General features: G+C 45.6%; 1 pseudogene; it reads left to right on the top strand.

Annotated features, from left to right (window-relative positions):
- The first annotated feature begins 6,361 nt into the window (after positions 1-6,361).
- Positions 6,362-39,125, top strand: LOC119295223 (annotated as a pseudogene).
- Positions 39,126-61,994: the final 22,869 nt, after the last annotated feature.

Genomic DNA, 61,994 nt, shown 5'->3' with positions numbered 1-61,994 from the left:
ATGATCCGGCGAAGTCGGGGAGGCGGTCCGGCGAGGGGGGCTTCGTGCAGCGGCGGTTGTCGGGCGATGGGAGAGCGCCGGGGCGCAACGGGGGTCAGCGGGCTCGGGCGCTCTACCCAGATCCAGACGGGAGGAGGAGAAGTGGATCGTGGGAAGAGAGGAGTGGGGGCGAGTGGGGATGGAACCGGCTAGGGTTCGGCTCGGGGTGGGGGTTATGCGGGGAGAGGTGGGCCGGCCGGGGTGGGCTGCCGACTAGGCCGGCCAGTTGGCTAGCTGGGCCGGATGGCCCGGGGGGGTCATTTCCCTTTTTTTGGTTATCCATTTTAGCTACTGATCCTATTAAATTATAAAACTAAATGGGTTTTGTTTGATATGAGACTTGTCACATAAATCAATCACATTCTTATTTAGGAGACACAAAAAGTTTGAGGCCAAAAGGAATTGTCTAACTTTTTAGAAATCAAAAAGGCAAATTTAAATGCTCCTGGACCACCAAATAATTTCCAGGGGCATTTTGGGAATCTAAAAGAGGTTGTTTCCAACATGACAAATATCTAAGGATTATTTGCCACACATTGAACATTTTTATTTGCATGTTTGACAAATTTGAAATTGGACTCTCATTTGAACTTGAATTTGAATTAAAATCTGGATCAAGCGAGGATTAGCAATAGTAATGTCATGACAATGCTCCATTAGCAGAGGATTACTGTAGCTTAATTATCCGAACATCACAGATATATGGCACTTTGACTGTCACTAAATATGGTAGGGCAAAATGAATCTCCACAAAGCTCAGTGTACAAACCTTTCGACCAGATAACTTATTTGCATGCCTCAGAAATAGCCATATACTCGGCATCAGTAGTGGAACAAGCCACAATAGACTGCAAAGTTGCTCTCCAACTCACAGCACAACCACCAATGGTGAAAACATAACCTGTGAGTGATTTTCTCTTATCCAAATCACGAGCAAAATCAGAATCAACAAAACCAACAAGTCCATCTCCAGTTTTCCCAAACTATAAATAAGTATTAGAAGTACCTCGCATGTATCTAAAAATCCATTGAACTGCTTTCCAATGCTTTTTTCCAGGATTAGCCATGTATCTACTAACAACACTTAATGCATAAGATAAATCCGGACAAGAACAAACCATGGCATACATAAGTGAACCAACTGCACTCGAATAGGGAACTCTAGACATGTACTCAATATCAGCATCTGACTTAGGACATAAAGCTGATGATAATTTGAAGTGTGCAGCTAACGGTGTACTCACCGGCTTGGCATTATGCATATTAAAACGACGAAGAACTTTATCAATATATCCCTTCTGACTTAGATATACTTTTCCAGACGATCTATCTCTGGATATTTCCATGTCAAGAATTTCTTTGCTGCACCCAAATCCTTCACCTCAAATTCATTACTCAATTGCTTTTTTAGTTCATTAATCACTGACATACTCTTTGCAGCAATAAGCATATCATCAACATAAAGGAGCAAATAAATAGTTGAACCGTTAACAGTTTTCAAATAAACACAACTATCATAATTAGACCTTTTGAAACCTTGAGAGAGCATAAAGGTGTCAAATCTCTTGTACCACTGTCTAGGGGATTGCTTCAATCCATAAAGAGATTTCTTTAACTTACATACAAGCTTTTCTTTTCTAGGAATAACAAAACCTTCAGGTTGTTCCATATAAATATCCTCTTCTAATTCTCCATGTAAAAATGCAGTTTTAACATCCAGTTGTTCAAGCTCAAAATCATGCATGGAACAATACTGAGTAAAGTGCGAATAGAGCTATGCTTCATAACAAGAGAAAAGACTTCATTATAGTCAATACCTGGAATCTGACTGTAACCTTTAGCAACTAACCTTGTTTTATATCTTGTCTCATCATTAGGAGAAACACCGTCTTCCCTCTTGAAAACCCACTTGCAACGAATAGGTTTCTTCTCTCTAGGCAATTTTACTAAATCCCAAGTGCCATTCTTTTCAAGTGATTCCATCTCATCATGCATAGCGGTCATCCACTTATTACTGTCACCAGAAATAATAGCCTCGGAATATGAAGAAGGCTCAGCATTACCTTCAATTTCTTCTGCAACAGATAAAGCAAAAGAAACAATATTGCACTCTTCAATTAACCTATCAGGTTTATTAGTACCCCGCCTAACTCTGCCACGTGCAAGATTCCAATTGGGCGGAACAGTAGGCTGATTTGGAGTAGGAGTGACATGCTCATCATCAACGACGGGTTCATCACGTGCATCAACAATTTCATTACCAGATGTATCACCTGTTTCAATAACATGCTCCACCTGAACAATAGGCTGCTGAATAGTAGGCTATTGTTCACTCTCAACAGGAACATTAGTAGATGAAACATCATGTAACATAGCAGTTTCGTTAAAGACAACATTTCTGCTAATAACAAAACCTTCTGGGTTCCAAGATTCCACAATTTAAAACCTTTAACACCAGATTTATAACCAAGAAAGATGCACTTAATAGCCCTAGGCTTAAACTTTCCATTATCAACATGAGCATAAGCAGTGCAACCAAAAACTCTCAATTGTGAATAATTAGCAGGTGAACCAGACCATACCTCAATTGGAGTTTTCTTACTAAGAGCAATAGATGGTGAATGGTTAATGAGATAACAAGCAGTGGAAATGGCCTCAGCCCAAAAACGCCTATGCAAACCTGCATTGGACAACATGCAACGGGCTCTGGAAATAATGGTCTCGTTCATACGCTCAGCAACACCGTTTTGTTGAGGAGTATAAGGAACAGTGTAATGTTTGACAATGCCTTCAGACTTGCAATAATTCTTAAATTGCTTAGAACAGAATTCCATACCATTATCAGCGCGAAGTATTTTTACCTTCCTTTCAGTTTGCCTCTCAATCATAATCTTCCACTCCTTAAATATTGATAATGCTTCATATTTATGCTTCAAGAAATAAGGCCAAACTTTTCTCGAATAATCATCAATAATAGTCAGCATGTAACTAGCACCATCTAGTGACTTCTTGCGAGATGGTCCCCATAAATCAGAATGCACATAATCAAGAATACCTTCAGTTGTATGAGTCGAAGTATTGAACTTCACCCTCTTGTGCTTGCCGAAGATACAATGCTCACAAAATTTCAATTTAACAGGTTCATATCCATCAAGAAGACATCTCTTATTTAACTCTGCCAAACCAAGTTCACTCATATGTCAAAGACGCATATGCCAAAGGTTAGCAGCATCACAATTAGAATTCTTTGAAATAACTAGAGTAACGTTAGCTGAAATGGTAGAACCTTGAAGGTAATAAAGACCATTGGTCTAACTTAAGTCACCTTTCATCACAACAAGGGAGCCTTTGGTGACCTTCAAAACACTATCTCCACCTGAATACTTGTACCCCTTTGCATCAAGGGCACTAACAGAAATAAGATTTCTCTTCATCTTCAGAATATACCGAACATCTGTCAAAGTTCTGATTGTACCATCAAACATCTTGATTCGAACGGAACCTATGCCTTCAATCTTGCATGGTGAATTATCAAAACCCAAAATGGAACCAGCAGAAGTAGTGGAATCAAAAGTAGTAAACCAATCTCTATGTGGGCACATATGGAAAGTACATACAGTGTCAAGTACCCACTCATCATTGGTCTCAGCACATCCAGCAATAACGACAAGAGCATCATCAGAACTATCATCACGAGCAATGTTAGCAGAATTTTCACCTTGTTTGTTACCTTTCCTCTTTTCTTTATTCTGCAACTTGAAACACTCTGAGATGTCATGCCCGTCTCTCTTGCAATATCTGCAATATTTCTTGTCTCTGGATTGCGACCGGCCCCTATGGCCATTCTTACTTTTGCCTCTGTTTCCATTATTGGAGTTCTTCTCCTTTGTCCGGCCACGAACAGATAATCCCTCGGCTTGGTATGAACTGGAACTATCATGAGGCACCATTAATTTCATCTTCTCCTTAGAGTTCAAAGCTTCATAAACTTTATTAAGTATGAGAGTATTACGACTGTATAATATGGTGTCTCTAAAGTTTATATAAGAACTTGGCAGTGAACAAAGTAACATTAAAGTAGTATCTTCCTCTTCATACTTAACCTCCATTGGAGATAGATCAGATATGATCTCTTTAAATTCTGAAATATGATTCAAAACATTACCTCCCTCGGGTAACCTGTGCAGGAATAATTTTTGCTTCAGATGCATCTTGCTGGTGAGATCTTTAGTCATGCAAATCCCTTTCAACTTTAACCATAGAGCGGCGGTAGTTTTCTCGCTCAAAACTTCCTGCAAAATATTATTATGCAAATAGAGTTGAATTTTTGACAAAGACTTACAATCAATTCTTTTCTTCTCAGCAGTCCAGTCCTGAATTCGGTTCTTCCCAAAACTATCCAGTGCTTCATCATAGTCAGACTGTGCCAACAACGCTCGCATCTTGACTTGCCATAGGATAAACCTTATGTCACGGTCTAGAAACGGAAGATCATACTTCATGGATGCCATGAGTCGATAAAACTGGTAGAAAAATCCTTAATAGAATTAATATACGGACCAAGAACCAGAAGAAATAGCACCTAGTAGTTCGCTGGTGGCCGTAGCAATTGACGACAATAGTACTAGATGAGACAACTAGCTTCCACATGAGACTAGCCACAATGGGTAGTAACATAGAGTAGTAACATGAGCATTTTACTACTCTATGTTACTACATGTATAGTGGGGAGTAACATATGTGTGATAACATGCAACACTTCATTTATTAGGCTATAGACTCATCTTGCCTTGATATGTGTGATGTTACTCATACTAGTAGTAACTAGCTATGTTACCACATGACTCTCTTTCTTCATTTATTGCTTGCCACATCATCTATTTTATCTAGATATGTGTGATGTTACTACCTATGTTACTCCCATTGTGGGTAGTCTGAGCAGTACTCGATGGAACTAGTACTCCTAGACGAACTTTGCTTCGGTCTCCACGTGAGAAAGCAACGGCTAGTCAGGTACTCAGGTTGCTTGCCCCAGAACCCTAGGGACTTGGAGCCTGTACGTGGAGGCGTTAAGCGACAGCAGATGTAGACGCCGCGTACGGAGCAGCAGCGGTAATGCGCGGAACAGCAACGACGACAGCTTTGAGGGATCTCCACGTGTTGGAAATCGAGTCGGTCTCGGTGGATTAAAAAAACCGATCGGATGAATCGAAGAACGGCGGCGGCGTGCACAATCGAACCCTAATCTCCCGTCTCAAATCTCGTATCTGCAACCTCAGCTCTGTATACCATTTGTTAGATAATAACGAGAAATAAACAAAACAGAGAGACACGATTTTTTACGTGGAAACCCTTGTGCGAGAAAACCACGGACCCACGAAAGGCACAAGAACTATGAGGAGGAGTATTACAAGCACGAGACGACAGACTGTCTGAGGCGCGACTACATGGTATATATGAGGCAATACATCAGAGTCTTTGGAGGACAAGTAAACGAGTTGTACTCGTACACGTCGGTACCAACGTAAAGGTCCACACCGTATGTACTACGTCTAGTCCAATACGGTATAATTTGGATCATAATTTAACAGTATTCCTCTTGGGGACGACATGCTTGAAGGTATGCATATGCTCGAGAATCCAGTGGACGGCATCTGCGATGAAACTGCGTTTGATGTGACTCATCAACAACGTGGAGTCTCCCGGCTTGCGGTCGTGAAACAACGAGCACGAGCACGACGAGCACGAGCACTGGTCTCCTGATGTTCCGGCTTGCGGCTTCTTTTACATCCGCTCTTTCTGGCTCTTCTTTAGCGTTCCTCTCGTAGCCACCGCATTCCTGTCACCCAACTCTTTTTTTAGCATCAGTACAGACACAAGCGCTCATATACACGCGCATACACTCATTCCTATGAACGCACACACGCACACCCTACCCCTATGAGCACCTTCGAGAGACTGAGCCGGCATATTATCTTGAGATTTACGAAGCCACCATAGGCGCATTGTCGTCGACGAGAACGTCTCCTCCCACTGAAAACGCATCGCCGGAAATCCAGAAATAAATCCAGAAATAATGCGAGCACCAGGATTTGAACCCTGGTGGGTTGGGGATACCACTGTCCACCTAACCATCTCAACCACAGGTTGGTTCGCACTGTCACCCGAACTCTGTAATGAAATGAACTGTTACCTGTCAAGCTGTGACCCACGGTAGTATTTCAATCGCTATGGCTTACGGTGTTTGGTTGGTGGGGATAGAGACTAATTGACTGGATGCCATATTATGCCCATGTGTTTGAAGGAATCAAACCCAACTAGTATGAGTGGGATAAACAAAAGAATAAACAAAGGGGCAAGTGGCTGAAGTTCAGATTACAAGAAGCAAGTGGTTATATGTCGGATCAATAGCATCTCCCAGAGCCTGACTCCTGCCCTTGGCATCCAGGTCCTCACTAACCAGGGTTAGCTTCACTGCCGTCAACCACTCGACCAGGTTTGGAAATTCTGCCATAATTTCTCGCAGATCTATAATAAACATCTTATGGCTCTTCTCGGATGAACTAGTTCGCAACCGATTTCAGTTTTGTCAAGTACTCTGATTCTATCGGTTGGGAGTTTAGCTATTCGTTCTTACCGGAAGTTTTCTGGATCTGCTGGCAAGATCGTGGTTAGACGACCATTCTACTCACTCTGCTCATCATTAGATTCATGCCCGGGTGTTTTTATCCTTTTACACCGAAGAAATATTGGACCTTTTCGGTTCAGCGAGCATCCGCCTGCTTAGTTCTTCGGTCTGCGCACGAGTTGACTTCATCCGATGAAGATTCGGACGTCTAAGGCGAACTCCAACCGTCGACCCCAAACGAACGCGGACATTTATCCGTTTGGGTCGCGATTTGGACCATGTCCGGGGGGCGGACAGTCGCTGGAAGCATCTACGCCTAACGCACGGACGCGCAGCAGGAGCCCGGCCCCGCCTCGCCCCGAGATGCTCTACATGCCCAACGGCAGCGTAGACAAGTACCTGCACAGCGACTAGGAACGGCGCCGGCGGCGGAGGAGCGCGGCGCGGTGGGCCTGCAGGGCGAGGAAGCAGGTGCGCCGCGAGGGCGGCCTCCAGCGACGGGTGCGACAGGACGAGCTCGGAGTAGAACATGCCCAGCAGCGGCTCGGACTCCGCGTCGGCCTGCGCCTCGGCGCACATCTCGTCCCAGACGTCGCCGCCGCTGTTGCAGCAGCCGACTTTCCCGCTCACGGTCGCGCCCGCCGGTGCGCTGACCACGCGGTGGTCCGTGGTGTGGTCTGGCATGAACCGGTAGATGGATCGGGAGATGCGGTGGCAGGAGTATGCTGGGTTCAACTTGTCGACGGCGGGCCTAGTTTTGTCCGTCTCGATATCAAGTTGGGCCTAGTTTTGTCCCAAACGGACGTCCGTGGATGATTTCGGGTTCTGCGATGGAGTTGACCTTATTCGAGATTAAAAAGGAACATCCTTATCCTTAGGCTGACATCATTCATTCACTACTTTGCAGATCACTTTTGACGCCTTAAACTTTGATCCCACTGTCTTCATTGCAACAATTTGAGGGAGATCTGTGCCTTTTTTAAGTTCCTATATAGGTTCATTTTGTGGGGTTGAACACAAGAGGAAAACAGGTGCTTGTCTGTATGTTGTTTTTATTCAAACTTTTTTACCTTTCAACTATTTTCTGGCCACTAAGGATGCTTTTATGTTGATTATACATTTCATATGCGAACTAGCAATGGTTTAATAAGATTGCCCATATGTGCACTTCCAGGGTAAAGGCATATAATTGCAAATGCATCGCCATAGACTTACTCAAAGCGACCTGGAGTGCATGCTACGTGATGAAAAGGTAGAACCGAAGGCCTTACCATTAATACTCCTGGAAGATATCACTAATGGATTTTCTGATGAGCGGGAAATTGGCAGAGGTGGATTTGCGGTGGTCTATAAGGTACGACAACTCTCAACAATCACAGTTTTAACAACAGTTGATTTTGAGATTTTAGTTGATACAAGGCCTGCTGAGAATGTAGGGAATGCTTGAGAATGGGGCAGCCGTTGCTGTCAAGAGGCTATCCAATACACATATGTGTGATAAAGAATTCGAACAAGAGGTTGAATGTCTGATAAAGGTGAATCACACAAATGTGGTACGATTTATTGGATATTGTGCTGATTCACAAGGGAGAGCGGTAAGCAACAATGGAAAAATTGTTATTGCGGATGTACGACAAAGGTTGCTCTGCTTTGAATACCTGGATAACGGAAGTCTTGATACGTATATCGATGGTAATTAAGATCATGTGGCACATAAACTTTAGTTGGATATTTATTTTTTAATTTAACAGTATAAGACGTACCATGTGGTATACTACCTGCCATTCAAAGATTTAAGGTTACTAATAAAGTGCCTTCTCTTCCCTCTTTCATAGAAGCATCTAGTGGACTTGACTGGAGAAAGCGCTACCAAATAATCAATGGGATTTGCAAGGGACTACACTACCTCCACCAAAATCGAATTCTTCACTTGGATCTTAAACCTCCAAACATTTTGTTGGATGATAATATGTTACCCAAAATTGCAGACTTTGGTTTATCAAGGTGTTTTGATGAAAAGCAAAGTCGCGCTTTTACAACAAATATAGCTGGAACAATGTAAGATAGCTAAGCCTCTTGAAATCTCATTCTTTTTATGCTATGATTGTATTATATCCACACTTTTCTCATTAACTGACTGGATCAATATTAATGTCATAAAGGGGATATTTGCCACCAGAATTCGATAGCGGTACAATCACATACTGGTTTGACTTGTACAGTCTTGGTGTTATAATTATGGAGATACTGACCAGAAAGAGGGGGTATAAAGCTGTTGAGGATGTAAGAATATTTCTGACGCATTTCTAAGATAAAGGTTTGATTTCAATTTAGTTTTAAGTGGTTATGATTAGTTTCAATACTAATTTTTTTTTCATAGACTTTGCATTGATGGCATCACTCTCTTTATAGTAAACTACACAACAAAACATTCTTAAAAGGTGAATAATATGTAAATTATTGCCACATTACATCATATTTAGCAATAGAAATTGCAATTTAAACATCAGTATAACGTGGTCAACTTTAGCAACAAGAGGTCCATAGTGGAATTCAATTTTTTTTTGGGTAGGATGTTGTTTGATATCTTACCTAGCATATCAAATAACAAAAGGTCCATATGGACACATATAGAAACAATGTTGCAGTGAAAGCTACAAATACAAATAAAGTGAGTGTAGTATCTAGAAAAAACCTTGCGAGTACTACTTAAAAATCAAGTGAAAATAGAAGTAAAAATGCCTCGGTATACTTATCCATCGTGTAAGTAATTATTTCTAAAAGAAAACCAACTATGGGTTTGATGGTGAGGATGGTGGTTTTATCCCTGATCTACCAAGGATCAAACCTAATGTTTGACTACTTGTGTCTCGGTAATATGTCTTATTCTTTTCGTCTGAAGCGATGTTCCCATCGATGGCAGATGACTGTGGTGACTTTGTTGATCTTAAAGCTCCATAACTAGTCTTTAGTAGATCTCCAGTAGATGTTGTGTGTGTCTTCATACATATGATGTTTTAATAAAACCATTACAAAATAAAATCATGCATGCTTTATTGATGAACATGAAAGACCTTATATGTAATGACAAAGTTGTGTGGGCAGTGGAGTACGTACCATCACGTCTCATTTAAAATTATCTCCAATTGGGTGTCAAAGTACTTTTCCTTAGTTGAGCTAACCGGCACACTTCAAAATGGTGTTTTGGCATAGCATATATGCAATATATAATAATATTTTTTGAGTCGCAAATTCCATTCATAGATACTTGAAAGTTGGAGCATCAGATTGGAGCAATCACAAAAGGACATACAATTGAACAAATACGAGTATGCGCTGAGATAGGAATAGAGTGCATGGAGTTCAATCCATTGAAAAGACCGGTTACACAACATATAATCGCTCGGCTCCCTGAAACTAAGGATGGTCCTATTGAACCTGCCGGTATCTTCAACGCCGCAGGTAATGTTATATCGAGGAACAAGACATCCTCCATCAACCTTATATTTAAGTGATTGTGTACCCTGGTTTTTCAGCTGACCTAAAAAATATTTGTTTTCAGGTTGATATTTAGCATTCCACTTGAAAATAGAAAGACTGTCTTCATTTCACTTTTATTTCCCAGTATGTGGATAAGGTGAAATATGGTTGCTTGTTCTGCAGGCAGATGGTCCACATAAAGGTGCACTTAAGGCAAGCTCTGAGGTGAGTTCTTCTAAAAACTTTCCTTTTAATCTTAACTACTGATTTCTAGACAACCATTATTTATCATATCCATTAAACAAAAATAAGAGAAAAGGATCTTCATCGGTTGGATTTTGTGATCCTGATAACAATATATATCACTCCCTCCATTCCTTCTGCATGGCATCCTCGTATTTCGTGATCTACTTTGACTATTGGTTTGACAAATAAAACATTAGTCATGTGTCATAAAAAGTATACCATCGTGAACTTTTTGTTCATAAGTATTCTATGGTATAATTTTCAGGCACCTAATGTATGTTTCGGTGGTGAAATTGATAGTCAATTTGACCTTAGTCTACGAATGTCACATAAAGATGGAGTAATTAGGTAGAGCAGCTACTGCAATGTTCCACCAAAACATAAATACCATAATGCAACTAAAATTGCTTATATTCGATATTAATAGGCAATATAACCAACATAATTAAGTAAGAGAGGCCACTATTTTATTGGTGCACTTTGCATTGTGGTGGATTCTAATAATCACGTTTGTCCCACCCGTTTTTTTCCTGTTTTATAGTTTTTGTTTGACCCGATTTTGCCTACTTTGTTTCCAATTTTGCACAGTTAGTTATAAAATAAGCACAACACATCATAATTCAACAACCACAAACTGAGATTATAAATATATTGATAAAATGGCTTATATTACAAGCACTAAACAAAAGGACAATGGAATCCAGCGACCGGTAAGATGTATACTAGTACTATAAGACATCATCGTTAATGCAGTAACCAAGCATTTGCATAGCCTGGTGCCAGGAGATTATGCATTTTGTGTCGCTCGTGTTTTGTACGTAGCATTTGTTTCCTTCTGGCTAGACCCGCTGGGGCTCTTATACATTTAAACTCCCTAATTGGTTAACAAAAAAGCAAAGCTTTTGCTTCTTTTCAGAACAATAAATCAACGTTTATTCACTCACAATTGCATATGATTTTTTGGTACCAGAAGTTCCATTTGGGAAGTTGGTATATACTCCCTCCGTCCAGAAATACTCGTTGAAGAAATGAATAAAAATAAAATAAAAATACATCTAGATACATCAATTTCTCCGACAAGTATTTCTGGACAGAGGGATTATACATCCCAGACGCACACAACATGGGAAATATAAAAGTATGTAAGGGCATCTCCAACTCCAAGGCAGACCTGTAAACCTCCCGCAACCGTTCGGACCGCGGAAGCCATCCAACACCAACCTGTATCGGTCTGCGGAGCGGTCCGGATGCGATTTCTCCCACAATCCAGAGACAAAAGTGGCGGAGGTTTGCGGGAGTCTGGACCACTCTCAAGCCCGCTTCTGACCGTCCTGACCCACCAACACCCCGTCACCCACCCCTCCCGTGCTTTTTTCCAATGCACGCGCCGCTTACCACGACGTATTCATGCCGGCCCAGAGCACGCGGAGGCCACCATTGATGTCACGATTTGAGCGGAGGGAGGGAGGGCGGCGCTGACCGCCGCGACCTCTCAGCAGCCGCCACTTCAATGCGGACGCGGGTTCCTGAGGAACCAACTCCGGCTGTTGTGTCGCATTGAAGCGGCTGACCAGCCCTTCACATGGCCTGGCCGCGGCTATTTAAGCCGCGCTCCAGCGTCGTCCACATCGCTTCCTCCTCCTCGCCACCCCCCTCCCCCTCCACATCTCCGAGATGGGCAAGTGTTGGGCGTCCGCGTCGGCAGGCAGTTTTGGGGCGGGATCTGGTGGCTCGTGGAGATGCCGACCTCGGACTCCGGGGCCGCCGTCCTCGTCGGCTGGTGACGACTCAACGCGGGAGGAGATTGCCATCTCCTTCGGTGCCATCTCCTTCGGTGACGAGGAGGACTAGCAGTCACCGCCGCCGCCATCACAGTCCGCCCCTGTGGTGCCAGACCAAGTCTACACCGGCACCGATGCAAAGTTCGAGGAGCAGATGGGGTTGATGCTCCATCGCTCTATCATGCACACCAACGGCCCGGCTCCGCCACCGGGGGCGCTCCTCCCTGTGAAGCTACATCTGTCATCCCCTCCACGCTCTTCGCCGCCGCGTAGCCGCGGCATCCAAATCGGACACCGCGTCAAGGACGAACGGCTCTTCCCGCCGCCCCGGCACGTCGTGAAGGAAGAGCGGCTCTCGCCGCCGCCTCGCCGCGTCGTTAAGGAGGAGGAGCCCCGCATGCCACCGCCCCTTGCCCAAGGCGCACGGGCGCATTTTGCACAGCCTCCGTGGCGACTCCTCCTCGTCCCAGAGTGCCATGACAGTGCAGGACTACGCCGACCGGGACCAGTGCCGGCGGGACAGGCACAACGCCGCGTGCCGATCTCAGTTCGCGGACTCCGACGTCCCGCTGCCATACATCGCGGCAGACCCAGACCTGGTGTACGCCTGGGCCCTGGACCGCTCCGTGACAACGTCGGATACGGCCAAGTGCCGTCTCCGACGCCTCAATGGGAAGATGGCCAGGTACAACGAGGAATGGTCCCTCATCGAGATCGCCGCCGAAGACGATGCCTCCAACAAACGCCGCCTCTACCCCAGCCCACATCCTTGGTGGCCATGGCCGCACTGCGCATGACGCAGCAGGAGGCGGAGAGGATCATCCGCAAGCATCAGGCGGTCGCCGGAAAGCCCTGCTTTGGTGCCACCATCTTCCGCAGCCCCAAGCCCGACTCCGATGACTCCGACGGCGGGTCGGGCGACGATGATGGAGGAGGAGCCGGCCAGCCTGTCATTGCCTACGAGGTCACGTGAAGTATAGGATAGTTTATGGTTTTAGTTTTAGATTTTTAGTTCATCGGACAAAATATCGTCCGGTTTTATGTACAAATTATCCTATTTTCAATAAAATATGTTGTGTTTATATCAAAATTTGTCATGTTTGCATGAATTTCCTCTGCTTGGTTTGAGTTGTTGTAAAAATGTATGCAGCTAGCATTGTATATTGACCTCTTGCATCGATGCGGGAGGCTTTTTTACGGGTTGCCACTGGAAATGCCCTAATAGTGTGCCTTCTTTTTATTTTTGTTGCAGATAAGCTCTGTCTCTGACCTGGCAGATGAGGTGCCATTGATGACTATTTCTAAAACATCATCCGACCAATTGTGGCGAATCAATCCACCCAAAGGACTAAGAGAGACGAGAACCAAGGTGAGCTACAATCAAAAGGTTTATTTCGTTTTTACCAAGAGAGACGAGATACTTCTTGTGCACTGTTAGACTATATTTGTAGCCTATACCGTATGTGCTCCTGATGTATTTGTACGAGCACCTACGGCCAGTTGTTGTGCCCGATCGTGCAGCCGGTTCTCTCCTATAGTGGTGCACGATCGCTGGACGTGGGACTCCCACATGATCTCTCTCGGCAGCCCCTCGAACTGTACATAATCAAAGTGTGGTTGAGTTTTCCCCCTAATCCCTCTGTTCAACATGGTATTTGATACCCTCGATTTGCACAAACCTTTTGTGCAGGTCCACGATCCCGCTTCCGCCTCCATGGAGCTGGAGCAGGTCGCCGACGGCACCCCTCTCCACGCCGTTCCCGCCGTTCCCCTAGCCAATGCCCCACCCACCACTGCTGCGGGCGCCCCAGCGCCCTCGGTCCCTGCACCGGCCATGGCACGAACTCCACCTCTCCCTGCTCTCCCTGCGCCTGCTGCAGTTGTTGCACCACCACCGCATCCAGCGGTCCCCTCCTCCATCCTCCAGACCCTGGACCTCCTCTCTAGCAACTACACCCAGTGCGGCGCCGCTTTGACACCGTCATCAGCATGTTTGGGCTCGGTGACCACGTCCATCCCGAAGCCGTGTCGGGCCTTGGATAACCCCGAGTGGCTCATGGCCGATCACGTCGTCGTGCATTGGCTGTACACCACCATCTGCCTTGAGCTTCTTGACGCCATCATGCAGCCCGAGGACATTGCGATCTCTGTGTGGACCGCCATCGACGGCATCTTCCGCGACAACCAACTTGCGCGTGCGGTCTACATCGACGTCGCGTACCATGCCGCCGTCCAGGGCGGTCTGTCGGTGATGCAGTACTGCACCAAGCTCAAAAACTTCACCAACCAGCTCTGCGACTTGGGCCAGTTGGTGACAGAGACGCGCTAGGTCTTCCACCTTCTATGCGGCCTCAACCTCCAGTACCACGCCGTCATCCCCACATCACGTCGCAGTTGCCCATGCCTTCCTTCCTGTAGGTGCGTTCCATCCTGCTCTTGGAGGAGCACCGTGTTGAGCAGGCTACCCGCATCCAGTCCACCCACGTGCTCATCGTCGGGCTGGCTCAGCTCCTTCGCCATCGCCCCCTATGCCGGCCAAGCTGAGCACAGACGGAAGTGTGTGCCGTGGCGAGCAAGCAGAGCACGAACAACAGAGTTGTCAAACTCACGTACGTTGTCAGTCCAAAGAGTGAGAATGGGGAGCTGGAATTGTGTCTGTACGTACGCAAAGAACTCGGTCAGTATTGCGATAGTTTCAGATTTGTGTTTGAGTGGGAAAGTCCATGCATAGTGAGTATAGTCATCAAGCACTGTCAAGTAGAACTGATAACTAGAAATGCTTACAACTGGAGATGTCCATATATCAAGAGTCAGAATCTAAAAAAGAAACATGCTCAATCAAACTACGGGGCGACTGAAAGGGTAAACACGTTCTTGCTCTGCTTTCATCGGGCGTCCCTACACTAGCCCACGAAATAGCAAAGCTGAGCGCACTCTTCGTACACTCAACGCTGGGGTGCGCGCCCTCCTACTGCATGCGGCCATGCCGCCGCACTTCTAGGCAGAAGCTCTCAGCACCTCCAGTTGTCTCTGCTTTTCTAACCTCACCGCCAACTCACGCCACAAGCTCGATCAGCGGTCCGCCGCGTGCATGTTCCTTGGCTACCCACCAGACCACCTTGGCTACCGGTGCTTCGATCCCATTTCACGGCGCGTGTTTACATCATGGCATGTGGTCTTCCACGAACTGTTTCCCTTTGCCTCATCCCCGGTCACTAAGGGCTCGTTTGGTTCTTGGGCAAGTGCTCGCTTAGCCTGGCCCGGCAAGGAAGAGGTCGATTTGGTTCCTAAGCGAGCTTACCTCGTTGCCCACAGTTTCCAGGTTTTTCTACGCTGGAGTGAGCAAGCCGATTTGGCTAGCCTTCATCGGTAAGGTTAGCCTTGCCTAGCAAGGTAAACTGGCAAGGGATCTAAACGCTACTTAATACAGCTCCCACCGCGCCGAGCGCATCGCCCGCTGTTTTGTACTCCCTCTATCCCATAATGTAAGACGCTTTTTATATTAGATGTCAAAAAACGTTTTACATTATTGGACGGAGGGAGTAGATGCCAGTGGCTGCTCCACCTCTATCCATGCGCGTGCTGCCAGCCCCTTCAGTGTCGGCTGCCCGATCTTCATCTGACGGCCCCGCCCGCGCTCTTCAGCGCGTGCCTGCCCCGTCTACAAACTCGCCTGTCGGATCGCCATGTGACGGACCCTGCGCATCGTCTGCATGCACGCCTTCGCTAGATTCAGATGGGGGCTCGCGCGGTGGCTCTGGTGCGTCCTCCTCGTGCCCTGCCGCTAGCATGATGAGCAGCTCTTCGTTAACCCCGGTTGTTGTCCCGTCACCGGTCCTCGCGTCGGCGCCACCGCGCATGGTCACTCGTGCCTAGCACGGTATATTTTCGGCCGAACACGAAGTACTATGACGCCGCGGCCACAACCACGACGACGGCCATCTCGCATGTCCCTAGCTCGGTTTGCGTTGCCATGCGTGCCCCCGATTGGCTGGCGGCCATGCAAGAGGAGCACGACGCGCTCGTCCACAACCGGACTTGGGAGCTGGTCCCCCGTCCTCCCGGCGCCAATCTCATCACTGTCAAGTGGGTGTTCAAACATAAAATGAACTCCGACGGCTCTCTAGACCGCTACAAGGCACGCTGGGTCGTGCGCGGCTTTCGCCAACGAGCCAGCATTGACTATGGCAATACCTTCTCCCCGGTCATCATACCGACAAGGATCCGCACGGTGCCCACGCTCGCCGCCTTGTGGGGTTGGCCTGTGCACACTAGTAGAAAACAGGGCATACGTTCGGGCCAGATAACTCCATTAGTCCCGATTCAGTCACGAACCGGCACGAATGGGGGCATTATTCCCGGTTCGTGTCTAAGACCGGGACTAAAGGCATAGCCATGATTCAAATGAGCCCTTTAGTCTCGGTTTGAGACACGAACCGGGACTAAAGGGTGGACACGAACCGGGACTAAAGAGTGGTGTGCCCTTTAGTCTCGGTTCGTGTCTCAAACCGAGACTAAAGGACCCTTTTTCAAACTCTATACCCCCCCCTCGCGGATCGCCTTTTCAGTTTTGTAAAAAGCAAAAGAAAATGATAAAAACTTCAAAAAATTAAAATCCTTCGAGATGTAGTTATGTTACTACATCTACTAGTTAGGAAAATTAAAAAACTTAAATTTGGACATGTTTTGCAAAAAAGTGTTAGGAAAATGTAAAACGGCCTGCATACGATGTCGAAAAAAAATGCATAATATATCAAAAAAATCAGCATCAAAATCCGCATCCGATTTTGACGGCCTATAGGCTGTTTGCAATTTTTTAGAATCCTCAAATTCTAAAAGGAAAAAAAAGTTATGCCCAAATTTCTTTTTTTTGAATTTTCATTAAATCTGGTCAAACTACTTATTCAAGAAGTATTAGTGTTACTAAATAATTATTTCAGTTTTTTTGAATTTTGGTCAAATCTGGTCAAACTGTGGTCAAAATGTGCTCAAACTATAGTCAAACTATGGTCAAACTTATTATTCAAGAAATATTAGTGTTACTAAATAATTATTCAAGAATATTAGTGTTACTAAATAATTATTTCAGTTTTTTTGAATTTTGGTCAAATCTGGTCAAACTGTGGTCTGGTCAAACTATAGTCAAACTATGGTCAAACTTATTATTCAAGAAATATTAGTGTTACTAAATAATTATAGTTTTTAGAATAATAGTTTCAAACTCAAACAGTGAAATGTGTGACTTCATACTCAAGCTAAACTCCTGAGTGTTGGGGATCGTTGCAGAAATAAAAAAATTCTACGCATCACCAAGATCAATCTATAGAGTAACTAGCAACGAGAGAGAGCGGAGTGCATCTTCATGCCCTTGAAGATCGCGAGACGGAAGCGTTACAAGAACGCGGATGAACGAGTCGTACTCGTAGCGATTCAGATCGCGGTGGATTCCGATCTTAGCGCCGAACAACGGCACCTCCGTGTTCAACACATGTGCAGCCCGGTGACGTCTCCCGCGCCTTGATCCAGCAAGGAGGAGGGAGAGTTGAGGAAGAAGACTCCAACAGCAGCACGACGGCGTGGTGGTGATGGAGTGACAGTTCTCCGACAGGGCTTCGGCAAGCTCTTGCGGAGGAGGAGAGGTGTTGGGGAGGGGAGGGGCTGCGCCTTGGATGTGGTGCTGCAGCCCTCCCCTCGCCCCTCTATTTATAGGGAGAAGGGGAAAGGGGGCCGGCCCCCTCTAGATGAGATCTAGAGGGGGGCCAAGGGAAGGGGGCTTGCCCCCCAAGCAAGGGGGGCGCCCCCTTTAGGGTTTCCCCCAAACCCTAGGGGTGTGGCGCCCAGCCCTCTAAGAGGCTGGTTCCCTTCCCTCTACAGCCCATGAGGCCCTCCGGGACAGGTGGCCCCGGTACAATACCGGTATGCCCCCGAATATTTCGGTGATCGTATGAAAACTTCCCATATATAAATCTTCATCTCCGGACCATTCCGGAACTCCTCGCAACGTCCGGGATCTCATCCGGGACTCCGAACAACATTCGGTAATCACATACAAAACTTCCTTATAACCCTAGCGTCATCAAACCTTAAGTGTGTAGACCCTACGGGTTCGGGAATCACGCAGACATGACTGAGACAGCTCTCCGACCAATAACCAACAGCGGGATCTGGATACCCATGTTGGCTCCCACATGTTCCACGATGATCTCATCGGATGAACCACGATGTCGAGGATTCAAGTAATCCCGTATACAATTCCCTTTGTCAATCAGTACGTTATTGCCCGAGATTCGATCGTCGGTATCCCAATACCTCAATAAATCTCGTTCCGGCAAGTCACTTTACTCGTTCCGTAATGCATGATCCCGTGACCAACCACTTGGTCACACTAAGCTCATTATGATGATGCATTACCGAGTGGGCCCAGAGATACCTCTCCGTCATACGGAGTGACAAATCCCAGTCTCAATTCGTGCCAACCCAACAGACACTTTTGGAGATACCTGTAGAGCACCTTTATAATCACCCAGTTACGTTGTGAAGTTTGGTACCCAAAGCATTCCTACGGTATCCGGGAGTTACATAATCCCATGGTCTAAGAAAATGTTACTTGACATTAGAAAAGCTCTAGCAAACGAACTACACGATCTTGTGCTATGCTTAGGATTTGGTCTTGTCCATCACATCATTCTCCCACTGATGTGATCCCGTTATCAATGACATCCAATGTCCATAGTCAGGAAACCATGACCATTTGTTGATCAACGAGCTAGTCAACTAGAGGCTCACTAGGGACTTGTTGTGGTCTATGTATTCACACATGTATTACTGTTTCCGATCAATACAATTATAACATGAACAATAGACAATTATCATGAACAAAGAAATATAATAATAACCATTTTATTGTTGCCTCTAGGGCATATTTCCAACAGTCTCCCACTTGCACTAGAGTCAATAATCTAGTTACATTGTGATGAATCGAACACCCATAGAGTTCTGGTGTTGATCATGTTTTGCCCGTGGAAGAGGTTTAGTCAACGGATCTGCGACATTCAGATTAGTATGCACTTTACAAATATCTATGTCTTCATCTTGAACATTTTCACGAATGGAGTTGAAGCGATGCTTGATGTGTCTGGTCTTCTTGTGAAACCTGGGCTCCTTGGCAAGGGCAATAGCTCCAGTGTTGTCACAGAAGAGAGTCATCGGGCCCGACGCATTGGGAATAACTCCTACGTCAGTAATGAGCTCCTTCATCCAGATTGCTTCATGTGCTGCCTCCGAGGCTGCCATATACTCCGCTTCACATGTAGATCCCGCCACGACGCTTTGCTTGCAACTGCACCAGTTTACTGCCCCACCATTCAAAATATACACGTATCCGGTTTGTGACTTGGAGTCATCCAGATCTGTGTCGAAGCTAGCATCGACGTAACCCTTTACGACGAGCTCTTCGTCACCTCCATAAACAAGAAACATATCCTTAGTCCTTTTCAGGTACTTCAGCATATTCTTGACCGCTGTCCAGTGTTCCATGTCGGGATTACTTTGGTACCTTCCTATCAAACTTACGGCAAGGTTTACATCAGGTCTGGTACACAACATGGCATACATAATAGACCCTATGGCTGAGGCATAGGGGATGACACTCATCTTTTCTCTATCTTCTTCCGTGGTCGGGCTTTGAGCCGAGCTCAATTTCACACCTTGCAATACAGGCGAGAACCCCCTTTTGGACTGATCCATATTGAATTTCTTCAATATCTTATCAAGGTACGTACTTTGCGAAAGACCTATGAGGCGTCTCGATCTATCTGTATAGATCTTGATGCCTAATATATAAGCAGCTTCTTCAAGGTCCTTCATTGAAAAACACTTATTCAAGTAGGCCTTTATGCTTTCCAAGAGTTCTATATCATTTCCCATCAACAGTATGTCATCCACATACAATATGAGAAATGCTACAGAGCTCCCACTCACTTTCTTGTAAACGCAGACTTCTCCATAAATCTGCATAAACCCAAACACTTTGATCATTTCATCAAAGCAAATGTTCCAACTCCGAGATGCTTGCACCAGCCCATAGATGGAGCGCTGGAGCTTGCATACCTTGTTAGCATTCTTAGGATCGACAAAACCTTCCGGTTGCATCATATACAATTCTTCCTTAAGGAAGCCGTATGCCGTTTTGACGCCCATTTGCCATATCTCATAATCATAGAATGCGGCAATTGCTAACATGATTCGGACGGACTTCAGCTTTGCTACGGGTGAGAAGGTCTCATCGTAGTCAACCCCTTGAACTTGTCGATAACCCTTAGCGACAAGTTGAGCCTTATAGATGGTAACATTACGCGCCCGTCTTCTTCTTAAAGATCCATTTATTTTCTATCGCTTGCCGATCATCGGGCAAGTCTATCAAAGTCCATACTTTATTTTCATACATGGATCCTATCTCGGATTGCATGGCTTCAAGCCATTTGTTGGAATCTGGGCCCGCCATCGCTTCTTCATAGTTCAAAGGTTCAGCGTTGTCTAACAACATGATTTCTAGGACAGGGTTGCCATACCATTCTGGTGTGGAACGTGTCCTTGTGGACCTATGAAGTTCAGTAGCAAAGTGATCTGAAGTACCTTGATCATTATCATTAACTTCCTCTCTAGTCGGTGCAGGCACCACAGGAACATCTTCCTGAGCTGCGCTACTTTCCGGTTCAAGAGGCAGTACTTCATCGAGTTCTACTTTCCTCCCACTTCTTTCAAGAGAAATTCTTTCTCCAGAAAGGACCCGTTCTTGACAACGAAGATTTTGCCTTTGGATCTAAGGTAGAAGGTATACCCAATATTTTCCTTAGGGTATCCTATGAAGACGCATTTTTCCGACTTGGGTTCGAGCTTTTCAGGTTGAAGTTTCTTGACATAAGCATTGCATCCCCAAACTTTTAGAAACGACAGCTTAGGTTTCTTCCCAAACCATAATTCATACGATGTCTTCTCAAGGATTTTGACGGTGCCCTATTTAAAGTTAATGTAGCTGTCTCTAGAGCGTATCCCTAAAATGATAGCGATAAATCGGTAAGTGACATCATAGATCGCACCATATCCAATAGAGTGCGATTACGAAGTTCGGACACACCATTACGCTGAGGTGTTCTAGGCGGCGTGAGTTGTGAAACGATTCCACATTTCCTTAAGTGTGCGCCAAATTCGTGACTCAAATATTCTCCTCCACGATCTGATCGTAAGAACTTTATTTTTCTGTCACGTTGATTCTCTACCTCATTCTGAAATTCCTTGAACTTTTCAAAGGTCTCAGACTTGTGTTTCATCAAATAGACATACCCATATCTACTTAAGTCATCAGTGAGGGTGAGAACATAACGATAACCACTGCGAGTCTCAACGCTCATTGGACCGCACACATCAGTATGTATGATTTCCAATAAGTTGGTTGCTCGCTCTATTGTTCCGGAGAACGAAGTCTTGGTCATTTTGCCCATTAGGCATGGTTCGCACGTGTCAAATGATTCATAATCAAGAGACTCCAAAAGTCCATCTGCATGGAGCTTCTTCATGCGTTTTGACACCAATGTGACCAAGGCGGCAGTGTCACAAGTATGTGGAACTATCATTATCAACCTTACATCTTTTGGTATTCACACTATGAATATGTGTAACATCACGTTCGAGATTCATTAAGAATAAACCATTGACCAGTGGGGCATGACCATAAAACATATCTCTCATATAAATAGAACAACCATTATTCTTGGATTTAAATGAGTAGCCATCTCGTATTAAACGAGATCCTGATACAATGTTCATGCTCAAAGCTGGCACTAAATAACAATTATTGAGATCTAAAACTAATCCCGTAGGTAAATGTAGAGGTAGCGTGCCGACGGCGATCACATCGACTTTGGAACCATTCCCGACGCGCATCATCACCTCGTCCTTCGCCAGTCTTTGCTTATTCCGCAGCTCCTGTTTTGAGTTACAAATATGAGCAATCGCACCGGTATCAAATACCCAGGAGCTACTACGAGTACTAGTAAGGTACACATCAATAACATGTATATCACATATACCTTTGGTGTTGTCGGCCTTCTTGTCCGCGAAGTACTTGGGACAGTTCCGCTTCCAGTATCTGTTTCCCTTGCAATAAAACCACTCAGTCTCAGGTTTGGGTCCATGCTTTGGCTTCTTCCCGGCAACTAGCTTACCGGGCGCGGCAACTCCCTTGCCGTCCTTCTTGAAATTCTTCTTACCCTTGCCTTCCTTAAAACTAGTGGTTTTATTGACCATCAACACTTGATGTTCCTTTTTGATCTCCACCTCTGCTGATTTCAGCATTGAAAATACCTCAGGAATGGTTTTCACCATCCGCTGTATATTGTAGTTCATCACAAAGCTCTTGTAGCTAGGTGGGAGCGACTGGAGGATTCTGTCAATGACCGCGTCATCCGGAAGATTAACTCCCAGCTGAGATAAGCAGTTGTGCAACCCAGACATTTTGAGTATGTGCTCGCTCACAGAACCATTCTCCTCCATCTTACAACTTTAGAACTTGTCGGAGACTTCATATCTCTCGACCCGGGCATGAGCTTCGAAAACCATTTTCAGCTCTTGGAACATCTCATATGCTCTGTGCTGCTCAAAACGCTTTTGGAGCCCCGGTTCTAAGCTGTAAAGCATGCCGCACTGAACCAGGGAGTAATCATCACTACGTGACTGCCAGGCGTTCATAACGTCTTGAGTTGCTGGGAAAATGGGTGCTTCACCTAGCGGTGCATCTAGAACATATGCTTTCTTGGCAGCTATGAGGATGATCCTCAAGTTCCGGACCCAGTCCGTATAGTTGCTGCCATCGTCTTTCAGCTTGGTTTTCTCTAGGAACGTGTTGAAGTTGAGGGCAACATTAGCATGGGCCATTTGATCTACAAGACATATTGCAAAGATTTTAGACTAAGTTCATGATAATTAAGTTCATCTAATCAAATTATTTAATGAACTCCCACTCAGATAGACATCCCTCTAGTCATCTAAGTGATACATGATCCGAGTCAACTAGGTCGTGTCCAATCATCACGTGAGACTGACTAGTCATCATCGGCGAACATCTTCATGTTGATCGTATCTTCTATACGACTCATGTTCGACCTTTCGGTCTCTTGTGTTCCGAGGCCATGTCTGTACATGCTAGACTTGTCAAGTCAACCTAAGTGTTTTGCATGTGTAAATCTGGCTTACACCCGTTGTATTCAAACGTTAGAATCTATCACACCCGATCATCACGTGGTTCTTCGAAACAACGATCCTTCACAACGGTGCACAATTAGGGGGAGCACTTTCTTGAAATTTTATGAGGGGTCATCTTAATTATGCTACCGTCGTTCTAAGAAAATAAGATGTAAAACATGATAAACATCCCATGCAATCAAATAGTGACATGATATGGCCAGTATCATTTTGCTCCTTTCGATCTCCATCTTCGGGGCGCCATGATCATCATCGTCACTTGCATGACATCATGATCTCCATCATCGTGTCTTCATGAAGTTGTCTCGCCAACGATTACTTCTACTACTATGGCTAACGGTTTAGCAATAAAGTAAAGTAATTACATGGAATTATTCATTGACACGCAGGTCATACAATAAATTAAGACAACTCCTATGGCTCCTGCTGGTTGTCATACTCATCGACATGCAAGTCGTGATTCCTATTACAAGAACATGATCAATCTTATACATCACATATATATCATTCATCACATCCTTTTGGCCATATCACATCACGCGGCATATGCTGCAAAAACAAGTTAGACGTCCTCTAATTGTTGTTGCATATTTTTACGTGGCCACTATATGTTTCTAGCAAGAACGTTTCTTACCTACGCCAAAACCACAATGTGATATGCCAATTGCTATTTACCCTTCATAAGGACCCTTTTCATCGAATCCGATCTGACTAAAGTGGGAGAGACAGACACCCGCTAGCCACCTTATGCAACTAGTGCATATCAGTCGGTGGAACCTGTCTCACGTAAGCGTATGTGTAAGGTCGGTCCGGGCCGCTTCATCCCACGATGCCGCTGAAACAAGATAAAACTAGTAGTGGCAAGTAAATTGACAAAATCGACGCCCACAACAAACTTGTGTTCTACTCGTGCATAGAAACTACTCATAGACCTAGTTCATGATGCCACTGTTGGGGATCGTTGCAGAAATAAAAAAATTCTACGCATCACCAAGATCAATCTATGGAGTAACCAGCAACGAGAGAGAGGGGAGTGCATCTTCATACCCTTGAAGATTGCGAGACGGAAGCGTTACAAGAACGTGGATGAAGGAGTCGTACTCGTAGCGATTCAGATCGCGGTGGATTCCGATCTTAGCGCCGAACAACGGCACCTCCGCGTTCAACACACGTGCAGCCCGGTGACGTCTCCCGCGCCTTGATCCAGGAAGAAGGAGGGAGAGGTTGAGGAAGAAGACTCCAGCAGCAGCACGACGGCGTGGTGGTGATGGAATGACAGTTCTCCGGCAGGCTTCGCCAAGCTCTTACGCAGGAGGAGAGGTGTTGGGGAGGGGAGGGGCTGCGCATTGGATGTGGTGCTGCAGCCCTCCCCTTGCCCCTCTATTTATAGGGAGAAGGGGGAAGGGGGCCGGCCCCGTCTAGATGAAATCTAGAGGAGGGGCAAGGGGAGGGGGCTTGCCCCCCAAGCAAGGGGGGCACCCCCTTTAGGGTTTCCCCCAAACCCTAGACGCATGGGCCCTAGGGGGGTGGCGCCCAGCCCTCTAAGGGGTTGGTTCCCTTCCCTCTACAGCCCACGAGGCCTTCCGGGACTGGTGGCCCCTCCCGGTGGACCCCCGGAACCCCTCCGGTGGCCCCGGTACAATACCGGTATGCCCTCGAATATTTCCGTTGACCGTATGACAACTTCTCATATATAAATCGTCACCTCCGGACCATTCCGGAACTCCTCATGACGTCCGGGATCTCATCCGGGACTCCGAGCAACATTCGGTAATCACATACAAAACTTCCTTATAACCCTAGCGTCATCAAACCTTAAGTGTGTAGACCCTACGGGTTCGGGAATCACGCAGACATGACTGAGACAGCTCTCCGGCCAATAACCAACAGCGGGATCTGGATACCCATGTTAGCTCCCACATGTTCCACGATGATCTCATCGGATGAACCACGATGTCGAGGATTCAAGTAATCCCATATACAATTCCCTTTGTCAATCGGTACGTTACTTGCCCGAGATTCGATCGTCGGTATCCCAATACCTCAATAAATCTCGTTCCGGCAAGTCACTTTACTCGTTCCGTAATGCATGATTCCATGACCGACCACTTGGTCACACTGAGCTCATTATGATGATGCATTACCGAGTGGGCCCAGAGATACCTCTCCGTCATACGGAGTGACAAATCCCAGTCTCGATTCGTGCCAACCCAACAGACACTTTCAGAGATACCTGTAGAGCACCTTTATAGTCACCTAGTTACGTTGTGACGTTTGGTACACCCAAAGCACTCCTACGGTATCCGGGAGTTACACAATGTCATGGTCTAAGGAAATGATACTTGACATTAGAAAAGCTCTAGCAAACGAACTACACGATCTTGTGCTATGCTTAGGATTGGGTCAAGCTTAGGATTGGGTCTTGACTGCCTCCTCCGCAGCTGTTCTCCGACACGTCATCGCCCGGCTCACCGGCGAGTTCGCCATGAAGGACCTTGGCGCTCTCCATTTCTTCCTTGGCATCCACGTGACACGCACTGCTGCCGGCTTCTTCCTCTGCCAATAGTAGTACGCCGAGGAACTTCTCGAGCGCACCAGCATGGACAGTTGTCGCCCCTCTCCGACACCCATCGACACCAAGGCCAAGCTGCTCGCCTCCGACGGGCCCTGCGTCGACGACCCCTCTGCCTACCGCAGCATTGCGGGAGGGTTGCAGTACCTCACCATCATGCGCCGAAGCTCGCCTACGACGTTCAGCAGGTCTGCATGCACATCCATGACCTGCGCGAGTGCCATCTCGCTCGGGTCAAGCGCGTGTTCCGGTACGTGTGTGGCACGGCGTCGCTCCACCTTCGTGCCTCGCCCACGCTGGACCTCCGTGCCTACACCGATGCCGGCTGGGCGGGTTGCTCGGACACGCGCAGCTCCATGTCGGGCTTTTGCGTCTACCCCGGCGACACTCTCGTCTCTTGGTCCTCCAAGCCTCATGTGTCGTATCCCGTTCCAGCGCGGTGGCTGAGTACCACGGTGTCGTATCCCGTTCTAGGGCGGTGGCCGCGTACCGCGGTGTCGCGAACACCGTCATGGAGTGCGTCTGGCTGCGGAAACTACTCGGCGAGCTCCTCCTGCCCGTGCACAAGGCCACACTGGTGTACTGCGACAACGTGTCGGCGGTGTACCTCTCGGCCAATCCAGTTCATCATCGCCGAGCCAAACACGTCGAGCTCGACGTCCATTTCGTGCGTGAGCATGTGGCGCTTGGTGAGTTCCGCGTTCTTCATATCCCCACATGGCAGCAGCTCGCTGACATCATGACGAAAGGCTTGCCCGGGAACATTTTTTCCTGAGTTCAGGTCCGGTCTTTGCGTCACCGGCGACAACGTTACGGCTGCGCCGGGGGGGAGGGGGGGGGGGGCATAATCAAAATCAAAGTGCGGTTGAGTTGTCCCCCTAATCCCTCTGTTCATCACTGCCACTATTTGGTACTGTCGCTGTTGCTCTTAGTGGTGGTGGTACTGCCAATAAGTTTGTATATATCGTATTGCATAACATAGAAGTCGAATTTGGCAGGGTGTTCATTTGCGATTTCAACTCAAACCCTGGGTTTAATTTGTATTCCTAAAAAAGGAAAGACAAACTCAAACCGTGGACCGGTACTTGTTTCGTTACTGGTTTTACCAGCATGGTTGGACCTAACGGAAAAAGGTGGACTCCTCCAGCATTCACTGTTTGCCACAGTTTGCGTTCAAACTGACTTTGAACACTGCTAACAGCAAGCGAAAACAAATCCTCTGTGTTTCTGGTTTTGAACTTCACATTAAGTTTTTTATTCAAGCGAAAACAAAACGTCATCCCTGCAAAACAAAGAACTGGTAGAAAATATAGGTTAACAGAAAATGAGGAAGGAAATAGCCGATAGATAGATATATTGGTTTTCGAGATACATGATCATTTAAAATAGCTTTGTTTTTGTTTTTGCGATGAGTTACAAAAGCTGTTTGAACCTTGTACATTGTCCTGATACATGTTAAACTCTCTACCATCAATTTTAGCTCAGTTGTAGCTTTGCTAAAGAAAGAATGCATATAAGCTGGTTAATGTGGAATCTATATAATTATAATACTTTATTCATGCTCGACATGCAAAAATTAACATGCCCAAAATTATAGGATGATTTAGTATTGGTTTTACATTATTTATGGAAGAAAACTACTATTGGTATTTATCATAATTACCAAAACAAAGATTTTTTTCCTTATGTCCCCAAAGTGACCTACAGAAAATGACATCTCAGTGATTTTACCATGCATGCACTGTTGCTTCTTATAAACTTGAGAAAAAAAGTTATACACGATTAATATGTTGCCCATATGTGCACAAGTCACTTAGCTAGTTACTAATAAAACTTTAAGCAAATTTCTCCATATTTTTTCTCCTTGTCACTCCTATAAAATTACATGGTAACATAACCTATTTTTCTTCCCAACATTGAACACCTATTACACTATGCACATTAATTTGATCATATAAAAAATTGAGCTTAAACTTTTCTTGGTGCTATCAGGATTTCTCATTCCCGGGGTTATCAAGTTTCTTGTTGGATCGAACTATGTCAGGTAATCCCTTTACATTTCCATTCCAATATGGCATTACTTCTCCAAGAAAACTATAAAGATAAAGAGTTTAACGGTTTAGAAAATATAGGTCATTAAACACAATGTGCATAATATAAACCACATGCGTAGTACATGTACAGATGTGTATCATGACCACTGACCTAATGCCAACGACATGATATACATACTATGTATTGTGTCAATGCCTTATCTATAAGGCTGGGTGCGAGCCTTTGTCGGTATTGTGTCAATGCCTGGCGGTGCACCACCTAGGACTCGTCAAGTCCAGAATTATGATCAATGTGAACAGCACTATGATCAATTAAGTGAGGCAACAATGATAGTTTGTTTTACTTTAAGGGAACGATAGGGCCTCTTTGATATGAAGGATTTTCATAAAAATCATAGCCGACATATCATCATAGTTACACTTAGACAGATCTCAGACCAAAAACATTTTAAAGTGTTCATACTAATTATTAGTTTAACTAAACAATTAATGTTATGTTTGATGTTATCACCAGAATATCAATGCTAGTACAATGCAATGGATACACATGAGTAGAACCCTATAAAAGATCATTGTCCATGAAAATATCTTCGTACCATCTTATGTAGACAATTAGTACTACCGGAAACATTAAAAAATCATAACCAACATATCATCTATTGTACCCGTGGTGCTCATGCAGAGGGGAGCTGGTGCTCGAGAAACCATGGTCACGGCAGGGCATGACCTCCGGGGATGGTCGGGGCACGGCCTCCAGGGATGTGCGCTGCAAGGGAGGAGGCGGGGAAGCGTGGGGTCCCTACTGGTAGTGGGCGCTGCTCCTGGTGGAAGTGACGATGCATGACACACCAGGTGACAACGGGTGGTGTGGTGTGGTGTGGTAGGAGTTGGCCAGCCGAGGTAGCTTGCGCCGCCGCCGCCACATGGGAGGAAGTGTCGGCCGTGGGATGGAAGAAGACTGGGTGGATGCACGTCGGGAGATGAAGGTGGGTGGAGTGGGGTTCTTTTTAGGCTGTTGCGGTTCAGTTCAGGCGGGGTAGGGGTTCGGTTAGGTGTTTTTAGCATTGCCTTTGATGTATAGAATAAAAGTTTTTGATGCATGGAATACGATCATAAGAGATCCCTATAGAATTATGTGGAAAGTCGTATGTACGGCTTGGAGGGAGATCTTTCCTATCTTTCGAGATCCACCCTCCAATATGGGGTCAAAAAGCGAAAAAAATAAGTGATTTTAGCCCTTATAAAAAGAAATGGATTCTTGAACCTCATAAGAGCATCTCCAATAGGTGATGTAAAATAAGGCACCGAGTTGTGGTTCGAGTAAAATTTACATCACCTAAAAGTGCTTTTTTACATCACCAAAAATCTCCAACTCCAACTCAAATATATGATGTAAAATAAGGCACTAGTGCTCCAATAGGTGATGTAAAACAGGGGAGCCGCGCCTGCCTTCGTCATCTTCGCCCGGGATGAAGCTGCGGCGTGCTCGCACTGTGGCCGCTTCGAGCCACCATCATGTGGCTGTTGGGGAACGTAGTAATTTCAAAAAAATTCCTACGCACACGCAAGATCATGGTGATGCATAGCAACGAGAGGGGAGAGTGTTGTCCACGTACCCTCGTAGACCGTAAGCGGAAGCGTTATGACAACGCGGTTGATGTAGTCGTACGTCTTCACGATCCGACCGATCCAAGCACCGAACGTACGGCACCTCCGAGTTCAGCACACGTTCAACTCGATGACGATCCCCGGACTTCGATCCAGCAGGGTGTCGGGGATGAGTTTCGTCAGCACGACGGCGTGGTGACGATGATGATGTTCTACCGACGCAGGGCTTCACCTAAGCACCGCAACGATATGACCGAGGTGGAATATGGTGGAGGGGGGCACCGCACACGGCTAAGGAACGATCACGAAGATCAACTTGTGTGTCTAGAGGTGCCCCCCTGCCCCCGTATATAAAGGAGGGAGGGGGGAGGTGCGGCCGGCCCCCTAGGGGTGCGCCTGGAGGAGTCCTACTCCCACCGGGAGTAGGACTCCCCCCTCTTGCCTTGGTGGAGAAGGAAAGGGGGGAGGGGAAAGAGGAAAGGGGGGCGCCCCCCCCCCTTCCTTGTCCTATTCGGACTAGGGGGAGGGGGCGCGCGGCCTGCCCTGGCCGGCCCTCCTCTTCTCCCTCATGGCCCATGTAGGCCCAATAACCCCGGGGGGGGGGTTCCGGTAACCCCCCGGAACTCCGGAAAAATCCCGGTTTCTCCCGGAACGATTCCGATATCCAAATATAGGCTTCCAATATATCAATCTTTATGTCTCGACCATTTCGAGACTCCTCGTCATGTCCGGGATCACATTCGGGACTCCAAACAACCTTCGGTACATCAAAACATATAAACTCATAATAAAACTGTCATCGTAACGTTAAGCGTGCGGACCCTACGGGTTCGAGAACTATGTAGACATGACCTAGAACTATTCTCGGTCAATAACCAATAGCGGAACCTGGATGCTCATATTGGCTCCTACATATTCTACGAAGATCTTTATCGGTCAAACCGCATAACAACATACGTTGTTCCCTTTGTCATCGGCATGTTACTTGCCCGAGATTCGATCGTCGGTATCTAATACCTAGTTCAATCTCGTTACCGGCAAGTCTCTTTACTCGTTACGTAATGCATCATTCCGTAACTAACTCATTAGCTACATTGCTTGCAAGGCTTATAGTGATGTGCATTACCGAGAGGGCCCAGAGATACCTCTCCGACAATCGGAGTGACAAAACCTAATCTCGAAATACGCCAACCCAACATGTACCTTTGGAGACACCTGTAGAGCTCCTTTATAATCACCCAGTTACGTTGTGACGTTTGGTAGCACACAAAGTGTTCCTCCGGTAAACGGGAGTTGCATAATCTCATAGTTACAGGAACATGTATATGTCATGAAGAAAGCAATAACAACATACTAAACGATCAAGTGCTAGGCTAATGAAATGGGTCATGTCAATCACATCATTCTCCTAATGATGTGATCTCTTTAATCAAATGACAACACATGTCTATGGTTAGGAAACATAACCATCTTTGATTAATGAGCTAGTCAAGTAGAGGCATACTAGTGACGTTATGTTTGTCTATGTATTCACACATGTATCATGTTTCCGGTTAATACAATTCTAGCATGAATAATAAACATTTATCATGATATGAGGAAATAAATAATAACTTTATTATTGCCTCTAGGGCATATTTCCTTCAGTGGCTTGCCTGTCGGAGCCTTCTTTCTCGCCAGCAATTCCATTCCGGCGGTGTCCGCTGGACGTGGGGCTGCAAATCCGCCGCGGTGATTTGGGGGAGGCATCGTGGTTGTTAGAATAAATTTGAGGCATACCGTCGATCATCCGAGGACCAAGCAATCACACGAGGCACGACACCGAGATTTGTTAACGAGGTTCACTGATATGGCTACATCCCCGAGGCATGACTATGGGCGCTCCTCCCCATGACACCGCTACAATACCGCACACCGGTCGCCCTGGACACCGGCACATGCCGCCGGCTTCCCCTGCGTTCCGGTGCTATTATGTTGGCATATGTTACATTGTGTGTCTACCCCGCTATATATGAGAGGCCTAGGATACAAGTGTCCCACTAGGACACGACTCCATATCATATCTAAACACAATACAACTACAAGTCCAACTGTAACCTACCTTGTACACAATATTCGACACAACTCTAACAAACTCCACCTTGGCAAATATTCTCCACCACCTTGAATTCGTGCATGTGTCAAACTTCCATGTACATTGGACTTGAGCTTATCCATGAGCACCGCTGCTACTCCAAAGACTCCACATGACTCCACCTGCAATTTGTAGTCCCTTCTTTTCTTGACCACAGTCAACACTCGAGCGAAATTAAGTTCCACGTTACTCTAGTTTGCGCTCCCAACTTCCAGAGTATCAGTCCAACGCCATCACACACTGATCACTGATTTGCGTGAAAGTGAACAACTCACATATTGGGTGTCACACATAAGAGTTACCTGAACTCAACATCACCGCTCCTTTCTTAACCGCCTGTCTGAAATTTGAAGGAATTTCACCATTGCTTGTAGTCATCCCAAGTCAAATTCGCAGTTGTCTCACCACATGTATGACCATCAGAGCCCTGGCCCGTCTCCATGTCCCGTGCATACCGCGCGCCTCGCCGCTATTACCGTGTCGAGCCTCCGCTGTCCTAGTCGAGTCTCAAGGGTCGCGAACCCGCACCACTCAACCCCCACTGTAGAGTACCACCGATCATCACCGACTGATGACGAGTTTCACGCTTCCATCACACCACTGGACTCCAGTCCGAATTGCGTGTCACTCGCTTTTTTCCCCTTTGCTGAATAGGCTTCGATTCCTTGGATCCTTACACCGTAGCCCCTCAATCCAGCTCCACCTTCAACATGACTCCATGGTAGATGATCAGTCCACCCACACGCCCCATTGACTTCAAGCTCTCATGTGCACCCCCGCGCCATAGTCTTGTCGAAGCCACACAAGCTCTCGGGGCCTGCGCCACGTGTTTCCACGCCCCAGAAGTCGGTCACCATCAGCATCACGCTCCTATGTCGTTGTCACCGATCCCACCACCGTATTCTGTTCCAACCAACTTGCATCGATCCCATCAGACTGCCCAGTCCGACCCAGCCAAACTCGTTCGACTGTATGACACGCTCAAGGCTCCCAAATCGTCTTCCACGAAATTTTCATCCATCACATGATAATTCTATCTTAACTGACATGACTTCCCGCAACGCCTTCAAGCATCCGTGTTGCGCCAACAAAAAAATTTCCACCCTTGTCTACCATGACCCAAGGTTTTCAGTTCCGTTGAACTTCTCCACCTCAAACCTGATGCCCGATGACGTCATGATTCTTTGTATGGCTGACGCTGTGAAAAATTATCCGAGTTTTCCTCTCACGTGATGCCCAAGTACACACCAAATCTGTGCTACTAGCAAATTGCAACCAAAAACAACTTCTGGTCTTCACGTGTGTAGCTCCCTGGCTCAACAGCTGATGCAACAGACGCGAATCGCTAGATGGACTTTTTTCGCCTGCCGATTGATCTGCCTGCCAATATCCGTGTCACGTGGAGACTCGGTCTTCCTTTTTTTTGGTCCAAACAAATCTCTTGTGTCGACGCTGCCACACGCACCAGCTAGCCCTGCTGCGCCGGCCCACACCGTGCGTCGCTTGCCTTGGCTTTAGCCGCGCTGCCTGTACGTTCGCCCGATGGATCGCAATCAATCGCTGTACGTCTGCCGCCATGCTTTCGCCTCATATAGAGTAATTGACAAAAAACTACCACATTTCACGTAACCGTCCCACAAAACTAGCACATTTTGAAAAGTGACCAAAAAACTCCATATTAGTACTAATTTTGTGACAAAAAACTACCAAGTTGAGTTGATGACCATTTTTATGATTTTAAACCTGTTTATGACATGCGGGGCCCGCGTGTCAGAGCTGATGTGGCGGAAAAGTCAACTCCGTTTATTTCGACAGTTAGATTGACCGTTATTACAGGTGGGTCCCACATGTCAGCATCTACCTTCTTCTTCCTCATCCTCTTTCTCTCTTAGGCATTTCAACGAACACCTCGTGTTCGTACCCGCGTGGTGGAACAGAGCTCGGCTTCGTCGGGTTCTTGGCCGCCTCCAACGCCTGGTAGTGCGTGGCCGCCTCGATGGAGGAGGAAGGCCTGGCGTCGGCCACGGGCTCGCCCCTCCTCCTGCTCCGGGCGGCGGCGGCGACAGGTCCGGCAGGCTCTTGGCCGACCGCTTGCTCCCGAACCACCCCGCCAGCTTCAGCCAGTTGTCCCCGGCGCCTTGGACCAGCCGGTGGATGCCCAGGTCGGCCAGCAGCGGCTCCATGTCCGCGTCCAGGAGGATGTTGCTGGGCCTCACGTTGCCGTGCACACACTTCTTGTTGTGGAGGTATGCCAGGCATCTCGCCACGCCGCGCGCGATGCGCAGCCGCGCGCTCCACTCGAGGTTCATCGGCGGCGTCCCCGGCTCCAGCAGCGAACATGGCGCGACGCCGGAGCTGGACGCGTCGTGGACGCCGGCCGTTGAGAAGAGGACGAGGAGGAGGGCGCGGAGCATAGGAGAGGAGGTGCCCATGGGCGACGCAGGCGAGCACTTGCCTGAGGGCGCCGGAGCCGGCTTCTTTCGCGCGGAGGAGGAGGTCCTTGGCATGGACGGACCAGTCCGGCGACGGGCTGTGTGGATGCGACGTCGGAGGAGCCCGACCACATGCGTGCTAAATGATGCACATGAACTGTTTGTTAAAATGTCAGACAGGGAAAGAGGAGGAAGAAGAAGAACGACATGTGGGCCCCACCCATCATAACGGTCAACATGACAATCAAATAAACGGAGTTGACTATTTCCGCCACGTCAGCCCTGACAAACGGGCCCCTCCTGTCATAAACCTATTTAAATCGTCTAAAATGGCCATTTTATGAAAGTGGTAGTTTTTTGTCATAAAATTAGTAATAATCTGGAGTTTTCGGTCACTTTTAAAATGTGGTCGTTCTGTGGGACGGTGACGTGAAATGTGGTAGTTTTTTGTCAAATACACCCTCATATATCCGCATCTCGTTCAGATTACTGCTCGAAGATCACAGCACGACCAATCCTGCCTCGATGGTAACTCGCCGATGATATTCATCCCGATTACAATCGCTTCCCGCAGATTTATGTCGATGTATCTTCTTCCTCTAAGATCAACTTTCCACGGCCTTCAAAACAACCTAGCTCATGATACCACTTGTTAGAATAAATCCGAGGCATACCGTCGATCATCCGAGGACCAAGCAATCACACGAGGCACGACACCGAGATTTGTTAACGAGGTTCACCGATATGGCTACATCCCCGGGGCATGACTATGGGCGCTCCTCCCCATGACACCGCTACAATACCGCACACCGGTCGCCCTGGACACCGGCACATGCCGCCGGCTTGCGTTCCGGTGCTATTATGTTGGCATAGGTTACATTGTGTGTCTACCCCCGCTATATATGAGAGGCCTAGGATACAAGTGTCCCACTAGGACACGACTCCATATCATATCTAAACACAATACAACTACAAGTCCAACTATAACCTACCTTGTACACAATATTCGACACAACTCTAATAGTGGCGGCTGGACCGGCGGCAGGCACGGAGATGGCCATGGCAAGGTGTGCTAGTGTGGCATTGGCAGCAGCGGGGTCGGAGGAGGCGTCCATGGGCGGGAAGGTGGGCGCGCGGGAAGCGGCAGACGGGAGGCGGGAAGGTGGGCGTGCGACAGTTGGTGTTGCGTGCGCGACTGCTTACGTTTTGCTCGAGTGGCCCAAGTGATGCAAATTTGCATCACTTGGTGGCCTATTTTACATTGTGCCCATGCATCTACATCATCTATTGGTCCCTGGTGATGTAACATCTATATCATCTATGGAGATGTTCTAAGGGTTCTTATAGAATAGATCTTATAGGATAAGATCTTTTATGTGTCTGGGTGTTTATATGTATGCAAAATAAAGGTCTATCCTTTGTAAATATATCATCTTTTAAAGTGTTATGTATTATTCAATGAATGGGGGTAAACAAGAGCAGTTTTTAACATGATTCCTCTAACCTCCTTTTTTCACATGAGAGGTAAGAGTGTATTATAATAAATGTGAGCCATTGATTCCCTCACATTTGTGAGGGCCACCGTGCTAGTTAGGGCAGAATCACCTTTCAACTAGGGTAATGTAGATGACTTTAGGAGCTTAGTGTCAAAACTTAAACAACAGCAAATACTTATAAGTCTCTTCAATAAATAGATTGACACATTGTGATATATAGATAAAAGGTGGCCATGGAGAATATTCATGTTCATATATGGCAGGATGGGCTAAGCTTGAAGAAATTTGATCTTCTACCACATCCACTTAACATGCTTTGTGTATTTGTTTTCCAGAACAAATATCCGAGGTGGTACTTCTTGCTGTGTCGAAGATTGATGGCATTTTACTAGAAGAAGCCACCAAAATAATCATAGATAAGCTTTCTGAAAAAGTTACTAATATGAAGGAACTGCCGGTAAAGGTTGAGTTAATAAAGAAGCAACTGACCATGATGGGCAATGTTATAAGGCAGATAGACACGGTATACCTCACGGACAACGTTGTCAAGAGTTGGATTGGGGATGTCCGCAGGGTGGCCTATCAAGTTGAAGATGTAATGGATAAGTACTCGTACCACCTTGGTCAACTTGAGAAAGAAGGGTTCCTGAGGAAATTCTTCATCAAAGGAACACATTATGCCAGAGTTTTCAGTGAAATTACAGATGAGGTAGTTGAGGTAGAGGAGGAGATTCAACTAGTTATAAAGATGAAAGAGTGGTTGCAGCCCTCCCAGCTTGTCCCTAACCCACTTACTGAGATGGAAAGGCAGCGGTCCCAAGACAGCTTCCCAGAATTTGTCAAAGATGGAGATCTAGTAGGAACTGAAAACAACAGGATATGGCTGACCAGATTGCTGTACTCCGAAGAGCAAGAAAACACTGTGATAACAGTATCGGGCATGGGTGGGTTGGGAAAATCTACCCTTGTTTCAAATGTTTATGAACGTGAAAAGATCAACTTCCCTGCACATGCATGGATCGTTGTGTCACAAGTTTACATTGTTGATGCCCTGTTGAGGGAGCTACTATGGAAGATCGGATATACCGAACAACCATTGTCAGCAGGTATTGACAAAATGGATGTGCATGACTTGAAGAAGGAAATACAGCAGAGACTTCAAAACAGAAAGTATTTGATTGTACTGGATGATGTCTGGGAGCAAGATATATACTTCCAGATACATGATGCTCTCCATGATCTCCCAGGCAGTCGGATTATCATTACGACACGGAAGGATCATGTCGCCGGAATTTCTTCTCCCACCCGTCACCTTGAGCTTGAGCCATTGAGCCAGTCTGATGCATTTGACCTCTTCTGCAGAAGGGCTTTTTACAACCGGGAGGGGCACATATGCCCCAAGGATTTTGAGATGATAGCTACTTCTATAGTTGACAGGTGCCGTAGCCTACCTCTAGCAATTGTTACCATTGGTGGCATGTTGTCTTCAAGACAACGGTTAGACATTTGGACTCAAAAATACAATCAACTTCGAAGCGAGTTGTCAAACAATGATCATATCCGAGCAATTTTAGATCTGAGCTACCATGATCTTCCATACAACCTCAGACTCTGCTTCTTGTACTGTTGTCTCTTTCCTGAAGACTACCACATGTCACGTGAAAGCCTTGTGCGACTGTGGGTTGCAGAAGGCTTTGTGCGGAGTAAAGATAAAAAAACACCGGAGATGGTGGCTGAGAGCCATCTCATGGAACTGATCCACTGCAATATGCTTCAAGTCGTGGAGTATGATGAGCTTGGCAGGGTTAATACTTGTAAGATGCATGATATTGTGCGTGAACTAGCTATTTCTGTTGCTAAAGAAGAGAGATTTGCTTCAGCAGATGATTACGCCACAATGATATTGGTACAGCAGGATAAGGATGTTCGTCGTCTGTCATTATGTGGATGGAAAGACCACAGAGCAGTGAAAATTAAACTTCCACATCTCCGAACAGTACTGTCACTCGGAGGAACTGCGTCCTCCCCTGGCATGTTGTCATCAATTTTGTCTGAGTCTATCTATCTTACAGTTCTCGAGCTTCAAGACTCTGAAGTCACTGAAGTGCCAGCATCCATAGGGCGTTTGTTCCATCTACGTTACATTGGCTTACGAGGCACCAAGGTCAAATCACTCCCCAATTCTATCGAGAATCTGTCTAACCTCCACACTCTGGACATCAAGCAAACCCAAATAGAGAAGCTACCACGAGGGGTTGTGATGATCAAGAAGCTGCGGCACCTTTTAGCCGATAGATATGCTGATGAGAAGCAGACAGAGTTCCGGTACTTTATTGGAGTGCAAGCACCTAAAGGGCTGTCCAACTTGGAAGAACTGCAAACTCTCGAGACTGTGCAGTCCAGTTTTGAGTTGGCCGAGCAGCTGAAGAAGCTGGTGCAACTAAGCAGTTTGTGGATTGATGACATTAGTGCTGACGACTGTGCAAATCTTTTTGCTACCCTGTCAACTATGCCACTTCTTTCGAGCTTGCTTCTTTCTGCAAGGGATGAGAATGAGGTTCTTTGCTTCGAGGCTCTCAAACCAAGGTCTACATATCTGCACAGGTTGATTACCAGAGGACAATGGGCCAAGGGAACACTAAATTGCCAGATCTTTTTCAGCCATGGGAAAAACCTCAAGTATCTAGCTATAAGCTGGTGTCACCTTGTGGAAGATCCACTGGGGATGCTGGCACCGCACATGCCAAACCTCACATATCTTAGACTGAACAACATGTACAGTGCAAAAACTTTGGTTCTGTCTAAAGACTCCTTTCCCAACCTGAAGACGCTAGTCTTAAAGCACATGCATGATGTCAGTGAGCTAAAAATCATTGATGGCGCTCTTCCCTGCATTGATGGTTTGTACATTGTGTCGCTGTCCAAGCTTGATAAAGTCCCTCAAGGCATTGAATCCCTTCGCTCCCTTAAGAAGCTCTGGCTGCTGAGCTTGCACAAGGATTTCAGAACTCAATGGGACACTGAAGGGATGCATCTGAAGATGGTACATGTTCCAGAGGTTCGTGTGTAGATGCGGCTCACCGGTTCTTTCTGCAGTGCCGTTCTTGGATGGTCCATCCAGTGCAACTGCATCATAATTATTATCATTACAATAAGTTTGCGATTATCAACATCACCTGCAGAATTTGGTCGGTACATCTATACTGTAAGATACTTATTCCTCAAACATCAGTTGGTGTCCAATTGCCTTCCGGAGGCATCTGTACCGTATGTTTTTCTTTGCTGGTAGTATTAATTTCATGTAACGGAATCTATTATTTGTAACCAAAGTCTTCTGTAAGTAATCCTGTCAAACATTTCATTTTATATCTTGATACATTTTGATCTATGTCACTATATCACCCCATGATCTGATTCGTCAAGAGGTATATACATGGGTAAACTGTCTTTACAGTAGCTAGTCTGGGTATTTTTCCTGCTGTTTAGGTCTCCAAATTTCAGATCAATAATATCTTTATTTTTTTTTCATTTTCCTTTCTTTTCAGTAGCACTTTGCTGGGCTTCACAGTTATTTTGGCCCCTTAATTCACCGGAGCTAAATTAGTAGTATCACCTTGGTCCGTCTGATTTTTTTTTTTAGAAAAGGAGGATGACCCCTGGCCTCTGCATCTGGGCGATGCATACGGCCACTTTATTAATTATTCTCATAAGACCTTACAAAATCATACAACAGTAAGACTGAAGCCACCGTCTAAGCAACAACTGTCGCTACACCTATCCAATTGATGAAGGGGCGCTGATAGTCTGGGCCTAATACCAAACAGACATCGCAGCCAAACCTAAACATTTAAGACCTGAGGTCCCAACCAGGACGCCTGCCTGGTATGGGGCACCTACTAGTCCGGCGCACTCCTCAACCAGGACGCCTGCCGGGTATGGGGCCGCCGCAGCCACCTGCCACGAGTCCATCTTCAGAGCTGTACTGTTGCATCTACCGTGCCAGGTCTCTCTGCCATCGACGCCACCACGACGCCAGACAACATCGTCCTCCTGTGCGAGTCCATCCTCCCACATCGAACTCCGAATCTACACTGCGCCACGCCGTCCAGATCCGTCTGATATGCGCATGTTATTATCGAGAACCATTTGTACCATCAACATCATCAAACAAATCATGTTTCATCAACTTGCACTAGTACAAATCTGCAGACGTTTCACATCCCTGTAGGTCGTCTGCAAATTTGAAGACGGACCAGAACGGTACCCTGCTGCTACCAGCTAATGGCTAGTTCGCAATCATCTACAGTTGTCTGCAGAGGCACTGTCATGATCACTGCACCATGCATCTTGTTATTTGGAAGAAATCATTAGCTGTTGTGTTATGTATGGATTTGTATATTGCAAATGTGTCATGCTTTGCATTTTATTCAATTAGGTTCTCAAACATTGGCTTTGATGCCATCAAGAAGACTACTCTCGGTTCTGTTGGTTCTGTTGTTTTGCAGTTTGATTTTCCTGTAGGAACATGGCTGTCTTGCTAATGAATTGCTAGCCAATAATGTTATTCCTTGGTTCATCTTCATACTGCAGTATCGTGCAGTGCAGAAATCAGCATTTAATTATGATCTCCTAGTGTTTTGTTCTATCAAAACTTCTGTTAAAACTGGAAGGAGTGTAATTCAGGGGTACACTATTGTATTATCAATTTCTGAAAGTATATGACAAATCTGAAAACTCAACGTTTAAGTGCATAGGTAACCTAGGCAAGGAGAAAGAAAGTCGATCTAATCGCTGAAACTAAGACAAACATAAGTTGATGCTGCCCTATGATTTTTTTTTTCCTGTTCTACTTTGTTTGTTTTACTACTACTGCCTTTAATTGGCAAAAACTGTGTGGTTCGATTTCGGCATGGAATGGCATACTAGCAGTGGTGTATTACTGCATGAGTGCCAATTCACAATGAATTTTGTAGCTGCGAGGTGATCACTTTCAAACCCCATCCTTAGGAAGGAAGATAGAAACGAACACCAACGTATCATCAAAACACGCTACAGAAGCAAGGCGGCTGAAAGATTCGCATTGGCCAAGGCCCAAACTATGAACACGCTACAGAAACCTTAGTCGAAGCGGAATCGAACCAAATAGGACGCCCCCTAAATTACAACCAGTACAGGAAGTTACCGAATAAACTTACCAGACCGTCAGCCGGCGCCTACAAGGGTCAGCACGGTGCCCTGCTTCTACCAGCTCATGTGAAGGGCGCCCACTGCTCGCCGCCCAGGCTGCCGTTGCCCCTGCGGCTGCGGCGGCTAAAGCATTGAGTATGTTTTGGGGGAGATCGTATCTACTCCCGTACAGTAGTTAGGTTTTCTTAAGGCCAAGTTAGAAAAAAGGGATGGCACCCTAGCCGCCCCCAGGCCAATCTACCGGCGGCTAAAGCATTGAGTATGTTTTAGGCAAGTTAGAAAGAAAGAAAAAATTACACTTAGGTAACCCTAACCGCCACCAGCAGAGGCCAATCTACTGACGCCATCCTCCAGTGCTCCCCTCCACTGACGACCTCGGTGGTGATGGGGTCATCGGACCCCGCACGGGCGGACCAGGTAGCTTAGGTTTTAGGGCCCTAATGGCTTTAGGTTTTGGGTCGTTCGACATCTTGGCTTGAGCGGTAGCGATTGACGCTGAATAAAGAAGCCCCAATTCCTCCCTCAACAAGGTGATCAACTCTATGGCGGGTGATGGATTTAGGAACTAGCCTATCCAATAGGGGATGTCGTGGTGGCGGCGACATTTTTGTGACGGACTTGTGTCCTCGGACTCCGCCATTGTGCCAGCTCTGACATGGAGCTTGGGAGGTAGTCAAGGAGTGGATGCAGATAGTGGTCTGCATCAACGACATCTAGAAGACGGATCGTGTGCTGGGTTCGTGGTTGGTAGTAGGCAGATATGGTTTCCACTTCCGGCGCCGTAGTCATGTGGGGTGCCAGATCTAGAGTTCGATGATGTGTTCGGGGTGTTGCTGATTCATTCAGCACAATGGTTTCGTCTTTGGTGAGCCATCTTGGAGGTTAGCAAAGCTGAATATCAACGAGCAGCCGCGTCGAGCTCGGATGAGGAGGTGATCCGTCATTTTTTCCCTTTGGTGGTTGTTGTGATGATACCAGAGGCAGGTGACAGGTGTTGGTGTCAAGCTCAGAAGATTCTTTGGTCTTGATTGTATTTTTTTCTTGGCTAGTAGAGTATTCCTTTGTGCAAAGCTAGCGATCTGCTATTTTTCCAGTTTTTGTTCTATCGGTATCTATGTGGCTTCTACTATAATATTTTATAATATAAATGAGTGCAATACTTTGTGTGTGTGACGAGATCATCAGGTCACGGATGGCTACTGACGTGGCGACCAACGTGCGATGGCGAGTTTCCTACGCCGCCGACTTCATGACGGGCAAGCTCGCCTTCTCCGACGGGGTTCTTCTCCTCCGACGAGAGGCTCTCCATCTGGTGCTGGTGGATGCGTGCGTCGTCATGATTGATGCGCGCTTCCTGCAGGCTGATGAGTCCATTGACATCGAGACATCGTGTCCTTCCCTTGCCATTTTGCGAGAATTCGAGATCGACTACCACCGACGAGATCGGTGCCGGCGCCGACGAGTGCACCGATTGACAAGGATGCGGTACACGGGCGGTACACGGGGCGACATGCGGGAGGACCGACGCAGACTGGTGCGGGCGCGAGCTCCCCCACCTACCCATCCATGGAGGATGTGCGCCACGTGGGGGTGCATCCAATCCTCCATTCCCAGCCAAGAGTTAGCAGCGAGGATATAAAACCCAAGCCGAACCCAGTCCTTGACCTAGAAACAGCCTTCTCCCACTTCTGGACAGCGGAGAGAAACCCTAGATCGAGTTTCCCGATCTCCTACGGGTGGTGGAAGGGCAAGGTGAGAGGAGATCCGCGTTCGTTCGTTGCAGTTGCAGCTTCCCTCCCCCCCAGCCCTCCCATGGATGCGGGGCATGGATTCGATGGGGGTTGGCGCGGTGGCGCGGGAGCGGGCCGCTGATACGTCTCTGTCGTATCTATAATTTTTTATTGTTCCATGCTAATATTATACAACTTTCATATACTTTCGGCAACTTTTTATACTATTTTTGGGACTAACATATTGATCCAGTGCCCAATGTCAGTTCCTGTTTGTTGCATGTTTTTTGTTTCACAGGAAATCCATATCAAACGGAGTCCAAACGGGGTAAAAACTGGTGGAGATTTTTTATGGAATAAATGTGAATTTTGGGAAGAAGAATCAACGCGAGACGATACTCGAGGGGCTCACGAGGCAGGGGGCGCACCCCTGACCCTCGTGGACACCCCATAAGGCGGTTGTTGCCCTTCTTTCACCGCAAGAAAGCTAATATCCGGAAACAAATCGTGTTCAAAGTTTCAATCCAATCGGAGTTACGGATCTCCGGGAATATAAGAAACGGTGAAAGGGCAGAAACAGGGAACGCAGAAACAGAGAGAGACAGAGAGACAGATCCAATCTCGGAGGGGCTCTCGCCCCTCCCACGCCATGGAGACCATGGACCAGAGGGGAAACCCTTCTCCCATCTAGGGAGAAGGTCAAGGAAGAAGAAGAAGAAGAAGGGGGGCTCTCTCCCCCTCTCTCCCGGTGGTGCCGGAACACCACCAGGGCCATCATCATCACCGCGATCTACACCAACACCTCCGTCGTCTTCACCAACATCTCCATCACCTTCTCCCATCTATATTCAGCGGTCCACTCTCCCGCAACCCGCTGTACCCTCTACTTGAACATGGTGCTTTATGCTTCATATTACTATCCAATGATGTGTTGCCATCCTATGATCTCTGAGTAGATTTTCGTTGTCCTTTCGGTAATTGGTGAATTGCTATGATTGGTTTAATTTGCTTGTGGTTATGTTGCTGTCCTTTGGTGCCCATCATATGAGCGCGCACATGGATCACATCATAGGGTTAGTTGTATGTTGATAGGACTATGTATTGGAGGGCAAGAGTGACAGAAGCTTCAACCTAGCATAGAAATTGATGCATATGGGATTGAAGGGGGGCCATTATATCTTAATGCTATGGTTGGGTTTTACCTTAATGAACGTTAGTAGTTGCGGACGCTTGCTAATAGTTCCAATCATAAGTGCATAGAATTCCAAGTCAGGGATGACATGCTAGCAGTGGCCTCTCCCACATAAAACTTGCTATCGGTCTAGTAAAGTAGTCAATTGCTTAGGGACAATTTCACAACTCCTACCACCACTTTTCCACACTCGCTATACTAACTTTATTGCTTCTTTATCTAAACAGCCCCTAGTTTTTATTTACGTGCTTTTTATATTCTTGCAAACCTATCCAACAACACCTACAAAGTCCTTCTAGTTTCATACTTGTTTTAGGTAAAGCGTGCGTAGAGTTGTATCGGTAGTCGATAGAACTTGAGGGAATATTTGTTCTACCTTTAGCTTCTCGTTGGGTTCGACAACCTTACTTATCGAAAGAGGCTAGAATTGACCCCCTATACTTGTGGGTTATCAAGACCTTTTCCTGGCGCCGTTGTCGGGGAGTTATAGCATGGGGTGAATATTCTCGGGTGTGCCTGTTTGCTTTGTCACTAAGTAGTTTTTATTTTGTGCTCTTGTTTTCTATCTTTAGCTATGGGTAGGAAACGCAAAATACCAAAAAAAAATTAGTTGTACCTACAACACCAATGGTTGAAGAACCACTCAAAATCTATCACACTCCTGAAGCTTTTTACTTGGATCATCTTCGATCCCTATGTGTTCGTGCTGATACCCCAACTAGCTTAGTTGAGGGAAAATCTTTAGATGAGCATGCTTGTTATGTGCGACACCGCTTATCTCAAAAAAGGAGACTTTTACTGGATCAAATTCATCGTTTGCAATGCTATGCTTGAAATTTATGTGAAATATATGATTTTACTCGTTGTTCTGAAGACCCTAAGAAACACCTTCCCTACCAATGTGAGTTTAGTGATAATGGAATCGTATCTTCGTATGCTAAGGGTGTTTATAATTACTATGATGTTCAACAAATTGAAGAATTTGTTGCTTTTAAGGGTGCTTATGAAATTGCTTCTTTGGTTGGAAAGTATGATGCTACTCTTTACAAATCTGAAAATTTTGCCATACTTAAATATTGTTATGATAATTATGCTTCTAGTGCCTATGTTAAACCATATATTGAGGACTCCTTCGCTGTCCAATAAGAGATTAATATTTTGTAGGAGTCTATGGAAGAAGGAATTGATGAAACTATGAGCTCATTGGATGAAAAAGATGATGAGAAGAGCGAAGAAGAAAAGGAAGAAGAGCGGATTAGCTACCCGTGCCCACCTTCTAATGAGAGTAACTCTTCAACTCATACATTGTTTAATTTCCCTTCGTGCTTACCGAAGGATGATTGCTATGATGATTGTTATGATCCCGTTGATTCTCTTGAAATACCCCTTTTTGATGATGCTTGCTATGTTTGTGGCCATGATGCCAATATTGATGATGCTTATGGAGATCAACTTTCTATAGTTCCTTATGTTAAACATGAAATTTTTGCTATTGCACCCACGCATGATAGTCCTATTATCTTTTTGAATTCTCCCGACTACACTATATCGGAGAAGTTTGCACTTATTAAGGAGTATATCGATGGGTTGCCTTTTACTACTACACATGATGATTTTGATGAATATAATATGCATGTGCTTGCTGCTCTTACTTGCAATTATTATGAGAGAGGAACTACATCTCCGCCTCTCCATGTTTCCAATATGATAAAATTGCAAGAAACTGTTTATACTATGCATTGGCCTTTACTATGTGTGCATGAATTGTTCTTTTATGACATGCCGATGCATAGGAAGAGAGTTAGACTTCGTCATTGCTTGATATATGTTACTTTTTGCTCACTACTAAAATACAAATCATTGTTAATTAAAATTGGCTTTGATATACCTTGTGATCCGGGTGGATCCATTACTTGAGCACTATATGCCTAGCTTAATGGCTTTAAAGAAAGCGCTGCCAGGGAGACAACCCGGAAGTTTTAGAGAGTCATTTATTTCTGTTGTGTGCTTTTATAAAGTTTAATAATAAAAATAATGTGCCAAGGTTTGTCTTTAGGATGTTTACAATGCTTGTTGGTTTGTGCGGTGCAGGACAGAAACTTTGGCTGTTGTGCGCGATTTTACATTTTTTACTGGAATGTCAACGGTTCTGAAACTTTTTGCACTGTCTTTCTATACAATTTTTTTATTTTTCGTAAGTTTTTTTAGAATTTTTGGAGTACCAGAAGTATGGTGAATGTTCAGATTACTACAGACTGTCCTGTTTAAGACATATTCTGTTTTTGATGCATAGTTTGCTTGTTTTGATAAAACTATCAATTTCTATTAGTGGATTAAGCCATGGAAAAGTTATATTAGAATAGCTACAATGCAAAAACAAACTATGAATTGGTTTGCAACAGTACTTAGAGTAGTGATTTGCTTTATTATACTAATGGATCTTACCGAGTTTTCTGTTGAGTTTTGTGTGGATGAAGTGTTCGAAGATCGAGGAGGTCTCGATATGAGGAAAAGGAGGAGAGGCAAGAGCTCAAGCTTGGGGATGCCCAAGGCACCCCAAGTAAATATTCAAGGAGACTCAAGCATCTAAGCTTGGGGATGCCCCGGAAGGCATCCCATCTTTCTTCAACAAGTATCGGTATGTTTTTGGATTCGTTTCGTTCATGCGATATGTGCAAATCTTGGAGCGTCTTTTGCATTTAGTTTTCACTTTTCTTTTATGCACCATGCTGGTATGAGATAGTCCTTGGTTTATTTATAGAATGCTCATTGCACTTCACTTATATCTTTTGAGTATGGCTTTATCGAATGCTTCATGTGCTTCACTTATATCATTTGAAGTTTGGATTGCCTATTTCTCTTCACATAGAAAACCGCCATTTGTAGAATGCTCTTTTGCTTCACTTATATTTGTTAGAGTGTGGGCATATCTTTTGTAGAAAGAACTAAACTCCCTTACTTCACTTATATCTATTTAGAGAGGTGACAGGAATTAGTCATTCACATGGTTAATTAGTCATAAAATCCTACATAAAACTTGTAGATCACTGAATATGATATGTTTGATTCCTTGCAATAGTTTTGCGATATAAAGGTGGTGATGTCGTGCTAGTTAAGTAATTGTGAAATTGAGAAATACTTGTGTTGAGGTTTGCAAGTCCCGTAGCATGCACGTATGGTAACTGTTGTGTGACAAATTTGAAGCATGGAGTGTTTCTCTGATTGTCCTCCTTTGTGTGAAGGTCGGGGGCGCGCGATGGTTAACTCCTACCAACCTCCCCCTAGGGGCATGCGTAGTAGTACTTTGCTTTGAGGGCTAATAAACTTTTGCAATATGTATATGAGTTCTTTATGACTAATGTGAGTCAATGGATTATATGCACTCTTACCTTTTCGCAATTTGCTAGCCTCTACGGTACCGTGCATTGCCCTTTCTCACCTCAAGAGTTGGTGCAAACTTTGCCGGTGCATCCAAACCCCGTGATACGATACGCTCTATCACACATACACCTCCTTATATCTTCCTCAAAACAGCCACCATACCTACCTATCATGGCATTTCCATAGCCATTCTGAGATATATTGCCATGCAATTTTCATCATCAGCATATACATGACTTGAGCATTCATTGTCATATTGCTTTGCATGATTGTAAGATAGCTAGCATGATGTTTGATATCTTTGCTATGCTAGATCATTGCACATCCCAGTACGTCGCCGGAGGCATTCATATAGAGTCATATCTTTGTTCTAGATATCTAGTTGTAATATTGAGTTGTAAGTAAATAAAAGTGTGATGATCATCATTATTAGAGCATTGTCCCATGTGAGGAAAGGATGATGGAAGCAATGATTCCCTCACAAGTTGGGATGGGTCCCCGAATTTTATGAAAAATAAAAGAGGCCAAAGAAGCCCACCAAAAAAGTAAAAAAAAAGAGAAAATAAAAAATGAGAGAAAAAGAGAGAAGGGGCATTGTTACTATCCTTTTACCACACTTGTGCTTCAGAGTGGCATCATGTTCTTCATATAGAGTCTCTTGAGTTATCATTTTCATATACTAGTGGGAATTTTCATTATAGAACTTGGCTTGTATATTTCGATGATGGGCTTCCTCAAATGCCCGAGGTCTTCATGAGCAAGCAAATTGGATGCACACCCACTTAGTTTCCAGTTTGAGCTTTCATACACTTATAGCTCTTAGTGCATCCGTTGCATGGCAATCCCTACTCCTCGCATTGACATCAATTGATGGGCATCTCCATAGCCCGTTGATTAGCCGCGTTGATGTGAGACTTTCTCCCTTTTTTGTCTTTTCCACACAACCTCCATCATCATATTCTATTCCAACCATAGTGCTATGTCCATGGCTTGTATTATGTGAGGGTTGAAAAGGCCGAAGCGCGTTAAAAAGTATGAACCAATTGCTCGGCTTGTCATCGGGGTTGTGAATGATGGGAGCATTTTGTGTGACGAAAATGAAGCATTGCCAAACTATATGATTTTGTAGGGATAAGATTTCTTTGGCTATGTTATTTTGATAAGACATAATTGCTTTATTAGTATGCTTGAAGTATTATTGTCTTGATGTCAAATGATAGATTATTGCTTTGAATCACTCCTGTCTTAATATTCATGCCATGATTAGATTACATGATCAAGACTATGCTAGGTAGCATTCCACATCAAAAATTATCTTTTTTATCATTTACCTTGAGGACGAGCAGGAATTAAGCTTGAGGATGCTGATACGTCTCCGTCGTATCTATAATGTTTGATTGTTCCATGCCAATATTATACAATTTTCATATAATTTTGACAACTTTTTATACTATTTTTGGGACTAACATATTGATCCAGTGCCAGTTCCTATTTGTTGCATGTTTTTTGTTTCGCGGAAAATCCATATCAAACGGAGTCCAAACGGGATAAAAACTGACGGATATTTTTTATGGAATAAATGTGAATTTTGGGAAGAAGAATCAACACGAGACGATGCTCGAGGAACCCACGAGGCAGGGGGCGCGCCCCTGACCCTCGTGGACACCCCGTAAGGCGGTTGTTGCCCTTCTTTCGCCGCAAGAAAGCTAATATCCGGAAACAAATCGTGTTCAAAGTTTCAATCCAATTGGAGTTACGGATCTCCGGGAATATAAGAAACGGTGAAAGGGCAGAAACAGAGAGAGACAGAGAGACAGATCCAATCTCGGAGGGGCTCTCGCCCCTCCCACGCCATGGGCCCATGGAGACCATGGACCAGAGGGGAAACCCTTCTCCCATCTAGGGAGAAGGTCAAGGAAGAAGAAGAAGGGGGGCTCTCTCGCCCTCTCTCCCGGTGGCGTCGGAACGCCGCCGGGGCCATCATCATCACCGCGATCTACACCAACACCTCCGTCGTCTTCACCAACATCTCCATCACCTTCGCCCATCTATATTCAGCGGTCCACTCTCCCGCAACCCGCTGTACCCTCTACTTGAACATGGTGCTTTATGCTTCATATTATTATCCAATGATGTGTTGCCATCCTATGAGGTCTGAGTAGATTTTCGTTGTCCTTTCGGTAATCGGTGAATTGCTATGATTGGTTTAATTTGCTTGTGGTTATGTTGTTGTCCTTTGGTGCCCATCATATGAGCGCGCGCGTGGATCACACCATAGGGTTAGTTGTATGTTGATAGGACTATGTATTGGAGGACAAGAGTGACAGAAGCTTCAACCTAGCATAGAAATTGATGCATACGGGATTGAAGGGGGACCAAATCTTAATGTTATGGTTGGGTTTTAACTTAATGAACGTTAGTAGTTGCGATGCTTGCTAATAGTTCTAATCATAAGTGCATAGAATTCCAAGTCAGGGATGACATGCTAGCAGTGGCTTCTTCCACATAAAACTTGCTATCGGTCTAGTAAAGTAGTCAATTCCTTAGGTACAATTTCACAACTCCTACCACCAATTTTCCACACTCGCTATACTAACTTTATTGCTTCTTTATCTAAACAGCCCCTAGTTTTTATTTATGTGCTCTTTATATTCTTGCAAACCTATCCAACAACACCTACAAAGTCCTTCTAGTTTCATACTTGTTTTAGGTAAAGCGAACGTTAAGCGTGTGTAGAATTGTATCGATGGACAATAGAACTTGAGGGAATATTTGTTCTACCTTTAGCTCCTCGTTGGGTTCGACACTCTTACTTATCGAAAGAGGCTACAATTGATCCCCTATATTTGTGGGTTATCAGCCGCAGAGCAGGTCGGAGCTCGGGTCGGGGAAATGGCCGGGGAGGAGAGTGGAGCAAGTACTCCTGGAAGCACGACGACGGCGGCGACCACACCATCTCGTCGTCATCCAACGCGGCTTCGGGCTCGGGCAACACTTCAAGGTGGGAGGCGGCGGTGGCGACGGCTCCGACTCGCCGCGATCCCAAGGAGGGAGGCATCTGGGTGGAGAAGCACCAGAGATCCTCAAGCTCAGGGGGCAATGGAGGAGGAAAAGATCCATCCCCACCACCTAGTCGTCCTCAGGGGGAAAATCCCTGCCAGGTGCCTCCTACCAAAAACTCTAAACCATGCCCGATTTGCAAATCTCATGAACATCTACCTGTCTGATGCCCACAAGCTTTCTGTGAACGTTGCAATACCTTAGGCCATCTTGCTTCCATATGCATGGCTTTTCTTCCTTGAGAATGCATTGCCCCGATGTGCGCATTTCAATCCAAAGGGCAGGGTTTCTATTACACTCATGATTCATGTACTGCTAATCAACTCAAGGAGAGATCTAATAGTGTCGTAGTCACCATTGTTGAGGGGGAAACTTCCACTTGCCAAATGGAAATTGATCTCACAAATTACCTGGCCACTGGATGGCGATGTTCTTCCCATGCCATTGGCCCTGGGGCTTTTGTGGTTCGCTTTCTTAACCCTCGCTCGGTTGCTCAAATCTGCTATGTGGGACGGGTAACTCTCAAAACCGCTGGGGTTGTGATACATGCTTCTCCTTGGTCATCTGCTATTGGGTCAAAAGTGTTGGGGATCGTAGCAGAAATTCAAAATTTTCCTACGTGTCACCAAGATCTATCTATGGAGAAACCAGCAACGAGGGGAAGGAGAGTGCGTCTACATACCCTTGTAGATCGCTAAGCGGAAGCGTTCAAGAGAACGGGGTTGAAGGAGTCGTACTCGTCGTGATCCAAATCACCGGAGATCCTAGTGCCGAACGGACGGCACCTCCGCGTTCAACACACGTACAGCCCGGTGACGTCTCCCATGCCTTGATCCAGCAAGGAGAGAGGGAGAGGTTGAGGAAGACTCCATCCAGCAGCAGCACAACAACGTGGTGGTGATGGAGGAGCATGGCAATCCTGCAGGGCTTCGCCAAGCACCGCGGGAGAGGAGGAGGGAGAGAGGTAGGGCTGCGCCAGGGAGAGGTGAAACTCATGTGTTGGCAGCCCCAAAACCCTCAAGTATATATAGGGGGGAGGGAGGGGGGTGCGCCCCCTCTAGGGTTTCCACCCCAAGGGGTGCGGCTGCCCCAATCCCATCTAAGGGTGGCGGCCAAGGGGGGAGAGGGGGGAAACTTGCCCCCCAAGTTAGGTGGAAGCACCCCCTCCCCAAACCCTAGGCGCCTTGGGCCCTTGTGGGGGGGCGCACCAGCCCACCTGGGGCTGGTCCCCTCCCACACTTGGCCCATGCAGCCCTCCGGGGCCGGTGGCCCCACTTGGTGGACCCCCGGGACCCTCCCGGTGGTCCCGGTACGTTACCGATAAAACCCGAAACTTTTCCGGTGACCAAAACAGGACTTCCCATATATAAATCTTTACCTCCGGACCATTCCGGAACTCCTCGTGACGTCCGGGATCTCATCCGGGACTCCGAACAACATTCGGTAACCACATACAAACTTCCTTTATAACCCTAGCGTCATCGAACCTTAAGTGTGTAGACCCTACGGGTTCGGGAACCATGCAGACATTACCGAGACGTTCTCCGGTCAATAACCAACAGCGGGATCTGGATACCCATGTTGGCTCCCACATGTTCCACGATGATCTCATCGGATGAACCACGATGTCAAGGACTCAATCGATCCCGTATACAATTCCCTTTGTCTAGCGGTATAGTACTTGCCCGAGATTCGATCGTCGGTATACCGATACCTTGTTCAATCTCGTTACCGGCAAGTCTCTTTACTCGTTCCGTAACACATCATCCCGTGATCAACCCATTGGTCACATTGTGCACATTATGACGATGTCCTACCGAGTGGGCCCAGAGATACCTCTCCGTTTACACGGAGTGACAAATCCCAGTCTCAATTCGTGCCAACCCAACAGACACTTTCGGAGATACCTGTAGTGCACCTTTATAGCCACCCAGTTACGTTGTGACGTTTGGTACACCCAAAGCATTCCTACGGTATCCGGGAGTTGCACAATCTCATGGTCTAAGGAAATGATACTTGACATTAGAAAAGCTTTAGCATACGAACTACGATCTTTGTGCTAGGCTTAGGATTGGGTCTTGTCCATCACGTCATTCTCCTAATGATGTGATCCCGTTATCAACGACATCCAATGTCCATGGTCAGGAAACCGTAACCATCTGTTGATCAACGAGCTAGTCAACTAGAGGCTTACTAGGGACATGGTGTTGTCTATGTATCCACACATGCATCTGAGTTTCCTATCAATACAATTATAGCATGGATAATAAACGATTATCATGAACAAGGAAATATAATAACTTAATTTATTATTGCCTCTAGGGCATATTTCCAACAGTCTCCCACTTGCACTAGAGTCAATAATCTAGTTCACATCGCCATGTGATTAACACTCACAGGTCACATTGCCATGTGACCAACATCCAAAGAGTTTACTAGTTTCATTAAACTAGTTCACATCATCATGTGATTAAGACTCAATGAATTCTGGGGTTTGATCATGTTTTGCTTGTAAGAGAGGTTTTAGTCAACGGGTCTGCAACATTCAGATCCGTATGTACTTCGCAATTCTCTATGTCATATTGTAAATGCTGCTTCCACGCTCCACTTTGAGCTATTCCAAATGGTTGCTCCACTACACGTATCCGGTTTGCTACTCAAAGTCATTCGGATAGGTGTTAAAGCTTGCATCGACGTAACCCTTTACGCCGAACTCTTTATCACCTCCATAATCGAGAAACATGTCCTTATTTGTTACAAGGACAATTTTGACCGCTGTCTAATGATCCATTACTGGATCATTCTTGTACCCCTTGACTGACTCATGGCAAGGCACACTTCCGGTGCGGTACACAGCATAGCATACTATAGAGCCTACGTCTGAAGCATAGGGGACGACCTTCGTCCTTTCTCTCTTTTCTGCCGTGATCGAGCTTTAAGTCTTAACTTCGTACCTTACGACTCAGGCAAGAACTCCTTCCTTGACTGATCCATCTTGAACACTTTCAAGATCATGTCAAGGTACGTGCTCATTTGAAAGTATCATTAAGCGTTTTGATCTATCCTCATAGATCTTGATGCTCAATGTTCAAGTAGCTTAATCCAGGTTTTCTATTGAAAAACACCTTTCAAATAACCCTATATGCTTTCTAGAAATTCTACATCATTTCTGATCATCAATATGTCAACAACATATACTCATCAGAAATTCTATAGTGCTCCCACTCACTTCTTTGGAAATACAAGTTTCTCATAAACTTTGTATAAATCCAAAATCTTTGATCATCTCATCAAAGCGTACATTCCAACTCCGAGATGCTTACTCCAGTCCTTAGAAGGATCGCTGGAGCTAGCATACCTTTTAGCATCCTTAGGATCGACAAAACCTTTCTGATTGTATCACATACAACCTTTCCTTGCAAAAACTGGTAAGGAAAAACTCGTTTTGACATCCATTTGCCAGATTTCATAAATGCAGCTAATGCTAACATGATTCCGACGGACTTAAGCATCGCTACGGATGAGAAAATCTCATCGTAGTCAACTCCTTGAACTTGTGAAAAACTCTTCGCCACAAGTCGAGCTTCATAGACGGTGACATTACCGTCCACGTCCGTCTTCTTCTTAAAGATCCATTTATTTCAATGGCTTGCCGATCATCGGGCAAGTCCACCAAAGTCCATGCTTTGTTATGATACATGGATCCTATCTCGGATTTCATGGCTTCTAACCATTTGTCGGAATTTGGGCCCACCATCGCTTCTCCATAGCTCGTAGGTTCATTGTTGTCTAGCAACATGACCTTCAAGACAGGATTACTGTGCCACTCTGAAGTGGTACGCATCCTTGTCACCCTACGAGGTACGGTAGTGACTTGATCCAAAACTTCATGATCACTATCATAAGCTTCTACTTCAATTGGTGTAGGTGCCACAGGAACAACTTCCTATGCCCTGCTACACACTAGTTGAAGTGACGGTTCAATAACCTCATCAAGTCTCCACCATCCTCCCACTCAACTTTTCGAGACAAACTTTTCTCGAGAAAGGACCCGATTCAAGAAACAATCTCTATTGCTTTCGGATCTGAATTAGGAGGTATACCCAACTGTTTTTGGGTGTCCTATGAAGATGCATTTTATCCGCTTTGGGTTCGAGCTTATCAACCTGAAACTTTTTCACATAAGTGTCGCAGCCCCAAACTTTTAAGGAACGACAGCTTAGGTTTCTCCAAACCATAGTTCAAATGGTGTCGTCTCAACGGAATTACGTGGTGCCCTATTTTAAAGTGAATGCGGTTGTCTCTAATGCCTAACCCATGAACGATAGTGGTAATTCGACAAGAGACATCATGGTACACACCATATCCAATAGGGTGCAACTATGATGTTCGGACACACCATCACACTATGGTGTTCCAGGCGGTATTAATTGTGAAACAATTTCCACATTGTCTTAATTGTGTGCCAAAACTCGTAACTCAGATATTCATCTCTATGATCATATCATAGACATTTTATCCTCTTGTCACAATGATCTTCAACTTCACTCTGAAATTACTTGAACCATTCAATAATTCAGACTCGTGTTTCATCAAGTAAATATACTCAACATCTATTCGAATCATCTGTGAAGTAAGAACATAACGATGTTCACTGCATGCCTCAGCACTCATTGGACTGCACACATCAAAATGTGTTACTTCCAACAAGTTGCTATCTTGTTCCATCTTACTGAAACCGAGGCTTTTCAGTCATCTTGCCCATGTGGTATGATTTGCATATCTCAAGTGATTCAAAATCAAGTGAGTCCAAATGATCCATCTGCATGGAGTTTCTTCATGCGTATACACCAATAGACATGGTTCACATGTCTCAAACTTTTCAAAAACGAGTGAGTCCAAAGATCCATCAACATGGAGCTTCTTCATGCGTTTTATACCAATATGACTTACATGGCAGTGCCACAAGTAAGTGGTACCATCATTACTATCTTATATCTTTTGGCATGAAAATGTGTATCAGTACGATCGAGATTCAATAAACCATTTTTAGGTGCAAGACCATTGAAGGTATTATTCAAATAAATAGAGTAGCCATTATTCTCCTTAAATGAATAACCGTATTGCGATAGACATAATCCAGTCATGTCTATGCTCAACGAAAACACCAAAAGACAATTATTCAGGTTTAATACTAATCTTGATGGTAGAGGGAGCGTGCGATGTTTGATCACATCAAACTTGGAAACACTTCCAACACATATCGTCAGCTCACCTTTAGCTAGTCTCCGTTTATTCCGTAGCTTTTATTTCGAGTTACTAACACTTAGTAACCGAACCGGTATCTAATACCCTGGTGCTACTACGGGTACTAGTAAAATACACATTAACATAATGTATATCCAATATACTTCTATCGACCTTGCCAGCCTTCTCATCTACCAAGTATCTAGGGTAATTCTGCTCCGGTGGTTGTTCCCCTTATTACAGAAGCACTTAGTCTCGGGTTTGGGTTCAACCTTGGGTTTCTTCACTAGAGCAGCAACTGATTTGCCATTTCATGAAGCATCCCTTCTTGCCCTTGCCCTTCTTGAAACTAGTGGTTTCACCAACCATCAACAATTGATGCTCCTTCTTGATTTCTACTTTCGCGGTGTCAAACATCGTGAATACCTCAAGGATCATCATATCTATCCCTGATATGTTATAGTTCATCACGAAGCTCTTGCAGCTTGGTGGCAATGACTTTGGAGAAACATCACTATCTCATCTGGAAGATCAACTCCCACTCGATTCAAGTGATTGTTGCACTCAAACAATCTGAGTACAAACTCAACGATTGAGCTTTCTCCCTTAGTTTGCAGGCTAAGAAAATCGTCGGTGGTCTCATACCTCTTGACGTGGGCACGAGCCTGAAATCCCAATTTCAGCCCTCGAAACATCTCATATGTTCTGCGATGTTTCGAAAACGTCTTTGGTGCCTCTACTCTAAACCATTTAACTGAACTATCACGTAGTTATCAAAACGTGTATGTCCGATGTTCGCAACATCCACAGACAACGTTTGGGGCTCTGCACATTGAGCGGTGCATTAAGGACATAAGCTTTCTACTGATCGCATAATCGCTACTATCAACTTTCAACTATATTTTCTCTAGGAACATATCTAAACAGTGGAAGTAAAGCGCGAGCTTACGACATAATTTGCAAAGATCTTTTGACTATGTTCAGGATAATTAAGTTCATCTTATGAACTCCCACTCAGATAGACATCCCTCTAGTCATCTAAGTGATTACATGATCCGAGTCAACTAGGCCATGTCCGATCATCACGTGAGACGGACTAGTCATCATCGGTGAACATCTTCATGTTGATCGTATCTACTATACGACTCATGCTCGACCTTTCGGTCTCTATGTTCCGAGGCCATGTCTGTACATGCTAGGCTCGTCAAGTTAACCCTAAGTGTTTCGCGTGTATAAATCTGTCTTACACCCGTTGTATGTGAACGTAAGAATCCATCACACCCGATCATCACGTGGTGCTTAGAAGCGATGAACTTTAGCAACGGTGCACAGTTAGGGGGAACACTTTCTTGAAATTTTAATGAGGGATCATCTTATTTACTACCGTCGTTCTAAGCAAATAAGATGCATAAACATGATAAACATCACATGCAATCAAATAGTGACATGATATGGCCAATATCATTTTGCTCCTTTTGATCTCCATCTTCGGGGCTCCATGATCATCATCGTCACCGGCATGACACCATGATCTCTATCATCATGATCTCCATCATCGTGTCTTCATGAAGTTGTCTCGCCAACTATTACTTCTACTACTATGGCTACCGATTAGCAATAAAGTAAAGTAATTACATGGCATTGTTCAATGACACGCAGGTCATACAATAAATAAAGACAACTCCTATGGCTCCTGCCGGTTGTCATACTCATCGACATGCAAGTCGTGATTCCTATTACAAGAACATGATCAATCTCATACATCACATATCATTCATCACATTCTTCTTGGCCATATCACATCACATAGCATACCCTGCAAAAACAAGTTAGACGTCCTCTAATTGTTGTTTGCATGTTTTACGTGGCTGCTATGGGTTTCTAGCAAGAACGTTTCTTACCTACGCAAAACCACAACGTGATATGCCAATTGCTATTTACCCTTCATAAGGACCCTTTTCATCGAATCCGTTTCGACTAAAGTGGGAGAGACTGGCACCCGCTAGCCACCTTATGCACCAAGTGCATGTCAATCGGTGGAACCTGTCTCACGTAAGTGTACGTGTAAGGTCGGTCCGGGCTGCTTCATCCCACAATACCGTCGAAACAAGATTGGACTAGTAACGGTAAGCATATTGAACAAAATCAACGCCCACAACTAGTTTGTGTTCTACTCGTACAAAGAATCTATGCAATAGACCTAGCTCATGATGCCACTGTTGGGGATCATAGCAGAAATTCAAAATTTTCCTACGTGTCACCAAGATCTATCTATGGAGAAACCAGCAACGAGGGGAAGGAGAGTGCATCTACATACCCTTGTAGATCGCTAAGCGGAAGCGTTCAAGAGAATGGGGTTGAAGGAGTCGTACTCGTCGTGATCCAAATCACCGGAGATCCTAGTGCCGAACGGACGGCACCTCCGCGTTCAACACACGTACAGCCCGGTGACGTCTCCCATGCCTTGATCCAGCAAGGAGAGAGGGAGAGGTTGAGGAAGACTCCATCCAGCAGCAGCACAACGGCGTGGTGGTGATGGAGGAGCGTGGCAATCCTGCAGGGCTTCGCCAAGCACCGCGGGAGAGGAGGAGGGAGAGAGGTAGGGCTGCGCCAGGGAGAGGTGAAACTCATGTGTTGGCAGCCCCAAAACCCTCAAGTATATATAGGGGAGAGGGAGGGGGTGCGCCCCCTCTAGGGTTTCCACCCAAGGGGTGCGGCTGCCCCAATCCCATCTAAGGGTGGCGGCCAAGGGGGGAGAGGGGGGAAACTTGCCCCCCAAGTTAGGTGGAAGCACCCCCTCCCCAAACCCTAGGTGCCTTGGGCCCTTGTGGGGGGGCGCACCAGCCCACTTGGGGCTGGTCCCCTCCCACACTTGGCCCATGCAGCCCTCCGGGGCCGGTGGCCCCACTTGGTGGACCCCCGGGACCCTCCCGGTGGTCCCGGTACGTTACCGATAAAACCCGAAACTTTTCCGGTGACCAAAACAGGACTTCCCATATATAAATCTTTACCTCCGGACCATTCCGGAACTCCTCGTGACGTCCGGGATCTCATCCGGGACTCCGAACAACATTCGGTAACCACATACAAACTTCCTTTATAACCCTAGCGTCATCGAACCTTAAGTGTGTAGACCCTACGGGTTCGGGAACCATGCAGACATTACCGAGACGTTCTCCGGTCAATAACCAACAGCGGGATCTGGATACCCATGTTGGCTCCCACATGTTCCACGATGATCTCATCGGATGAACCACGATGTCAAGGACTCAATCGATCCCGTATACAATTCCCTTTGTCTAGCGGTATAGTACTTGCCCGAGATTCGATCGTCGGTATACCGATACCTTGTTCAATCTCGTTACCGGCAAGTCTCTTTACTCGTTCCGTAACACATCATCCCGTGATCAACCCATTGGTCACATTGTGCACATTATGACGATGTCCTACCGAGTGGGCCCAGAGATACCTCTCCGTTTACACGGAGTGACAAATCCCAGTCTCAATTTGTGCCAACCCAACAGACACTTTCGGAGATACCTGTAGTGCACCTTTATAGCCACCCAGTTATGTTGTGACGTTTGGTACACCCAAAGCATTCCTACGGTATCCGGGAGTTGCACAATCTCATGGTCTAAGGAAATGATACTTGACATTAGAAAAGCTTTAGCATACGAACTACGATCTTTGTGCTAGGCTTAGGATTGGGTCTTGTCCATCACATCATTCTCCTAATGATGTGATCCCGTTATCAACGACATCCAATGTCCATGGTCAGGAAACCGTAACCATCTGTTGATCAACGAGCTAGTCAACTAGAGGCTTACTAGGGACATGGTGTTGTCTATGTATCCACACATGCATCTGAGTTTCCTATCAATACAATTATAGCATGGATAATAAACGATTATCATGAACAAGGAAATATAATAACTTAATTTATTATTGCCTCTAGGGCATATTTCCAACAAAAAGGGGTTATGGAAGTCGCCTGGGTCAAAATTAGTAATATCCCTTTAGATAAGAGAAGTGAGAGGAACCTTGCTTATGTGGCATCTCTGGTTGGGGTACCACTTGAAATTGACCCTGCTACTCTTCATCGTCCTGCTTCTGCTCGGGTTAAGCTGGGATGTCGTAACGTTGATGAGATTCTTGTGATTGAAGAAGCTGTCCTGGGTGGACACTTCTATGATTTTCTTTATGAAGTGGAACAAGTTGTTGTGAGAGATCCAGAAAGAGAGAAGAAAACAGTTCATGTGTCTCCTAAGCCTGGGAAAGAAAACCCTAAAGATAAGGGGGTGCATACGACTCCTGGAGCTCAGATGGGCAGCTCCTCCTTCGGGCTTGGGGAGAAATCTCTCTCCATTCCCCGGGGGAGGTGTCTGACCCCATTCAGGAGTCACAAGAAAGTATAGAATCTGATGGTTCTCTGCATAATTCTCTCCTGATTGAGACCATGGCGTTTGATCAGATGGCCTGTGAGGGCAAAGTAAGTGTCTCAGAACTAAATCCTGATGAGATACTGCTTTCAGTGAAAATAAAAAGAAAACCTATTCTGATGTTGTGAGGATATCCCATCAGGTGCTGGAGGCAAGTGATTCACAAGATGCTGGGATCAAGGAGATCAACGATTACATTGTGGAGTCCCCGGAGATGACTGTTGGTGTTGAGGTGATTCCTACTCCTCCCCTAGTCACTGAGGAAAATATGCGCTTCAGCTCATGCTATGTGCAGAGCAAGATGGAGCGGATGGACGACAAAGCCATTGAGGTGGCCAAAAAAAGGAATATGGAAGGTACATAAAAAACCCAACTCTTTTGATGTGTTATCTGATGATACTCTTATCCTTAAAGCTATCAAAATGGGGGTTAACATACCTGGTGCTGATTTCACTTGCGTTGACATTATTAGAGAGCTTGAGAAAACCCGTAATCCTGACCCTGTCGATGAGAAGGTAGAACAACCTCAGGAAGGGGGGCTCCTTATGTTAACTAATGCAAAAGGGGACCAAATACCATTAGATATGAGATGGGGGGAGGAGAATATTAGTGAGGAGGAGCAGTTCACTGTGGTGCACTCCAGGAAAAAAAGAGATAGAAAGACTAATGTTGTGACCTCTAGACCTGTGACTAGGAGTCAAAAATATAAAGCTTCCTTGGAGAGAAAAAAGGGGAATGGTAAACCTACTCTGCTTCCTAGTAGAAATACCAGACGAGGGGGGAGGGAATACTATTATTAAATGAATGGAGTTTTCTCGAATTATCGAGGAGAAAGTAAAAAAGGAATGACTACCTGCTTCTATGATATTATAAAAGATCATTCCCTCGATTTTATAGGCTTGCAGGAAACTAGGAAGAAAGAGAATCTTCGTAAGTTCTTACACAAAATTGATCCCTCAGATAGATTTGCTTAGAACTGGGTACCTTCTATTGGCAAATCTGGTGGCATCCTTTGTGGCATCAAAAAAGAAACTCTGGAAGTTGTATCCTGGACAGTGAATAAATTCTGTTTGCAAGCTACCCTTTTTGACATAAACCTCAAATGTGTGTGGGCTCTTATATCTGTTTATGGAGCGGCACAGGATGAAAAGAAAGATGAATTCTTATGTGAGCTTGTATCCATGTGTTCTCACCTCCAAGTCCCTTACATTGTGGGAGGGGACTTCAACATCCTTCGAGAAAGCTGTGAGAAAAACAAGACTTTGAATCGGTCCCCTTACATGGATAAGTTTAATTCCATCATTCAATCCCTGAACCTACATGAGATACATATGGGAGGGGGAAAATACACCTGGTCCAACCATCAAAGACACCCTACTTTAGAAAAGCTTGACAGAGTACTTATGAGTTTTGAGTGGGAGGACCTTTTTCCCCTGGTCACAGTCCAGAAATTGGTGTGGGATGTGTCTGACCATAATCCACTTCTACTGTCATCGAATTCGATGGCAGAGAAAACCTCGCGACAACGTGAGTTCAAATTTGAGCTCAGTTGGCTAAAGAATGAAGATTTCTATCCTACTACTAAGAAGATATGGGAGTAGCCAGTTGCCTCTGACGACCCCATTGATATCCTTAATATTAAACTCAAAAGGCTAAAAAAGTATTTCAAAGGTTGGGGCTCCCATATGTTTGGTCATGCTAGGAAGAGAAAAAAAGATATTCAAAAGGAGTTAGAAGAGATTGAGACCCTAGAAGAAGAGGGACCCCTTGAATCGAAGACTTATGAAAATAGAACAACCTTGCGGATGGAACTTGATGACATCCTAGCTAATGAGGAACTCTTCTGGCTCCAACAATCCAATGAGAGGTGGTTGCTGAAGGGAGACCAGAATACAACCTTCTTCCATCATGCGGCTAATGGAAAAAAACGAAAAAACACGATCCACTCCTTCACGGATGGAGAGACGGTGATTGAGGGCACAGACAACCTATTGGCACATGCCACGGCTTATTATAAGAATCTTTTTGG

The sequence above is a fragment of the Triticum dicoccoides genome, chromosome 4B (assembly GCF_002162155.2).
Source record: "Triticum dicoccoides isolate Atlit2015 ecotype Zavitan chromosome 4B, WEW_v2.0, whole genome shotgun sequence".
NCBI lineage: Eukaryota > Viridiplantae > Streptophyta > Magnoliopsida > Poales > Poaceae > Triticum > Triticum dicoccoides.
Note: the sequence above shows the minus strand (reverse complement) of the source record. Positions and strands in the feature narration are given on the sequence as shown.